General features: G+C 42.1%; 4 protein-coding genes across 5 annotated transcripts; 1 reads left to right on the top strand and 3 right to left on the bottom strand.

Annotated features, from left to right (window-relative positions):
* The first annotated feature begins 2,491 nt into the window (after positions 1–2,491).
* LOC134007793 (zona pellucida sperm-binding protein 3-like) lies at positions 2,492–4,981 on the top strand. Its single transcript, XM_062447471.1, has 9 exons — positions 2,492–2,915; positions 3,011–3,129; positions 3,246–3,349; positions 3,505–3,682; positions 3,765–3,882; positions 3,982–4,073; positions 4,176–4,273; positions 4,365–4,493; positions 4,740–4,981. The coding sequence occupies exons 1-9, from the start codon at positions 2,559–2,561 to the stop codon at positions 4,880–4,882; spliced, it is 1,338 nt and encodes a 445-aa protein (XP_062303455.1). The 5' UTR covers positions 2,492–2,558; the 3' UTR covers positions 4,883–4,981.
* A 14,862-nt stretch (positions 4,982–19,843) lies between these two features.
* Positions 19,844–43,893, bottom strand: LOC134007672 (myosin heavy chain, fast skeletal muscle-like). Of its 2 annotated transcripts, XM_062447287.1 has the most exons (40): positions 31,955–31,987; positions 31,491–31,709; positions 31,238–31,381; positions 30,962–31,118; positions 30,825–30,852; positions 30,561–30,675; positions 29,898–29,990; positions 29,739–29,802; positions 29,525–29,623; positions 29,282–29,385; positions 29,062–29,200; positions 28,840–28,958; positions 28,530–28,679; positions 28,135–28,305; positions 27,640–27,943; positions 27,430–27,494; positions 27,254–27,341; positions 26,993–27,110; positions 26,787–26,910; positions 26,498–26,634; positions 25,973–26,228; positions 25,646–25,888; positions 25,378–25,554; positions 25,045–25,190; positions 24,588–24,678; positions 24,033–24,422; positions 23,701–23,827; positions 23,445–23,563; positions 23,138–23,334; positions 22,832–23,015; positions 22,456–22,621; positions 22,236–22,360; positions 21,835–22,143; positions 21,371–21,574; positions 21,163–21,288; positions 20,834–21,004; positions 20,581–20,685; positions 20,396–20,491; positions 20,098–20,229; positions 19,844–19,967 (listed from the first exon to the last, which is right to left on the bottom strand). In XM_062447287.1, the coding sequence occupies exons 2-40, from the start codon at positions 31,695–31,697 to the stop codon at positions 19,950–19,952; spliced, it is 5,808 nt and encodes a 1,935-aa protein (XP_062303271.1). In that variant the 5' UTR covers positions 31,698–31,709; positions 31,955–31,987; the 3' UTR covers positions 19,844–19,949. The 2 variants fall into 2 exon arrangements, with proteins under 2 accessions (XP_062303271.1, XP_062303273.1); XM_062447289.1 differs by lacking the exons at positions 29,282–29,385; positions 29,525–29,623; positions 29,739–29,802; ... (5 more) ...; positions 31,491–31,709; positions 31,955–31,987 and adding an exon at positions 43,877–43,893 and having other exon boundaries at positions 29,062–29,090.
* On the bottom strand, positions 35,108–47,220 carry LOC134007675 (myosin heavy chain, fast skeletal muscle-like). The gene is made up of 40 exons (XM_062447293.1): positions 47,191–47,220; positions 46,727–46,945; positions 46,474–46,617; positions 46,198–46,354; positions 46,061–46,088; positions 45,797–45,911; positions 45,134–45,226; positions 44,975–45,038; positions 44,761–44,859; positions 44,518–44,621; positions 44,298–44,436; positions 44,076–44,194; positions 43,766–43,915; positions 43,370–43,540; positions 42,875–43,178; positions 42,665–42,729; positions 42,489–42,576; positions 42,228–42,345; positions 42,022–42,145; positions 41,733–41,869; positions 41,208–41,463; positions 40,881–41,123; positions 40,613–40,789; positions 40,287–40,432; positions 39,824–39,914; positions 39,271–39,660; positions 38,939–39,065; positions 38,682–38,800; positions 38,375–38,571; positions 38,069–38,252; positions 37,693–37,858; positions 37,473–37,597; positions 37,072–37,380; positions 36,608–36,811; positions 36,400–36,525; positions 36,071–36,241; positions 35,818–35,922; positions 35,633–35,728; positions 35,336–35,467; positions 35,108–35,216 (listed from the first exon to the last, which is right to left on the bottom strand). The coding sequence occupies exons 2-40, from the start codon at positions 46,931–46,933 to the stop codon at positions 35,199–35,201; spliced, it is 5,808 nt and encodes a 1,935-aa protein (XP_062303277.1). The 5' UTR covers positions 46,934–46,945; positions 47,191–47,220; the 3' UTR covers positions 35,108–35,198.
* A 3,123-nt stretch (positions 47,221–50,343) lies between these two features.
* Positions 50,344–62,456, bottom strand: LOC134007676 (myosin heavy chain, fast skeletal muscle-like). The gene is made up of 40 exons (XM_062447294.1): positions 62,426–62,456; positions 61,962–62,180; positions 61,709–61,852; positions 61,433–61,589; positions 61,296–61,323; positions 61,032–61,146; positions 60,369–60,461; positions 60,210–60,273; positions 59,996–60,094; positions 59,753–59,856; positions 59,533–59,671; positions 59,311–59,429; positions 59,001–59,150; positions 58,605–58,775; positions 58,110–58,413; positions 57,900–57,964; positions 57,724–57,811; positions 57,463–57,580; positions 57,257–57,380; positions 56,968–57,104; positions 56,443–56,698; positions 56,116–56,358; positions 55,848–56,024; positions 55,522–55,667; positions 55,059–55,149; positions 54,506–54,895; positions 54,174–54,300; positions 53,918–54,036; positions 53,611–53,807; positions 53,305–53,488; positions 52,929–53,094; positions 52,709–52,833; positions 52,308–52,616; positions 51,844–52,047; positions 51,636–51,761; positions 51,307–51,477; positions 51,054–51,158; positions 50,869–50,964; positions 50,572–50,703; positions 50,344–50,452 (listed from the first exon to the last, which is right to left on the bottom strand). The coding sequence occupies exons 2-40, from the start codon at positions 62,166–62,168 to the stop codon at positions 50,435–50,437; spliced, it is 5,808 nt and encodes a 1,935-aa protein (XP_062303278.1). The 5' UTR covers positions 62,169–62,180; positions 62,426–62,456; the 3' UTR covers positions 50,344–50,434.
* Between the last annotated feature and the right edge of the window lie 7,639 nt (positions 62,457–70,095).

Genomic DNA, 70,095 nt, shown 5'->3' with positions numbered 1-70,095 from the left:
GTAATGTTCATTACCCTGTTGTGTCATGATGGCTTTTGGTAAATGTTACATCAGATATGTTTCAATGCAAAGGAACAAGAACGCGTGTGTATGTGTGTTGGGTGTGTGAGTGAGTGAGTGAGTGAGTGAGTGAAAGAGAGAGAGACTGTGAGTTAGTGTGCTAGATGCGTGTTCTGGAGTGTATTGCCGTGTGTGTGTGTGTGTGTGTGTGGTCTAGACTGGTCTGTGGTGATGTGGGGTGATGCATGTCTTTAATAACAGGACATCAGTGAGGTGTGGAACAGCCCAGCCCGGCTCGTTCTTCTCTGCTAACCTGCAGGGAGTGGAGGTGGATGGAGCGTGTTGGTATTAAACCCCTGGCTCTCCCCCCCTGGGACCACCAGCACCAGGGGTTTCGTCTGTTAGCCCGCGCCTCTAGAGAGACGCATAATACCGTCTCGTTTCATTCTGTTGATCCTCCTGTCTCTCCCTTCCTCTCTACTTCCCTTCCTTTTGGATTTCTCTCGCTCTCTCCTCTCCACCTCACGACTCCACCTCTCTCCTTCACTCGTCTTGATTCAGCCCTTTGGACTTTCCATTACTTGCTTAAAAGTTCATTTAACTATTGTTTTAGCCAATACAAACCTTACACAGTGAGATCATAGCACAGCTGTCGCTTCCATGTTGACGATTGTAACAGATGTAATGCCTGCATAGAAAATGACTGGGCAGTCATGGCACAGTAAAAACCATGTCCTAGTCTTCTCCTTGCTCCACTGCCAATGATGCTGAATGATGAACATCTGCAAACTCAATGATCTTGAACGCTCACACCCCAACAGCAGGCTAACAACTATCTGCCTCCTCTGCACATGCATAATGTACCTCCATAACCATTACCCGCATGTTACACAGGACCGGCGGCCAAATGGCCTTGTTTCTGACTTTGTACTGTCAGCAAATGGGTCCTCATGTGACACCGAAAGCATCTGTGGTCTGGTCTGGTCTGGCTTCTAGGGATGGTCTCCTGACCATAGTATGGTTTAACTTTCGATATAAAAAATGTGTGTACGTGTGCGTGTATGTACGTGTGTGTACGTGCGTGTGTAATGGTCACAGATTCCCTACCTGTGCTCTCCTCCAGATGGCCTGCTGTTGTAGATGGAGGAAATGAGAGAGGAGCAGGAGGAGCCGGGCCGGGAGAGGATGGCCAGCCCATTTACAAGCTCCCTGGGGCGGTGTATGTGTGTGTGGAGTGTGTAAGTGTGTGTTTGTGTGTCTGGGGGGGAGGGGGGGGGTGCTCCCCGGGGGCTAAATTAGGGCCCCTAACTGAGTTAGATGAAGACACAGAGCCAGGATGCTGACTGGCTGGCTAGACTGATCACACACCAGCCTTTTCTCTCCTCTATCCCTTTTGTTTGGCTGCAGATCAGCAGCAGATAAGACCGGAGTTCCTGACAATGGAGAGGTCTTGAGGGAGAGATGATGGGTAGGAGGGAACCAATTCATTCCGGAATTTCAGATGAAACAATACAAAACGTAGCACATGGTATGTTGTGTGTTGTTGGAAGTGGAGTCAGATTTTGACCTCCCAGGTATTCTGAATGAGATGACATTAAAGCCTTATCATCTTGTTTCCAGCCCTAATCCTACAAAGTGATTTTCATGGGTATTTACGTCCAAGTTGTAAGTGATAGCCACTTATGATCCTCATTGCCAAGACTGTTTGAGCATTTCTGAGTGAAGAGATCTGTAGATATCACTGAGAACAAGGGGGCATTTTCAGAGTGTAATCCACCCATGCAGAACAGGGGCCCGGTTCCTGTTGTTGTGGTTCGGTTTCCCTGGGACACAGGTGTGACTGGCAGAACTGCTGACAACTCAGGGGTCCCAGATCCTGTTCACTGTCACTCACACACACACACACACACATTCACTGCTGACATTTCCGATGTCACACTGTGAACAATCAAACATCACCTCAATGAGCGTTTTCTAAACTTCACACTGCTCCTATCCTAAAGAGTGTTTCAATAACCCAAGCCATTTTAGACCTTCAGTGGAGAAGTGTGATTTTAACACCCCAGGGGAACACCGGCTTTTCCTTATGAGAACAAGAAATGGCACTTACTGTCAAGCAAAGCCTTTTAATGTATTTCAGGGGGCAACTTTTCTTTTCTTTATGACAGTTTGAGCTGCAGCAGAGTATTTATTCATTGGCTGAAAAGAACCCTACCATTTGGAATGTTTTCACATTTCGTTTTTTTATTTATTTTTAATTTCCCCCTCTACTCAGGCTTTGTTCACTTCCAACTAAATCTTGGGAATTAAATATCTTTGTTCAGTACCAATCCCTTCCTACATTTTGCATGCACTTTGAGTTGTAATTACCTGAATCTGACCAGGTGAAAGACAAGGGAGGTGGAAGCGCTAATTACACCAATCCTCCACAGGTGTTCAACTGCAGGACTGGGTTGCAATCAGTCACTCATAAATAGCAGCTTTCAAGCACTAAGGGTTTTCTATCCAAAATTAAAACTGAAGTGTTTCTGAGAACACAAAAGACAATAGTTGAGGAGATGTGGGTTGAAGTTCACCTTATTGAGCTGGTTTTGTTCCTCTCCCTCATACGTGTGGGATCAAACTATGATAGAAAGCAGCCAGCTTTGGAGTCACACTGGGCCACAACAGCTCCTGTCAAACTCCACATGCCACCAACGGCAGAAGAGCGGGAGCCGGTGCCTGCCAACAGCGTGGAGGTAGAGTGTGGGGAGGCCCTGGTGCGGGTGGTGGCCCAGCAGGACTTCCTGGGGACCGGTCAGCTGATCGACCCCGCTGACCTGACCCTGGGGGGCTGCCCTCTGAAAGCCTTCGACAAGGAGAAGAAGATGCTGCTCTTTGAGGCGGAGCTGCAAGAATGCGACAGCTTGCTGATGGTGTGACGTTGGCTTGTTGTGAGGATGTGGGGGTTGAACATGTTTGTGGTCGAGGAAGAGTAGAGACTGAGACTGAATGTATGTTGTTCCCTCAGGCGTTTGAGGACGTTCTGGTTTACACCTTCAGACTGGCCTACGCTCCAATGCCCATCAAAGGTACCTCCATTGTTAGGGGCAACAGCGCTGAGGTCAGCATTCAATGCTATTATCAAAGGTGAGAAGGTTCTGTCTCGCGTGAACCTGTAACTTGCGATATGTGACGTCAATACTAACTGCTCAGGTATGAAAATGTTCTCATCTAAAACACAGGCTACTTGTCTTCCAATCCAGGCATCTCAATGTGAGCAGCAAAGGCCTGGATCCCACCTGGATCCCCTTTGTTGCCTCCACAGTAGTGGAGCAACAGCTGCTTTTCTCACTCCACCTCATGACTGGTAAGTCCAGACTCAAGACACAGAAGTTTCTAGACACTGAAACCTTTACTTCCCCCCCAGCTACAAACAAGATTGAACAGAAAACTATAAACTTTGTCAAACTTCACTTCAGTTGAATTGTTTGCCTTCATGTTTAAATATTATAATTTTTTTAGATGACTGGCAAGCTAGGAGGTCATCAGGTCATTACTTCCTGGGTGATTTTATCAACATAGAGGCGTCCGTTCATCTGGCCAATCACGCCCCTCTCAGGATATTCATAGACCGCTGTGTGGCCACACTGTCCATGGATGTGAACTCTGAACCCAGATACTCCTTCATTCAGAACCATGGGTGAGCCTGTGTAGTACAGGAGAACAGTACCTGCCAACCTGCATGTTGACTATCAAACAACTCCTTTGTTTCTTGCCTCCAGGTGTCTAATGGACGGTGACATGACAGGCTCCAAGTCCCACTTTTTACAGACGACCAGCCCTGAAAGGCTCCAGCTGGCGCTTGAAGCCTTTAAGTTCCACCTGGATGACAGGAGTTCAGTGAGTAGAATGAGCCGGAACAACTCTGCTTCAACCATTGTACTGTGGATTGGCGCTCATGGCTTATCCCAAATTATTTTTTATTACCATTTTTCCCAGATCTATATCACCTGTCAACTGAAGGCAAGATCCGCCTTCATCCCCAACGACTCTGAAAACAAGGCTTGCTCCTTTGACTCACGTGCTGTCAGGTTTGTCCAGAAGCGTAAGACGTCGTTTCTGGAGGTCAACCATCCGTGAGCCTTCCCCGAGGTTTGCTGAGCTAACGAGGATTCCCTCTGCAATCCACGCAGGTGGAGACCTTCAGAAGGCTCGTCCGATGTGTGTGACTGCTGTGAGAAGACCTGTGCTCACCAGAGGAGGAAGATGAGGAGTCTGACCTCAGACACAGGTACGGAACACTTTGCCAGATGGATGAGGAAAGCGGTTCTACAATCCTGGTCCGGAAGTGTGGGTATCATTAATGCCTTGTTGTCCTCCAGACCATCTGTGGGAAAGGGATGAAGTCCTGGGACCCATCTTGATCCAGAGCAGGGTCCAGGAGGAGGGTCTTCCAGAGTTTCCTGCTGAGCAGGCAGAGTTGCAGGTAGTGGAGGACCAAGCATCAGAAGGTGAGACCTTCTCCACTCATAACTGTGCTCAAGACCATGAGTGCATTTGTAGGTTTGCTGACTTGATGCATGGATGACTACAATTCTTCTGCAATTGGAAACATGGCCTTCATTTGTGTTTTTTTGTATTTTGCTGAAGGCATAAGCAAGGAAGCGTTTGTCAACGCATACTTTTGAAAATGCATGCAAGGAATACACTTCCAAATGTTATCGGTCACTACCATTTGCAACACCCCTCCAATCTAGGAATGTCATGGCTGCTTGTGGTCCTGGCTGGAGTGTGCACTACTGTTGTCTGGCTGGCTGTAATGGGAACAGTGTTGTACCTGAGACTGAGACACAATCTACCTTCCTCTGCATGTTCAAAAGATAAACCAATTCCTGCATGAGCTCCCGTTTGTATCCAGCTTACACGGGCTACGGGCTTGTGCCATACGCAAACTTTCCATTCCCGTTCTGTTGAATAAAGAATTCCATTAAAGTGCAAATGAGAATCGTGTTGATTTATTGTACAAGGGTCCATAGGTGTGCAGTATGGTAACACAGATGATACTGTAAGCATAGTCCATTTCGTCTAGACATGCCAAGCCTCTGATCATCTTGGGTGGGGCATCGGTGAAATGAGCCTGCACAAGCCCTAGAAGACGAATAGATGTAATTAAAAAGGCAATGAAGACTGTTGCGGAGGCATTTATTACAGTAATATGTGAGGGGCTGGTTTAATAGGATGCAAGTTCCTGCGTGCGGGTCATCGCGGCTTGGTATTTCAGTTCTGGTAGACTTGGCCCCATATAGAACTGCCATGGGCTAATAACCTTCATGGTTAATGGAGCACCATCAACACATGAAGACGGGAGCCTCCCAGTCCTCCCTGAGGAGGGCATGCGCTGGTTGGATCACTGAAACGCAGTATGTGTGCAGTTTGCCTCCATGGTTTTTAGTAAATGAAGTAGAAAACAGTTTAGGAATATACTGAATAACAATGGTGCTGCTTAAAACACCCGACCTCGTCCAGCTGAAGAGAATGTGTGTGCGCAAAGTGATGCCTTGCTTTGCGAGGGGGGGTTATTCTAGCATTTTTATAGACAGGATATGTGACCCTATAGGTTGCCATATCACCAAACCTAATGATCTGTATTCCCAGGGGGGATGGAACCATCATGTCTGGAAACCTTAACATACTTATTGCTCCAGATCGAGCGTGATGAGGAATATATATACTGCTCAATGCCATTGGTATGCAGCAGCCATGCCAAAACACCCCAACCCCTGATACACACACCCATACTACACCGATACTCAATGATACACACACACACACCACAACCCCACGGATACAGAACATACACACAATCACTACAGCTGCAGAAAGACATACACACACCCATCACAGCCCCAGGGATGGTGCATGGCACATGGCCACATGGTGTGTTGGTGATCATTCAATCACCGAGCTAACAGCGGTGTCTGCAAGCAACCAATGAGGTGTGCTTGGCCAAGACATGACCTCAATTTACATCATAGCACACTCTTTGTTTGAAGCAAGAGACCTGCAGAAACGCTCCAGCATCTGTCCTTCAGGGTCCTACTGTCCGCTGTTTTCCCTCTCTTCTTCCTCTGACCTGGACAAACAGCGCCAAGGAGTCCCAGCTAATCGACATTGTGCACTGATAGAATGTGGAGGACCTTCAACTCCATGGTTATGGTTCATGGTCATGGTTCTTTCTAGCAGCAGAAGGTTGTAGCGAGGGGCGTAACACAGTCAGATTATACTGAGGGTGAGTACGTGAGGAGACAACCTCTGTCGAGACTCTTAATCAGCCCTCTTAATTAAGGCAAAAAGAAGTAGATAATAGAAGAGGAGGATTTAATTAGCATTGTCTCAGGACTGGCACATCCGCACACACAGGAAACATTAGTCTCTCCTCTCCTGCTTAATGGCCTCAGTGAGTCGGCGCCTCCCTCGTTTAGTCCATCAATAATCTGCTGATTGCATGCATCCACCAGCCTCTTCAGATAGCGCATGGAGGGATGTCAAAGTTTAGGGATGGACCACATTATTTAGTGTACAAAACATTACGTGTTTCCTGAAAATGAAAAGGAGGTGCCTGTATCCTCCTGTTTTGAAGCCTTGGACTGTATAAATCCTTGATCTCAAGAAAGTGTTTTGTTTCGGAGGTTTGATTGTTTCACGAAGGCTCAGCGATAAGGAGTGCGATTTTGTGTGTGCAGACCAACTCTGTAGATCGACTGTCTTGTTTGATTATCTTCTGTCTTCTGGCAGGATCCGCTTCACTTTTTTATTGTGTGTTTGTGTGTTTGTTTGCGTGTGTATGTGTGAGACAGAGAACCTAATTGTGTGCGGGTGTCAGAGATTAATGGCGTAGGAAGAGGACAAGGCTGTGCCCCGACCTTCAGTCCTTTCCTGCTGTTGGGACTCTTTGGACCCCTCCCAGTGGAAGGAAGAGGAAGGGGGGGGTGTCTGACCTCCAGAACCACACCCTGACCCCCCCCCCCCCCCCCCACCAGCCTGACCCCCTCCCCCCCACCCTGACCCGCTCCCCCCACCCTGCCCCACAAAAAAAAATCCGCTGGTGGCTGCAAGAATTCCTGTGATCTTTTTTGTTTGGCCCCCTTGAGAGCTATGGATGCTATTGTGAGATTTGCTTTGTTAACCTAGTTCATAGCAACATCTGCCCACCTGAAGTGCGAACAATCCTTTGTTATGAAAAAGCCTCCTTCAACACATGCAACCTGGATGCAGGTCCACATCCTGTGTCGAAACCCCATCGCTATTCTAAGATATTTAGGGACGAAATCAAATAAGATTGAGGGATTTATCTCTGTGGTTAGGTTCATCACTTTGCATAAATATAGATCAGGTTGATCTGACAGTCATTCCTTTAAGGTAGTCCCAACATAAATGTACTGTCCGGGCCAAGCTCAACAGACCTCCAAAGATAACAAAGGGTTTCTTGGAGGACTATTTTCCCATGATTCCTGGCTCAGCTGAGCCAACAGCCCTCTGTGGTTGAGAGAGGGGTGGTGGGGGGGGGGGGGTGAACATCAACGATACGAGACAAATAAACGTCAACCCAGGGAACTGTTTTCACCGGGGAAGTTAACACGGATATGACTTACTGTGGAACAGATGTTGGGAGAAACCACTGGATCTGCCTCTGTTGCAGACCCTGCACCTAGCCTTCATCCATCAGGAGTATACCCACAACTAAAGCTCTGTTTACATCCCTTTTGATGTGGTCTCAGAGAATAGCATCATGTTCATCTCATAATCTTTGATGACTTTGTTTCGGCCTTTGATGAAAATACATATAGGCAAAGTGTAGGTTCTTTGATCGCTGGTGTGTTTGAGTGTCCATGTGTGTGTGAGTACGAGCTTGCGTTTTTTTGTGCGTGTGTGTGTATGTAATTGGATCAGTCAGATTAGTTGAAGTGTCTCTGAGCTTCAAGTTGAGCTGAGAGAAGTTGTATGTGTTCTGTGGGTCCAAAACTCTCCATGTTTACAGATACGAATAAAGCATTATTTGTCTTAGCGTCATAAACCGTGACCTTTAATCCTGATTGGCACATCAAATCTGCATCCACCGAGTATTAATATGAGTTTCTTATCATTCAAAGTCAGCTGAGCCATCCTCCTGAATAAACAGTTGTTATCTCATAACAGTCTGTTGATAACGTGCCCTTTGGGAGTCCACAGAGGAAACAGTCAGCACCTCTATTTTGGCTTTACTGAGCAATGGAATCCTGTTTTTCTTCACACTCTTTGGTTTTGTGTCCCAAGAGAGTTGTGTGTTTGTGCGTGTGTGTGTGTGTGCGTGCGTGTGTATGCAGAAAGTGTGGCATATGTTTAGGGACCTCACCTTTTATGTATGGCATCCCTTCCTGCTTAACCAGTCCAGTATATCTTTCAACAGTTGATAAATCCACACTGCTGAAAGCTCAGGTGAGAAAACAGAACTTTCCATGATCCATGTCACCATTTCCAACCACAAATACTGCACCGACTCCAACAAATGTGTTAATATGTTAGGGTCTTTATTAGTGTGTGATGTCTCCAGTGACTGCTACACAGTGACTGTGGCATGCTACATCATGTGTATCAGTGCCAAAATTCCACTGTAATTAGGATCAGGAAAGCTTCACTTTTGGTCAATGCAAAAATTGTCTTACAGCTGTCTCACATTTGACTTTGCAATGATTTTAACTCTACAGTTATATCTATTTTTCTCTGTCTCCTTCTTTCTTTCTCATTCTTTCTCCCACTGTCTGTCTCTATCAGTATTCATCACACTTGTTTCCACTTCCACGTCAGGAAGAGCAATACTGCCCTCTGCAGCCAACAACAAATCAACTCATACTGCAGGTTACTGGTAGATGAGAGAGTGACAGACCAGAGTAGACAGAAATATATAAAACAATAGGTCTCCTCCTGACGGAGGAATCCAAATGAATGCAGTGTCCATAATGTAACCCAGGGTAACTAATGTGTTAATTTTACTGTGGAATTAACCTATAAATAGCCTAATGAAAAATCATCATAGGCATAATAATTATAATGCCGATATTATTTCAGTATAGAAAAATTAGGCTCTTTTTAGGCATGTATATCACAAAACAAGAGATACTGTATATTTAATTGCTCAAGAAAGTAACGATGGTGCCCCCCCCCCCCCCCCCCCCAAAAAAAAAAGGCAACCAAGCTATAGTGGTCTATAATATTAACTTTATGGTTGGATTGCGCCTGACGAAGTTTGACAGTAGGCTAAAAGTCAACTTTTTGGGAAATGGCCTCGAAAAGACAGCAGGAGTCAGGAGCAGAGAAAGAAGAAGAAACTGCGAGATGATGCCCATGCATCACTTTCAGGTAAGTCCATGTTTAATCATTCTTAAATACGGGAAATGTGCTGCTAATGTAATGGTTAGCCTATACAAACACTTCGAACTAGCTAGCTGATGTTATTGCTAATGTTAGCAAACTCAAATATGTTATAACTTAGGTGCAAGCTAATTGAGATTTTACTGTTAAACATTATCTATGCATTTAGCAAGTAACTGCATGACGCCAGCTAGCTGTTACCCCAGGTAGCCAGCCGAATCGGGCCGATTGCGGTTAAGTGTCGGCGCACTTAGCTGTGTTCTCTGGCATCGGATCGCCTAAATTGAGCCGGCTCTGGCCCAGAATAGGTTGCCAGATTTGGCTAGGTTTTGACTGTGCGGACATGGGCCGATTGCTGTCGAGAATTGGCATATTTCGACCAAATTATAATTAATTAATATTATATATACACATTATATGGAGTTATCTGGACCAGTTACTTTGAGTGTTGGGAATTGTGGGTTGGGCTTGTTCTGGTCTGTATTTCAATAAAAAAATGTAAGGATAGGCTAATTTGTGTGTGCATCGTATGCCAGTATTTATAGTTTGTACTAACATTTGTATCATACTTGAACAAAATTTGAAAAACCACACAATTTGAATTGGCCGCGGGAATATAGGATACTCGCGCACCCATCCAGCGCCTGTGTGTGAGAGGCGCTCATCTACTCGCGCACCCATCCAGCGCTTGTGTGTGAGAGGCGCTCACATTTTTCAACTGTCATTCTGTTAACGGTCATTATAGTTCATTGTCAGGTAACGCCATTTAAATAGAAAAATACACTATAACTATATGATACTTTTCGGGATATTTTATATTAAAATAATAATGTGTTGCTAAGTCTAGCTTAAGTTAGATAATGTTTATGATATTTAGCTTGCTAGTAATAGTAACGTAGCTAGCCTAGTCTAATGTGTTGCAGCTAGCTGCAATGTGTCAGGTTTGGATGGACTTAGTTACAGTAGCCCATATTCTAATAGAAAGATATCAATAGTTGTATTCATTATACAGCTTGAAACGTTCTTACTTTACTTCATTTTTGAGATGCTGCTTAGTTTTTAGTCGATCTATGTCTAACATGTTACAGAACGGGTGAAAACTTGATAGCCACTTGTACACTTTAACACAAGAAACGTATATATTAGATTTATCAAAGTTTTTAAATGAGTAATAAAGGTGGAGAGCTCCTTGGCTGCATGCTTTCAGTTTTAAAAGTTTATAATTTTTTTAGGTATAAGATTCTTTGTTTGAATATTTTGTCTCTTACCATACTGATCCTTTTTCTTTGTATTTCAAAATTAATGCAGGGTCAAATGCTGAGATACGTACAACGAGGAGCACGTGGCCAAGAGGAAGATACAGAAGACGAGCCACCATCTACAAGCAGTTCAGGCACACATCAACCCCAGCCGGCCAGCAGGTCTGTAGACTCCACAACAGTACCAAGCCCTGATCAACCACCCTCAGCTAGCAGTTTAGGGACAGATACAATGCAGAGAACCACCACCTCTGAATAGGTGTTACATTGTGATACTGCTATTGTGTTATTGGGTGTGCTTTGCCTTCGGCAAGGGCACAACCTTTGTTCTCTCACATATATTATTATTATTATTCTTTTTGCCCCCCTAAAACTCAGTCAATATTTGGCCTACATAGACAACGTAGGTGTCAAAAGTTTCGTCTTGGTAGCGATTGAGTTGCTTCTATTGGAATTTACGTTCCGTTGCATGGTTTGGGCTTAAGTTAAGTTTTTGTGGCGAAAAGTGAAGCTAACGGTGGCTAATTTGCTAGCCACAGTCACTGACGTTACTAACGTCACTACGTCACTAACGTCACGAAAACACGCGTGACTACCTTTGGCAGAACATTCGTTTCGCATCTGTTAACTTGGGGGATAGCTAGGCTATCTATAGCTTTACTGCAAGGCAGCTGCAGAAACGCCACAAGCAAAGAGGCCAGGGTGATAACTATTTACTCATTTTACTTTGTGATATGACACACAATTGTCATGTGTAATGTACAATATAAGCTGATATTATTAAGGAAGTACATCTACTTTCGGAAACAGTAGTCTACTATTTCACTGAAATATTAGCATCATGACATTAGCCTGTGTTGCCCGGGCAACACATACTACAGTGGTCTATGATGTAGCGTTATCTGTTTTCAATCTTAAAATAAACATTCCTCACATATACATTTTCGTTGTAGGGTTTATTCTGACATTAGTAAACGATTTGTTGGTGAAATTACCATTACCTGTGGTTTCAAACCAGTGTAGCTCACTGCAACGCTGTAGCTTACGTGAGACGCACTACAAAAACATCTACACTACACAGATGTTTAGGAAATCAAACGGCGACAGAACATGTTCGGCACTCCCCTTACTTAAACCAAAAGTCTATCTAACTACTAACCTTATCTTCATTGCCACAGCCTAAACTTTGTCAATCTGTTCATGAAAATAATTAATTTCAGCCTAAACCGTACAACGGAACGTTAAATCCAATTCAACCAACGCAATCGCTACCAAGACGAACGAACACAGCAGTAGTCTAGTACTGTACCGTAGTAGTACAATTTACCGGGGCAGCTTCTCCACACAGGGCTATATCGCACTTGTTGTTACTGACAATGATCGCTACCAGTGAGCTTTTTATGAAAGCGATTTTCCACTAAATAAATGTCAAGCTTATTTACGTTTTTGGCGGCATATTTTCAGTTAGCAGATGGTACTGTTTGAATCGCAATTCCATCTTCTACTGCCGGTAACGTCGTAGAATAATCTTCAAAGGGGGTTCTTTATTCATGAATGAATGCAATATGAGTAGGCTAAATTCCTTAAAATATCACGAGAAGGGAAAAACTTAAAAGGACGTTTAAGTCATAGAGATTAAGTCAATTTTTACACCGGTCTGCCAAATTTATTCGTTTTGATTCAACGATGAGGCTGCCTCTTGCAGGGGAAATGAGAAGACATCTAATTTCATTCTACACTTCACTCGTATTTTCAGTTGTAAATGAGCAGCAAAAAAAAAATGCTTTTAAATCTATGTAATCTTTATAAATAATAAGTATGCATTTTTATATAAAATATACAGAAATATCAGTTGTAAAAATGTCATTCAAAAACGGACCCCTGTGCAACCGACGCAAGCAAGCACACCCTACAATTTCCCCAGAAATTGTACCCTCTCTAGTTGGTATTGAGTTATGTTTGGTAATAAAAAGTAAAAATGGCAAAAATAAACGTTTTCTTGTGGGGGTGGGGGTGGGGGGGGGCATGGCATCATAAAATAATTATGCTTAGGGCACCAAAATGGCTAGCAGCGGCATGGCGCAGTTGCACACTTTTGACCGCCTTGCTTCACTCGTTGTGACTGCGATGCTAGCATGAATATCACATTGCACGTACAAGTTTGATGTTTGCTCTTTATTAAAATGTAATACAAGATTTAGTTGTGAAATGTAGTTCTGAATTTTAAATTGGGTCAAACTTTTAAAGAGCCTGCTCAAAGTAGACGCTAGCTTTTATTTGTTTCCATATTTCATGGAAACATGGCTTTGGCACATAGCTCATTGCCGATACACTGTTGGTTGGCATAGGCATTGTGTTACAGGTTTTCACTCTGGCTAAAATGGTTAAAGGTTAATGTGATTTAAGTTATTTTGTTTGAAGGAAGACAACATTTATTGTAAAATGGCATCTATGTCAGTTTTTTTGGGGGGATAGGCCTACTTTGAATTGGAGGCGAGCCACCCCACGAGGATAAAGCCCGAAGATTTGTGTAGATCATTCTGGTGAATGATCATGTTTGCGCTCTGTGTGCACCGTACTGGAGGAAGTGCACATGCGTGTTTGGGCTTCTGGTTCAGTGTGTCAGGGTTCCCGCGGGGTCTTAAAAAGTCTTAAAAAGTCTAGAATTCGGAACTTGAAATTTAAAGCCTTAAAACGTCTTAGAAACGGCCATATTTTCATCCGAGGTCTTAAATTTCATTTAGTCAGGTCTAAAAAAGGTTTTACCCTCGTTCATATCCAGAACCGCTGGCCGCAGAAAGTTATGACAAAGTAGCAAAAAAGTATTGAGTCGCAGCCTACAAAGCGGAGCTCTACAAACGAAACCAGCAGAACGCTGCCCTCAGAACGTTGGTTCGCTGTGTTGTAGTTCTTTCTGGGGGATATTGGTGTTGGTATGAACACGGTGATAAAACTACAAATCCTGTTATAAATGCAATACCTGCCCGCGAAATACGTCTGCGCTTCCTCAGAGTTTGTTAAAGTTCGGCTATGTGTGGAAAATGGGAAAGTGTACTTTCAACAAGACATGGCTAGATCACAGCGATTTCCGCTGTTGGTTACAAGCGGTATACCCAGCTCCAGGTACAAGGCTCGCTGCAAACCTTTCCTAAAAAATATTCAAAAATTACTAATGTGATTGTTTTATCTGTAAATTACATTTATGCTTTTTCAATAACTGCATTCATTGAAATAAAATGTTTTTTTCAGAATTTCTTTGATTTGAATATTTTTGGGGGTAATGCGTCGTGTAGGTCTTAAATTTCAATCTTTATGGTCTTACAATGTCTTAAAAAGGTCTTAAATTTGACTTGATGAAACCTACAAGAACCCTGGCGTGTACACCTCCCGCCAAGTATATTGTGTAGCCTGTAAGTTCAAGAAGTTTATCAAATAAACAAAACCGTCTTGGAGTTAAAGTAAGGACTCTCTCACAGTTATTTCGACATGGTGCCAGAAGATTAAGGAATCCATCGCCTGTGAGTTCTATGTGATTTTTTTGTCTTGAGCGGAGCGGACAACTAAGCTAACGTCTCACCTAAAATAAATAATGGATGGATTTCACAAACCATTGTTTTTGAAGGGAACATCGGCAAGAATTGGCAGATTTTTGAACAAGAGTATGATATCTTCATAGCAGCGGCGCACTCAGACAAGACTTCCAAAACAAAGGCATATATCCTCCTCAATATTGCAGGAGCGGAGACCATCGAACGGGAGCGTTCATTTGTTTACGCAGCGGAGGTGAGGGTGTCTGGTGAAGATGGAGCCGTCGTTCCAGCTGAATCCAGAGAAGACTGCTGTCTTGTGCTTGAAACGGAAATTTCGGAAAGTATGTAACGTTCAACACAACAAAACTATGGAGAGACACAAGTTCCATTCACGAAATCAACAGCAAGGTGAGACTATTGAATCCTACATCAGTGACGTGAGGATCAAAGCTAAAAGTTGTCACTTTGGAGACCTGACAGATGAACTGATTTGTGACAGAATAGTGTGTGGCATCAGAAATGACAGTATAAGAAAGGCTTTGCTACATGACAGTGAATTAACCCTGACTAAAGCCATTACAATCTGCCGCATATATGAAATGACTGAAGAGAGTATTAAGGCTCTTGCCCAGCTCCAGCCACCACTGTTGACGCAATTCAACCAAACTCCAGGGGGTGGCACTACAGGTCAAGACTTAAACCTCAAGCAGGCCAACGTGAAGCAAAATCCATTACAAACTGCATGTACATGATCGGCCATTCGAGATGAAGGTTAGTAACAGGTGCAAAGTGCAATGTAATGTCAAAAGACACTTTCCGACAGCTGGCTAATGGCAAGCGACCAGTGGAACACAGCAAAGATATCAGCCTAGTGGCTTATGGACGCAGCAAAATAGAGACTATAGGCATAGTCACACTGCTTTGTTGTTAAGATGGACAGCAACACAAACTACCTTTTTCCTAGTGGACAGAAATGTAGTGCCACTACTGGGATTTTGTGCGTGTGTGCTCTTCGGAATTGTCACAATGAACCCACACGTTCATCAGGTCAGCACCGAGAGCAATGCTGATTTCACCAAACAGATCCATGTACAATACGTGACGAGCTTGGATAACTCCTTATCACATACTCCATGACCCTGGATCCATCTGTACAACCAGTAGTTCGTCCAGAATCAGAATGGGATTTATTCGCCATGAAAGTTTGCACAGACAAGGAATTTGCTTTGGCAGGAAGGTGCATACAATAAACATATACCTAAAATTTAAATATGTGGACTATCTATACTAAGGGTACATAAACTAGCAGTACTAAGTGGGATTAGAATAGAATTAAATATACAATAAAATAAAATATAAGTTGCCGTAAATTACAATATAAAAATACAAAAATACAAATATTACAAAAAATACAAATGTACAAGATACCATTTTGTAATGCAGTGCAAAGCAGTGTGTTTTAAGCAAGAAGTCATTAGAGTCAGTGTGGTCCCTTGGCCTTGTTGAAGAGGCCAACAGCGGAAGGGAAGAAACAGTTTTTGTGGCGTGAGGTATTGGTCCTGATGGACCGCAGCCTTCTGCCGGAGGGGAGTGACTGAAACAGGGAGTGTCCAGGGTGGGAGGAGTCGGCCACAATCTTCCTCGCTCGCCTCAGGGTCCTCGAGGTGTGCAGGTCCTCGAGGGTAGGCAGATTGCAGCCAATCACCTTCTCAGCAGTGCGGATGATACGCTGCAGTCTGCTCTTGTCCTTGGCAGTGGCAGCAGCGTACCAGACGGTGATGGAGGAGGTGAGGATGGACTCAATGATGGCTGAGTAGAAGTGCACCATCGTCTTTGGCAGGTTGAACTTTTTCAGCTGCCGAAGGAAGTACATCCTCTGTTGTGCTTTCTTGATGAGGGAGCTGATGTTCAGTCCTGGGAGAGGATAGTGCCCAGGAAGCGGAAGGACTCCACAGTGTTGACTTGGGAGTCACACAGGGTGATGGGGGTGAGTGGGGCTGTGTTCCTCCTGAAGTCCACAACCATCTCCACTGTCTTAAGAGCATTGAGCTCTAAGTTGTTCTGGCTGCACCAGGTCACCAGGTTGGCCGCTTCCAACCTATAATCAGACTCGTCTCCACCAGAGATGAGCCCAATAAGGGTGGTGTCGTCCGCAAACTTCAGGAGTTTGACGGACGGATGACTGGAGGTGCAACTGTTGGTGTACAGGGAGAAGAGCAGAGGAGAAAGGACGCAGCCCTGAGGTGATCCGGTGCTGTTGGACCGGGAGTCAGAGACTTGTGAGTGGAGGGCCATGTTAACTGCAGGTCTGTGGACGATGCAGTTAACATGGCGATGCAGTTAACATGGCCCTCCACTACAGCACACCGCATCCCGGCGGCAATGCAAGCACGAGTCAAAGCTGAGCTCACCAGCATGCAGAACAAAGGCGTCATAACCACAGTTTCTGAACCTACAGACTGGGTTTCGTCCATGGTTGCAGCACACAAAAAGGACAAACAGGAAATCAGGCTGTGCATCCATCCACACAGCCCTGAAGAGACCTCACTATCCAATGCGCAGCGTCGAGGAAGTGGCTGCCCAGATGTCAGGTGCTATAGTGTTTTCTGTGCTAGATGCAAATAGCTCATTCTGGCAAATACAGCTTGACCACAAATCATCAATTCTGACCACATTCAGTACGCCTTTCGGGCGCTACAGATTCCTCCGCATGCCATTCGGCATAAGCTCAGCAAGCGAGGTGTTCCAGCGCTCAATGGAACAGCTATTTGCAGGGTATCCATGTGCTATCATAGTTGATGACATCATCATAGGGGGCTGTGATGCCGCAGAACACCATGCCAACCTAAAAAAAGTGCTTGACCGGGCAGGAGAGATAAACCTCAGGCTAAACCCTTTCAAGTGCAAGTTCCGCCTGGACCAGGTCTGTTATATCTGGTCACATATTCACAAAGGAGGGCCTCAAGGCCGACCCCGCGCAAAAAAGTGGCGATCACAAACATGCCAGTCCCTCAGGATGTCCTAGCCATGCAGCAATTCCTTGGCATGGTGAATTACCTCGGGAAGTTTATCCCAGACCTCAGCGATATTGCAGCACCTCTGAGACAGGTCACACACAAAGACGCTGCGTGGTGTTGGTTTCCACAGCATCAGCAGGCGTTCGACCGTCTCAAGTCATGCTTATCCAGTTCACAGATTCTATCCTACTACGACGTAAGAAAACCAGTCACACTGACCTGTGATGCGTCATGTTACGGACTTGGTGTTGCATATCTACAGAATGGGAGACCAGTTGCCTACGCGTCTCGCCCGCTCACAGATACAGAAACAAGGTATGTTCATATCGAAAAGGAGCTGTTGGCAGTGTTTGCGTGCATCAAATTCAAGGATTACGTGTATGGGAAACCCACGGTCGTTGAAACTGTCCACCAACCCCTCGTCACAATCCTGAAGAAGCCCATCCACACTGCTCCTGCCCGACTGCAAAGGATGTTACTACAGTTACAGGTCTATGACATCACACTGGTCTACAAGAAGGATAAGCCCATGTACCTAGCTGAAACCCTATCACGAGCTCCAAATGAGACTATCCCACAAAGTCCAGCTGCAGACGACACGTTTGAGGTGATGTCTGTTAGCTACATCTCAACTAACAGACTAGAGGAGCTCCGGACCCACACAGCACAGGATCAAGTGCTACAGAGTCTCAGCACAGTCATCCACCGCGGATGGCCTGGCAAAGAACGCAGCGTCCACCCTTCCATACGTCCGTTCTTCCCTCACAGAGACGAGTTGGTAGTGGAGGATGGGATAGTTGTTAAGGGCCACAGAACAGTAATTCGCCGTTCTCTACACCGAGAATACATCAACATCATACACAGTGGTCACCCAGGTTTAGAGTCAACCAAGTGCAGAGCCAGGAGTACAGTCTTTTGGCCGACAATGAACAACGACATTGCAGAGGAGCTGCTGTTGTGCTCCGTCTGCAATAGCACCAGACCACACCAGCAGAAGGAACCTCTACAACCACATCCAGTTCCAGTCTTGCCATGGTCCACAGTGGCTACTGATATGTTTGAGTGGCACGGACAACAATACCAGGTGCTGGTAGACTCGTACTCAGGATGGTATGAAATGGACCTCCTCCTTGACACAACTTCATAAGCTGTGATCACAAAGCTGAAAAGACACTTTTCTGTTCACGGTAGGCCTCACACCCTCATCACAGACAATGCAAGGCAATAATACACAAGCCAACGTTTCAAAGATTTCACCAAGCAGCCCGGAGTATCCACAGTCTAACGGATTGGCAGAAAGGGCAGAGAAACAACTGATGGAGAAATTTCACAGAGATGGGGCCGACATCTTCCACAGTTTGCTGAACATCAGAAATATTCCCTGTGACCGAGCATTAGGCTCACCCGCAGAACGTCTGATGTCAAGACAAACGCGCTCAGCTCTTCCTGTCAGCACTAGACTGTTAGAGCCAGCCCCGAAAAACACAAAGCAGGTCACTGCCCATCTCCAGAATAAAAGACACATCCAAAAGCAGAACTACGATGCGACAAGCCGCCCACTACAGCCGCTCGCAGAGGGACAAGTCGTCAGGATGCAGACCATCAAGGGACACGACCGTCTGGGCACTTTGAAAGAAAGGTGAAAGGAACCATGCTCCTACATCATCGAGTCCGATGGAGGGACCTACAGGAGAAATCGGCGTCATATCCTTCCTGTCGCTGAGCCAACACCACGACGGGTCGACCCTGCAAACCTCGATCTTCAGTATACCGACCCACCGGTCTCCCTCCCACGCCGCAGACACCGCGACCAACTCCGGTAAAACCTAAGCGATCCACCACTGAGCAGCAGAGGCCTGCAGCTCACTCTCCTACAGAGGTAACAGAAGGTACCTCAGAAGGCTGACATTTTGTCCAGATATAGTATAAAATGAATGGCCAGTGTCCAGATGTAATATCGAATGAATCAAATGCCAAGAGAGCTGACTTTTCTTGTCCAAGTATGGCAGTGGGCAGTGTTAGGCTCACATTTTGTCAGATGCATATTAACCCGTTAAAGAGTAGCGTCGCACATATGTGATTGTTCGAATGTGGGTCTCAAAGCGTAACGTCGCACATGTGGGATTCTGAACATTCCAACCGACTATTTTCCGATAGACAAAAACTATATGACAAACGCTATAGTATGGCTTCAAAATGTACAATTAGGAGGCTAACAATTAACACTAGCAGGTAGTAGCATTGCTACGAGTATTATGCTAGGTTGCTAGGTAACGAAAGCTAACTAAAGCTAGCTAGCTTCCGTTTTGGAAAAATAACTCACTCTGGTGGAAGCGTCGGAAATATTTAGAACGCACGCATCTAAAGGTCAAATGAATTGTAATCATTTCATCAGTATATTTTGTATCCCTTGCAGTCACTAATGGACCCACTTTTTCAAACATCTTTTACTGAAACAAAAATCTTTAGACTTAGCTTTCAGCTATAGCACCTTTAAACAGGCCACAGTAGCTCTAACAATCTCACTTTCTTATAAATACTATGATACGATATGCTTTATTGACCATATAATTGAATTTATATTTACAAAGCTGTGCAACCGTAGACAACATTTATACCTCCTACAACAAACCCACAAGCCATGCCGTTTTGTAGATGTTTTTTTTATTTTCAAAAATCCTCAAAATACCACTATGTAAAACATATTTTATGGAACACAGCAATGATTCACAGGGTCTTGTTCAGGTTAGTGTCTATTCCGCTTCTTTTGCCTGATGGTAAGAAAGGAAAAAACTGGGAATTATTGTATTGAATTATATATATATACAAATGGTCTGATAAAACACTGTAATGTGTTATTTTCTTGTCTGAACCCTTGGTGTGACATCAACAAATCTTTACCTTTCCAGCATCACGACTCTTGGTTCTGAGCTTGTTGACCTGAGATTCAGCGATGTCGGCACGCTCCTCAGCCTCCTCCAGCTCATGCTGAACCTTCCTGAACTTGGACATGTGGGAGTTGGCCTGTTCCTCCTGGGATAAATTAATTTGAAAAAGATTTCTTACAAATTTTGTAAGTGCTTTCTGCAATGACCATTTAGACAAGAACAATACCATTGGTAAAGCCATAGATATATACACTGAAATCTAGGAAAGCTTTATTTTGCATAAGCAAGGGTGAAATTAGCATTAAACTTACCGCCTCCTCAGCCTGTCTCTTGTAAGCCTTCACTTTAAGCTGCAGTTTGTCCACCAGGTCCTGAAGTCTGGTTACATTCTTCTTATCCTCCTCAGTCTGAAGGAGATAATAAGGTCAATTAGAATGATATGTGTCAACATGAACTGTTGTATCAACATATTCTGATTTTGACTGTGTGTTGTTACCTGGTATGTCAGCTCCTTGACTCTGCGCTCATATTTGCGGACTCCCTTAACTGCATCTACACCTCTCCTCTGTTCAGCCTCCACCTCAGTCTCCAGCTCACGCACCTGCGTGGAGAACAGGAGGTAATGGTGAGTCCATCACTCCCATGCTAAAAGGTCCTTATGAACAGCATTATACTGGGGAAAAAGGGCTTAAAAATATTTGACCATTCTCAAGGCAACAGGGATTTATTTTCAACTTTTGCAAACTTACCCTGGACTCCAGTTTCTGGAGCTGCTTCTTGCCGCCCTTCATGGCCAGGTTCTCTGCCTCATCCAGACGGTGCTGCAGGTCCTTGACTGTCACCTCCAGGTTCTTCTTCATCCTCTCAAGGTGAGAGCTGGTGTCCTGCTCCTTCTTCAGCTCCTCTGCCATCATGGCCGCCTGCAGCAACAGAATGCAGCTTGGTTGAACTGAGGAACCGTACACACACATAGTATATCGTACCAGGTTACATGACCTGGTTGATGTGCCCTTGAAGACAGTGCAGGTAAAGTAGCAGACTCAATACTGTTCTGGGATACTTGGTTATCCGAACTCACATCAGTGATGGCCTTCTTGGCCTTGTCCTCAGCATTCCTGGCCTCCTGGACAATGTCGTCCACCTCTCCCTGCACCTGGACCAGGTCAGCCTCCAGCTTCTTCTTGGTGTTCAACAGGCTGGTGTTCTGGAAGAGAGCACACATGGATATAGCAAAACAAAACCTTTGCTGTGAAAGTTATTTGTTTATGTGTTTGTGTTGTCCGCACCTGGGAATGCAGCAGTCCCACTCTCTCGCTGGCGTCCACCAGCTCCTGCTCAGCCACTTTGCGGCCTCTCTCTGTCTGCTCCAGACCCGCTCTCAGCTCTTCAATCTCCGCCACCATCAGGCCGTTTCTGCGTTCCACCATGGCAGCCTGTTCCTTCATGTCCTCTGAGGCACGGATGGCATCATCCAGGTGCAACTGGGCATCCTAGAAACACCAAAGAGTGTAGAGAGGAATGAGAAGATGCTGCTGTGTACAGTATGGCTTATACTGTCCTATATGGCTTCAACAGTACTGTTTGTACTGGAAATATATGTTCTTTGTAAGGATGATATTATTCCTTGCCCCTCTATATAGATGCACCCATGTTAACCAAACCAAAACAAATATGATCTGAGATGGACATTGGAGCCCCCATTTTCTTATTTTGAGTCTAGATCTCTAGTAATGGTCTGAAGTCACAGTACCTTGAGTTGCGCCTGAACGTTCCTCAGCTGCTTCTGGGACTCAGCAGCCTGGCGGTTAGCATGGCTCAGCTGGATCTCCATCTCATTCAGGTCTCCCTCCATCTTCTTCTTGATCCTCAGGGCGTCGTTCCTGCTGCGCACCTCAGAGTCCAGGGTGCTCTGCATGGAGTCAGCCACTCTCTGGCTGTTCCTCTTGATCTGCTCCATCTCCTCATCCTTCTCTGCCAGCTTCCTGTCCACCTCACCCTTGATCTGGTTCAGCTCCAGCTGCACACGAAGAATCTTGGATTCCTCATGCTCCAGAGTTCCCTGAATAAATGAAAATATTTGCAAATGTCAGTCTTAGTTATGGTGATTCCAAGAGGGTTTATTATTTTCTGGGAATTGTGGAGAGTTTGTACCTCAGCCTCCTCCAGAGCCGTCTGGATCTCAGACTTCTCTGTCTCCACTGTCTTCTTGGCCTTCTCCAGCTCATGGATGCTCTTGCCAGTCTCTCCGATCTGCTCGGTCAGGTCAGAGATCTCCTCTGTGATTTGAAAAAGAAACATAGTTTCATTCCAAAACGTATAATCCGATGTACTTGAGGTGGGGAAAAGCACCACACACAACATTGCAACTCACGTTGCAAGTTCTTGTTCTCTCTCTTCAGAGTCTCCAGCTGGTCAAGAGCCTCCTCGTAGGAGTTCTTCATCTTGAAGAGCTCTGTGCTGAGAGAACGAGCCTCCTTCTGAGCTCCCTCCAGCTCAGCCTGGCCCTCCTCAAACTTCTGCTTCCACTCTGCAAGAACCTAGGAAGAAGCACATGACAAGGACATGAGCATGACAATAGAGTTCTTAAGCCCCAATTGCAGATTTAGGTCCATCTAGGCAAGTAGACACATCTCAAATAAGTCTTGCAATTTATGCATTTATGTATATATGTATTCAATTACACATTAATACCCATGTTCCACACGTACAATTACATCAAAACCTAAAACTGGCACAATATTTTTCACCTTGTCAAAGTTCCTCTGCTTCTTATCCAGGTTGGCAGCCAGGGCATTGGCTCTCTCAACATCAATCATGAGGTCCTCCACCTCTCCCTGCAGCCTCTGCTTGGTCTTCTCCAGAGAGGCACACTTGGAGTTGGTGGCCTCAATGGTCTCCTCAGCTTCCTGAAGACGCTGAGCCAGCTTCTTCCTGTTGACACAAATCATGACATCGCAAAGATGTTGTGTACTGATTGCAAGCTTGGAGTGCTTGACAGTAATGTTATATTGGGGTACTATGAATTACTATCTTTTGAACTTTTTTGGACTTACTTGGCCTCCTCCAGCTCCTCTGTCCTCTGGATGGCATCAGTCTCGTACTTGGTTCTCCACTGAGCCACCTCAGAGTTAGCCTTGGACATGCCGCGCTGCAGCTCTGCCTTGGCCTCCTGTTCCTCCTCAAACTGCTCCCTCAGCAGGTCACAGTCGTGGCGGGCAGATTGGACACCATGGGCCAGTGCGTTCTTAGCCTGAGAGAAAAATATTAGGAGACATGGGTGATGTAGTAAGGGACCAAAAAAAGTATTCGCTAACTACTGTACTGTAAAACTGTCATAGTTGGTCAATATGGGGCTTTTACCTTGACCTCCTCCTCAACATGCCTCTTGAGCTCCTCAATCTGCTGGGTGTAGGCCTGCTTTCCCCTGGTCAACTGGGACACCAGGGCCTCCTTCTCCTCCATCTGGCGAGCAAACTCACCTGTGGGGAATTAAGAAAGTTCTTTGTTAGGTCTGTTTCTTGATTATACTTGGTTATTTTCAATACACACCTTGTGGAACATATTTCTGCATGAAGACTTTTGAACGCATCAGACGTGTCTGGTATTTCTTTTTTACCATTCTCAGTGAGGAGTCTGGCTCTCTGTCCACCGATGTCGTTGATCTGGCGAACATTCTCATCATTCTTGGTCTTGATCTCACTGAGCTGGTCCTCAAGGGTACGGCACATCTTCTCCAGATTGCCCTGTGGAACAAACACAATGTTACACTTGACATGAATCTATTCACAAATGAATGCATCAACATGTCTCATTGAGGAGGAACCGTAAATGAGGAATTAGGGAATGAAGAATTCTCTTTATGGCCCCCCCGCACCTCCACCTTTTGTTTCCAATGTAGTTGAGCACGGCAGATCTAAATGTATTATATATTTCTGCTTTGATTCATACCTTGGCCTTAGCAACTGCTTCCATGTTGGAGGAGAGGTCATCAATCTCCATCTTGAACTCACTCTTCTCTTTCTCCAGCTTCTGCTTGACGCGCTGCAGGTTGTCGATCTGCTCTCCCAGCTCTGCCACGCTGTCAGCCTGCTTCTTCCTCAGGGCTGAGGCTGTGGCCTCATGCTGCAGGGTGGACTCCTCCAGGTCACGTCTCAGCTTCTGGAACTCAGCCTCTCGCTTCTTGTTCATCTCAATCTGAGCAGCTGTGGCGCCTCCGGCCTCCTCCAGCCTCTCGCTGATCTCCTCCAGTTCCCTGGACAGATCGGCCCTCTGCTTCTCCACCTTGGCCCTGGCAGCACGCTCAGCCTCAATCTCCTCTTCCAGCTCTTCAATACGAGCCTACAATAGACAAAACCATTATTTAGCATCAACGTGTCCAAATTCTGGCCTAAAAATGAGCAGAAAATGACTTAATAGACAACATGGGGATTTGAGTACAAGCAAGTCCAATATCATCCAGCCCAAAACAGGAAATATTACTTGTCTGTAGTAACTACAACGCACCTGGAGCTCCTTGATCTTCTTCTGAAGCTGGGCACCCAGAGACTGCTCATCCTCAATCTTGCTGAGGAGCTGGCTGGTCTCAAAGTCCTTCCTTTAGTGCACAAATGAATCCATGTCAGGTTTTGGTTTTGTGTCATTGAGTGGAGAATAAATTGTAAAGAACATCCACAATTTTTCATAACAAAAGCCTTTCTATGCCTAATGATTAAAATATTCAATTAAGTAATCTATGTTATTTGATTAGTATACTTAGAAACAAAACTCAGTGTCATAGGTCTTGATTATTGCATTACTCCAAGTTGAGTAATATCAATAACAAATGTGAAATGCATTGACCTATAGATGGAGTTGGACATCAAAATAATTATGTGGAAGTCAAAATTGATTGTAATGATTGCTGGAGTGAATGAAATCCTAATAATGTCAAGAAAGTCTCGAATGATTTTACAATACTTACTTCTTGATCTTTTCATCGGACTGCTGCTTGTCGTTCTCCAGGTCCATGATGGACTCCTGGGCTAGTTTCAGGTCTCCCTCCAGCTTTCTCTTGCCTCTCTCCAGGTCCATACGGAGCTTCTTCTCTTGCTCCAGAGAACCTTCAAGCTGGAGGACAAAACACATTTCTCATACTTAAGCTTTGATGTGAACAGCTCATTCATAACACCTTATATTATTATAGTGAAGTCAGTCGTCCTACTGAATCCCCAAACCAATTTATTATATGAGATTAAATTCAATACCAATAGAGGCAAAGTTGGATAAAACCCCCAGAAAACATAACTTGACTCACATCATCAACTTGTTGTTCCAGCTTGGTCTTGGCCTTGGTCAGAGTGTTGACTTTGTCCTCTTCTGCCTGCAGGTCATCCAATGTCTGCTGGTGGGCCTCTTGCAGGGCTTTCTTCTCCTTGGTCAGCTTGGCAACACTTTCATCTTGAGATGCCATCTCCTCAGTCAGGTTTTTAACCTGCAGACAAAGACAAAGTTAGCTCAAGTTAAAGCTAATGTTTGGTGTTTTTGAACAAACTACTGCTCGGATATGGGTGAGATGTTGATACCTTGTTCTCTGTGGCATGCTTCTCCTTCTCCACTTTGGCCAGGGTAAGCTCCAGATCATCGATGTCCTTCTTCAGTTCAGAGCACTCATCCTCCAGCTTCCTCTTCTTGGCAGTCAGCTCAGCATTCATCTCCTCTTCATCCTCCAGCCTCTCAGTTGTCTCTTTGAGTTTGGCCTCCAGCTGGATCTTGCTCTTGATCAGACCCTCACATCTCTCCTCAGCATCATTCAGATTCTCTGATTCCTGAAAATAACAGAGGTTAATTAGACTTTAATGTGGTGTGAGTGTGTGTGTGTGTGTGTGCATACGTGTGTGTGGCTCACTCACAGATGCAACTTGGAGAGACAAGTCATTCTTCTCTTGCAGGAGGGACACCATCTTTTCCTCCAGCTCCTTCTTGCGAGCCTCAGACTTTTCAAGAGCAACTTTGCACTTCTCATAGTCCTCTTTCATGTTGGCCAGCTCCTTCTCTGTCTCAGCACTCTGCAGGAGAGGCTTGATCTTGTAGTAGACCTTCATCCATGGCCAATGTTTCACATTCATGAACGAGCGGATATTGTACTGGATGGTGAAGACAGATTCTCTAATTATAAGAAAAAGAGAGGCATGGACAAAAAGAGATAGTTTAGCTCGATGCAGATTATGCAATGTAAAGTCATTACCCTAACCCATTCCTACATGTAAAGTCTATCATTCCATCAAGCCCAAGATATTCATCATTCCAAAATTACAAGTTCACATCATGATTCTAACAATAGCTTCATAGTAAAACAAAATGGATCACTCCCTAAAAACAAGATTTGAATGCAAATACTTGAATCCATATTTTTCCTTTTATCATTTCCATCTCACCTCCTCTCCATCATCTTGGTAAACTCCTTCCTCATCAGGTATCCACGGGCAAGAGCCTGTGTCATGGTTACCAGAGTAGCAAGCTTCTCATCTCTCATCTCCTCAAGGACACCAAGCAGACCAGCTTTGAAGAACACCTGAGACACAATTATAATACAAAACTGAAATAAACACTTTTGGTGCAAACACATTTTGAATGTCTACCAGGTAAATGAGATATTTAATAATCTCTGTAGGTCACAAACATGAGTTGCCAGTATCCCATCATCAATAGTGTACGGTATGTTACCTTGGTGTGTCCAAACTTGTACTCATCATGGTTCACATCAATGGACCCAAGCAACTTCTCAGAAGCCTTCTTGTTGTCCATGAACTGGCCTTCGGGGATGACACCGGCATTCAATACCTTGTATCTGAATAGGGAGAAAATGTGTTTATTACTTGCATGTTTTTATCCATCTACCACATCTTTGTTGCATTTGTGTGTAAGACTACCTCTGCTTGAAGTCAGCATAGATGATTCTGCTGGGGAAGCCCTTTGTGCAAATCCTAATACCCTCCAGCACACCGTTACACCTCAGCTGGTGGATAACCAGGTGGTTCTCCATCAAACCTGGATGAAAGATTTTGGGGCAGCTTTTTACTTTGTGGAACTTATTTGTACTTATTTATTAGAAATAATAATCGAATGAACGCACTCTATGTTTAAGGTAATAATGACTTAAGAGAAATAATGCATGAAACAGTATGTTATACCTGGAGTCTTAGACTCATTGGGGATCAGACAACGCACGAAATGAGGGTGGGTGCTCCTCAAGTTGGTCATCAGTTTGCCCAAGTTCTCCTGTAAGGTTGTTATAAAGCATTGTTACTCTCAGATATTATTCACAATAAAGCTATCCCAAATTATATATAAAAAAAACCTCACTCACCCTGAACTGAGAGGACACAGTCTGCATGGAACCTCCCTTCTTCTTGCCTCCTTTCTTTGAGGTATCTGTTATAGGAGTGTCAGGAGTTAGACAGCATAATACATGCATATGTTTTGTTGCTTGAACGATACTGTTAATTCATTAACAAATCATGTTAATATGTTCAATGTATAAAACTGTGTGTTTATAATCTAATTCAACCATACTAACCCTCAGCTGGAGCAGCAACGTAGAGTGTGGCCAACAGTTTGGCTGAGGACTTTCCATACAGCTGAAGCACAGACTCGTTCAGGGGATCCTTGTTCTTGTCCAGCCAGCCAGTGATATTGTAGTCCACTGTACCAGCATAGTGGACCAGGGAGAAGTGGGCCTCGGCCTTGCCCTTGGCTGGTTTAGGCTTCTCAAATGCCTTGTTCTTTCCAAGATGCTGGTCATACAGCTTGTTCTTGAAGGAAGTGTCTGAAGCCTTGGGGAACATGCACTCCTCTTCAAGGATGGAGAAGATACCCATTGGCTGTGTAGAAATATACTTTGATCAGTCAAATATACTGTGTATAAGCGTGAGCTGAAATGGCATAATTGAATAAGACATATATTAAGCACTGTGATATGATAAGAACATGTCAGTCTAATGTATCTACATGTATGAATAACCTTGTATCCTTTCCAGGTATGAAACATCCACAGTTTTTACAGACACCTCACCTTCTCAATGAGCTCAATGCAGGCAGCCAAGTCCATGCCAAAGTCAATGAAAGCCCAGACAATGCCCTCTTTCTTGTACTCCTCTTGCTCCAGGACGAACATGGTGTGGTTGAAGAACTGTTGCAGTTTCTCATTGGTGAAGTTGATGCACAGCTGCTCCATGCTGTTGTACTGTAGATTTGCAAAGTTTGTCAGAACTTTATTGAGTAAAGATCCCACCATACCGAATGCATTTTTTTTACTTTATCTACACTTGATTGTTGTTCCTTTAAATCAAATCATTAAAATAGAGTATATACTATCTGTATAGTTTAATGACACATGAAAGAAACCACTTTTGAAGGTATTTCTAATAATTTGTCAAATATTGCCATAATGACCAATCTCAAACTCACGTCAAAGATCTCAAAACCAGCAATGTCAAGCACACCGATGTAGTAGTTCCTTGGCTGCTTGGTGTCCAACATCTGGTTGATGCGGATGACCATCCACAAGAACATCCTCTCATAGATGGACTTGGCCAGAGCACTCACTGAGTTGTTCACCTGTGTAACATCAATGCTAAAAGTTACTTTCACTGTCTTATACAAATGTTATTAACTGTATTAATTCAATGCAAAGTGACTACATTTCTTTTTACAAACACATCACAAGCCAAAAGAAACAGTCTCATTGTAAAATGACTGCTCTCAAGTCTATTCTTACCTGAGGCACTGTCTGACCCTTGGTCACATACTCATTGCCGACCTTCACTCTGGGGTAGCACAGGGCTTTCAGCATGTCAGCTGAGTTCAGACCCAGAAGGTAACCGATTTTATCAGCCACTGGGGAGGGAAAGGAGCAATGAGCATCAGAGTGCAACGTTTATCACAGGAATATAGTTAAATGCATGCTCTTTAGAACTTTGATACAAATACTTTGTCTTACCCTCTGTGCCATCTGGCTCAGCCTGCTCCTCACGCTGCTTCTGCTTGAAATGCATGTTGCCGTGGTGCATGACAGCACCGGTAAACTTGTAGATGCTCATCTTCTCTTCAGCGGTGAAGCCCAAGATGTCAATAGCATCCTGGATGGGGAAAGAAAGTTTACATTAACCAACAATATATATGTTATTATATTTTCGAGTTGAACCCTTTCAGTGACTTACATCGGTGGCATCAAGCTCAACTGTGTCATCGATACTGGCCACAGTGATCTGACCCTGGCTGATCATGGGGTAGTCGTAGGGGTTGGTGGTGATAAGCGACATTTCTGTGGAGACACAAAACTATAATGACTATCACCCAAGGCACGTGTACATTTTATGTAAAAGGCAGAACCCTCAATGAGTGGACAAAGGAGTAAATGTCATTCAGAACATATTGTTTCTTTAATCCCCGCAGTGCCTCACCAACAAGCTCAGGTTTGTGGTTGGTCATCATCTGGTAGAAGATGTGGTAGCCTCTCTCATCAGGCAGCTGGAAGCTCACTCTAGACTTCTCCAGCAAGTCTGTGAGAAACGTGGTTGAAAGGATAGAGAAACATGAGAACAATTTGAATCTCAAGTGAATGGACACCAACATTTATTTAAAGGATCATCTGGGAAATAATTCAAACCAACTTACAGGTCTCAATGTCAGCACTAGCCAGTTTTCCGTTCATGTGGAAGTGAATCCTAATGAATTTACCCTGAAAGAGGTCATAGAGAGGGCTTTTTCAACGCATCCTATTGATTTCTAAGTTAGTGTAACATGTGAAAATTAATATTTTCCCTCCAAACTTACAAAGCGAGATGAGTTGTCATTTCTCACTGTCTTGGCATTACCATAGGACTCCAGTAGAGGGTTAGCTGCAATGATCTGATCCTCAAGGGAACCCTGAAGGTAGGCAAAACATTGGTCATTTAGACTGATCACCAATCGTCCAAAATAATTATCTCGTCACTTTGTCTATAGTTATATACTCCTGGAACGCTTTCCCTAGACTAGGTCTAACCCTGTTTCTATATTATCTTTGAACGCCTTAAGTTTAATATGTTTCGCCACTGTTAACACAGTAACCCCCACTTAAAGTGCAAATGTCATAAATCTTAACCTTTTAAGTTGCTGAATGAGTAATAATAAGTAATATACTAACAGTCTTATTTACGTTGTGCTGTATGTAAAACTACCACAGGACTGCTGTCAACATATTTTGAAGATGTAAATTAGATTTGAACTATACTAACTATACTTTTTTTGTTTTCAAATATGGGGGGACAGATTTTTCATAACTGAATATATTTTTTTCTTATTAAACAACTGGGGCAGACATATTTACAGATTTCAAGTATAATGAAACCTACACCCTTGAACTGTACCATTGGAAAATAATTTTTTGGGGGGTAAAAACAATGATGGGTCAACATTTGATGGCATGCACTTTCTATGGTAAATATTAGGTCATACCTGCATTTTGCCGGGAACTGGTTCCTTCTTCTTCTCACCTCCAGAAACAGCAATGGTGGCAAAGTACTGGATGACACGCTTGGTGTTGACAGTCTTTCCAGCACCAGATTCTCCACTAGTTTATAAGATGATAAAAATATGATTTAGTGTTCATGAACTAAAATAAGTATTGTCAAGCATCTTAAGTCATTAAGCATTATAGTCTTCATATTTATATACATATAAATATAAAAAATATACACTCAATTAAAGTCTCAAACTTACGTGATTAGGACAGACTGGTTCTCCTTATCTGAAAGTAAATTGACAAATAAATGTGTCGGAAGTGATACGAGTATCAACTAAGAATGCATACATCCATCTATATATGACTTCAGCCATCTATCAGTGAGCGTCCATACCAGTCAACATGAACTGAAAGGCGTTGTCAGAGACGGAGAAGATGTGGGGTGGAGCCTCCATACGCTTCTTCCCTCTGTAGGCGTTGACCACTTCCATGTCATACACAGGGAGCCACTTGTAGGGGTTCACCGTGGCACAGAAGAGCCCAGAGTAGGTCTGCATATGAGCAGAGAGTAGAGGGAAATATTGATATTAGAGCTCATGTATGGTACATTTTCGGAGGGTGTAATTTGCTTCCTTAAGGTGGCTCATGTCTACATGTGTAGTTTTCTTACGTAGATCATCCATGCTGCATAACGCTCTTTGAGGTTATACAGGACAGAGGCTTCATTGAGGTAGGTCATCATGGCCATGTCCTCAATCTTGTCAAACTTAGGAGGGTTCATGGGTGAGATGTCTTCTTCTTTGAAGGTTTTTACCTGGAAAACGTCAATAACAAGCATGAAGCCTACACTAAATGAATAACACAGACATGTACAGAAACGTCCACTAAATGTTTTTTTCATTCCGTGCTAAGTATCCTCTTACCTCCTCAGTGATAAGGACTTTCACATCACATTTGCCTCCGTCTCTCTTAACAACCATACCCTTAAGGTACAAATCCTTGGCATCAGGCACGTAGCAGGCATTCTTAGCATCAAAGGGTGCAGCCTGGGCCTCAAGCCTCTCCCTCTCAGGCTTACGGAGGTAAATGGCGGCCTTGCCATATTGGGCCATCTCCGCGTCCGTACTCATGGTGGCGGTTTACTGGGGTAAAAAGATATCACTGTTACAAAATCTATTCCTTCTTTTCTCATTAATTCAAAGTATAAATGATGAATGCATTTACTTTATATTACTGTAAAGTACGTAGGCCTCAGAAGCCTTCAGAAGGTGTAGACTAAATAAAACAATATCATCATTCATTTTATACAATTACTGTAGTAGTTATACTGATGGTCCTTAGGCTTTGAGCAGAATACATTAGTATGTAGCATCAAACTATGTCTCACCTGTTTGTCCTCTCCTAGATGAAATTGACTCTTAGTTGGTGCTGTAAAATATATTTGTTTAGAGTTTTTTAGTAACTTATACAGAAAAAGCACAACCAGAACATCGTATACAATATTTACATGCCATTGCTTTAACTCCCATTATATTTGAGTGTTACATAGTAGGGATGCACCGATAAGAAAATGATTGGCCAACACCGTTAGCCAATATTCATATAACAAAATTGTCTCATGCCGATGTTTTGACTGCACTGTCAATTTCTACAATGTCAGAAAATGTAATAAACCTTGTCTTTTCTGATGAGGCTTTTAATTTCTACTCACTTTATTTTAGGTAAATTTTAAGTAATTTTTGTATTTGATTAAGAAAAGAATGATACCGCATTAAGACATAAGATAAATGGCCACCAATTTGATATGGTATACATATGGTGGACACATTGACACGTGACTGGAAAAACAAAGTAGCCTAAGCATGGTGCCTGTTACATCTAGGCCAGCGACTCCACATCTACACTCAGATTCCCCAGAGTACTAGTGGCGCGGCTGTCTAGTGCTGATTACGCGCCATTGTGCACACCTGTGTTTTGGTTCACCTGTTTCTAATTCTCGTTAGTGGAGTATATAATCTGGGTTTTACTTCCCCCATTCAGTATCTAATAGTCAACAAAGGTTTGGCATTCCAAAATAGCATTTCAGTTATGAGACAAACATGTATTGTATAACATTGTCAGTCTTTCAATTCAAAACTCAATGTTACACGTTTTGTCCACAATAGTGGACAAATAGCAAAACGTGTTATGAGTTGTATCTATGTGCCTGATCTCAGTAAATGGATGTGAAAATAACAAGTGTCTTACCCAAGAGGTGGAAGCTGTCTGTCCATAGAGGCTTCTCTGTGGGACTACTTATATATAGTGGAGAGTGATAAGCAAGCAGAAGCTAATTGTGGACTACTCTCCTATAAAGGAAAGAGTTAGACTTTAAGCCCATCCCTCCCTTCCCTTCTTCTCCACATGTCTCTTTTTCATGACACAGGACATTCCTGAATATGTTCCGTGTATTGCTTTCCGTGCATTGCTTTCCATGCATTGCTTTCTGTGCATTGCTTTCCATTTTCTTAGTTTAAAATGTTCTTAGTTTTTTTTTTTTGGGGGGGGGGTATTCATAGACTGTATACAGTAATGTATACAAAGGCCCAAGTTATATTTTTTAAGTACAGTAAATATTAAAGGTTGTAATGAGTACAGTACTAGATCCCAGGGTCCTGCAAAATATGGAATGCTGTTTGATTCAAAATTAATTAAATAAATAGGTAAATAAATAGGTAAGTACTAAATAAATAAATATGGCTATGAAATAAACCCTGAAATAAAAAAAAGATGGCAATAAATATAGCATTCTATAAATATATGGCTGAATCAATTTACCTTCAAAATGTACTTAATTCAAAATGACTTTCAAAAGATAACATTTATTTCATAGGACTTTTATTTCCTAGTGCCACATTTATTTATTTCATGGGACTTTTATTTCCTAATGCCACATTTAATTCTGTGCTGTATTTACTTCCAATCCTACTAATTAAAGTGCTTTTCACCTCCTGAATAGCATTTTCAATGCAATTGCTTTGGTTTGTTTGTAACTTCTGGGTGAAACTTCTGAGTGATCTAACATGTTAATCATGGCGGTTTAAGCATGTGGAAAGGCTTTTGGTATACAAATTGTCTGTTAATAGTCAGTAATATCATGTTTACTGTAATGCCACACATTACAACTCAAAACACATCTGTTTAAAACCACTTATTCCACCTGATGTTAATTGCTCTGCCTCCTTCTGTTGTTTTTAATGTTGTTGTATTCTTTATTTTTTTGCTGCTTTAAATTTGTATAGTACTTGTATAGTACATACTAAAGAAATATGATGTCCATACATGAGTGTTGTGTGTTTGTTACAAAACAAAATACAAATCTATGTATTTTAGACACCTAACAAAGTTACCTGGATGGTCATTCACATCAATTCCACACCTTCAGTACTGTGTTGTGGGTAGAATATTACCACTTGTATACTCTTCCTTTGCCTCAGTGTAAGCATTTAAGTGTATTTTGTTTATATTGGTTGGGTGACGATCTAAGTATTCATTTGTAATGTAGTGTCATAAGGGGCTGTGATGGTCAATATGTTTATTGCCTCGAGAAAACCCAAATATGTGACAGGTACACTCGGTTATTGTCTACGGTGTGCCCAGGGTAACCAGTTATGTTAGACCAACGCAGAACAAAATGTTGCCTGGACGCCAAGGTAGTGGATAAATACGTAACTGGGTCTATCCTGTGAGCTTGATTAGCCAGTGTCCAGAAGGCTGACATTATTGTCCAGATATAATATCAAATGAATGGCCAGTGTCCAGAAGACTGACATTTTGTCCAGATATAGTATCAGATGAATGGCCAGTGTCCAGAAGGCTGACATTTTGTCCAGATGTAATACACCTATCAAATGAATGGCCAGTATCCAAAACGCTGACATTTTCTCCAGATATACAACATCAAATGAAATGCCAGTCTCCAGAAGGCTGACATTTTGTCCAAACATGGTATCAACTGAATGTCCAGTGTGCAGAAGGCTGATATTTTGTCCAGATATAGTATCAGATGAATGGCCAGTGTCCAGATGTAATATCGAATGAATATCAAATGTCAAGAGAGCTGACTTTTATTGTTCAGGTATAACATCAAATGAATGGCCAATGTTAGGCTCACATTTTGTCAAGATTCAATATTAAATGAATTTTAATTATTTCATCAGTATATTGTGTATCCCCTTGCAGTCACTAATGGACCCACTTTTTCAAACATCTTTTACTGAAACAAACATCTTTAGACTTAGCTTTCAGATATAGCACCTTTAAACAGGCCACAGTAGCTCTAACAATCTCACTTTCCTCAAGATACTATATTCAGGAGCATGGAAGAATCTATTTCAAAGACTACACAGGCCATGTGTTTTCAAAATTAATTTGGATGCAGACATTTTTTATGTTTTATTGACCATATAATTGAATTTCTATGTACAATGCTGTGCAATCTGAGACAACATTTGTACCTCCTACAACAAACCCACAAGCCATGTCGTTTTGTAGATGTTTTTTATTTTATTTTCAAAAATCCTCAAAATACCACTATGTACATATTTTATGAAACACAGCAATGATTCATCGGGTGTTGTTCAGGTTAGTGTCTATTCCGCTTCTTTTGCCTGATTGTGAGAAAGAAAAAAACAGGAAATTATTGTATTGAATTATATTTCTATTTGACAAATGGTCTGACAAGACAATGTAATGCATTTTATTCCTTGGTGTGACAGCAGATCTTTACCTTTCCAGAGTCACGACTCTTGGTTCTGAGCTTGTTGACCTGAGATTCAGCGATGTCGGCACGCTCCTCAGCCTCCTCCAGCTCATGCTGAACCTTCCTGAACTTGGACATGTGAGAGTTGGCCTGTTCCTCCTGGGATAAATTAATTTGAAAAAGATTTCTTACAAATTTTGTAAGTGCTTTCTGCAATGACCATTTAGACAAGAACAATACCATTGGTAAAGCCATAGATATATACACTGAAATCTAGGAAGCTTTATTTTGCATAAGCAAGGGTCAAATTAGCATTAGACTTACCGCTTCCTCAGCTTGTCTCTTGTAAGCCTTCACTTTAAGCTGCAGTTTGTCCACCAGGTCCTGAAGTCTGGTTACATTCTTCTTATCCTCCTCAGTCTGAAGGAGATAATAAGGTCAATTAGAATGATATGTGTCAACATGAACTGTTGTATCAACATATTCTGATTTTGACTGTGCGTTGTTACCTGGTATGTAAGCTCCTTCACTCTGCGCTCATATTTGCGGACTCCCTTGACTGCATCTACACCTCTCCTCTGTTCAGCTTCCACCTCAGTCTCCAGCTCACGCACCTGCGTGGAGAACAGGATCTCATGGTGAGTCCATCACTCCCATGCTAAAAGGTCCTTATGAACAGCATTATACTGGGGAAAAAGGGCTTAAAAATATTTGACCTTTCTCAAGGCAACAGGGATTTATTTTCAACTTTTGCAAACTTACCCTGGACTCCAGTTTCTGGAGCTGCTTCTTGCCGCCCTTCATGGCCAGGTTCTCTGCCTCATCCAGACGGTGCTGCAGGTCCTTGACTGTCACCTCCAGGTTCTTCTTCATCCTCTCAAGGTGAGAGCTGGTGTCCTGCTCCTTCTTCAGTTCCTCTGCCATCATGGCCGCCTGCAGCAACAGAATGCAGCTTGGTTGAACTGAGGAACCGTACACACACATAGTATATCGTACCAGGTTACATGACCTGGTTGATGTGCCCTTGAAGACAGTGCAGGTAAAGTAGTAGACTCAATACTGTTCTGGGATACTTGGTTATCCGAACTCACATCAGTGATGGCCTTCTTGGCCTTGTCCTCAGCATTCCTGGCCTCCTGGACAATGTCGTCCACCTCTCCCTGCACCTGGACCAGGTCAGCCTCAAGCTTCTTCTTGGTGTTCAACAGGCTGGTGTTCTGGAAGAGAGCACACATGGATATAGCAAAACAAAACCTTTGCTGTGAAAGTTATTTGTTTATGTGTTTGTGTTGTCCGCACCTGGGAATGCAGCAGTCCCACTCTCTCGCTGGCGTCCACCAGCTCCTGCTCAGCCACTTTGCGGCCTCTCTCTGTCTGCTCCAGACCCGCTCTCAGCTCTTCAATCTCCGCCACCATCAGGCCGTTTCTGCGTTCCACCATGGCAGCCTGTTCCTTCATGTCCTCTGAGGCACGGATGGCATCATCCAGGTGCAACTGGGCATCCTAGAAACACCAAAGAGTGTAGAGAGGAATGAGAAGATGCTGCTGTGTACAGTATGGCTTATACTGTCCTATATGGCTTCAACAGTACTGTTTGTACTGGAAATATATGTTCTTTGTAAGGATGATATTATTCCTTGCCCCTCTATATAGATGCACCCATGTTAACCAAACCAAAACAAATATGATCTGAGATGGACATTGGAGCCCCCATTTTCTTATTTTGAGTCTAGATCTCTAGTAATGGTCTGAAGTCACAGTACCTTGAGTTGCGCCTGAACGTTCCTCAGCTGCTTCTGGGACTCAGCAGCCTGGCGGTTAGCATGGCTCAGCTGGATCTCCATCTCATTCAGGTCTCCCTCCATCTTCTTCTTGATCCTCAGGGCGTCGTTCCTGCTGCGCACCTCAGAGTCCAGGGTGCTCTGCATGGAGTCAGCCACTCTCTGGCTGTTCCTCTTGATCTGCTCCATCTCCTCATCCTTCTCTGCCAGCTTCCTGTCCACCTCACCCTTGATCTGGTTCAGCTCCAGCTGCACACGAAGAATCTTGGATTCCTCATGCTCCAGAGTTCCCTGAATAAATGAAAATATTTGCAAATGTCAGTCTTAGTTATGGTGATTCCAAGAGGGTTTATTATTTTCTGGGAATTGTGGAGAGTTTGTACCTCAGCCTCCTCCAGAGCCGTCTGGATCTCAGACTTCTCTGTCTCCACTGTCTTCTTGGCCTTCTCCAGCTCATGGATGCTCTTGCCAGTCTCTCCGATCTGCTCGGTCAGGTCAGAGATTTCCTCTGTGATTTGAAAAAGAAACATAGTTTCATTCCAAAACGTATAATCCGATGTACTTGAGGTGGGGAAAAGCACCACACACAACATTGCAACTCACGTTGCAAGTTCTTGTTCTCTCTCTTCAGAGTCTCCAGCTGGTCAAGAGCCTCCTCGTAGGAGTTCTTCATCTTGAAGAGCTCTGTGCTGAGAGAACGAGCCTCCTTCTGAGCTCCCTCCAGCTCAGCCTGGCCCTCCTCAAACTTCTGCTTCCACTCTGCAAGAACCTAGGAAGAAGCACATGACAAGGACATGAGCATGACAATAGAGTTCTTAAGCCCCAATTGCAGATTTAGGTCCATCTAGGCAAGTAGACACATCTCAAATAAGTCTTGCAATTTATGCATTTATGTATATATGTATTCAATTACACATTAATACCCATGTTCCACACGTACAATTACATCAAAACCTAAAACTGGCACAATATTTTTCACCTTGTCAAAGTTCCTCTGCTTCTTATCCAGGTTGGCAGCCAGGGCATTGGCTCTCTCAACATCAATCATGAGGTCCTCCACCTCTCCCTGCAGCCTCTGCTTGGTCTTCTCCAGAGAGGCACACTTGGAGTTTGTGGCCTCAATGGTCTCCTCAGCTTCCTGAAGACGCTGAGCCAGCTTCTTCCTGTTGACACAAATCATGACATCGCAAAGATGTTGTGTACTGATTGCAAGCTTGGAGTGCTTGACAGTAATGTTATATTGGGGTACTATGAATTACTATCTTTTGGACTTTTTTGGACTTACTTGGCCTCCTCCAGCTCCTCTGTCCTCTGGATGGCATCAGTCTCGTACTTGGTTCTCCACTGAGCCACCTCAGAGTTAGCCTTGGACATGCCGCGCTGCAGCTCTGCCTTGGCCTCCTGTTCCTCCTCAAACTGCTCCCTCAGCAGGTCACAGTCGTGGCGGGCAGATTGGACACCATGGGCCAGTGCGTTCTTAGCCTGAGAGGAAAATATTAGGAGACATGGGTGATGTAGTAAGGGACCAAAAAAAGTATTCGCTAACTACTGTACTGTAAAACTGTCATAGTTGGTCAATATGGGGCTTTTACCTTGACCTCCTCCTCAACATGCCTCTTGAGCTCCTCAATCTGCTGGGTGTAGGCCTGCTTTCCCCTGGTCAACTGGGACACCAGGGCCTCCTTCTCCTCCATCTGGCGAGCAAACTCACCTGTGGGGAATTAAGAAAGTTCTTTGTTAGGTCTGTTTCTTGATTATACTTGGTTATTTTCAATACACACCTTGTGGAACATATTTCTGCATGAAGACTTTTGAACGCATCAGACGTGTCTGGTATTTTTTTTTTTACCATTCTCAGTGAGGAGTCTGGCTTTCTGTCCACCGATGTCGTTGATCTGGCGAACATTCTCATCATTCTTGGTCTTGATCTCACTGAGCTGGTCCTCAAGGGTACGGCACATCTTCTCCAGATTGCCCTGTGGAACAAACACAATGTTACACTTGACATGAATCTATTCACAAATGAATGCATCAACATGTCTCATTGAGGAGGAACCGTAAATGAGGAATTAGGGAATGAAGAATTCTCTTTATGGCCCCCCCGCACCTCCACCTTTTGTTTCCAATGTAGTTGAGCACGGCAGATCTAAATGTATTATATATTTCTGCTTTGATTCATACCTTGGCCTTAGCAACTGCTTCCATGTTGGAGGAGAGGTCATCAATCTCCATCTTGAACTCACTCTTCTCTTTCTCCAGCTTCTGCTTGACGCGCTGCAGGTTGTCGATCTGCTCTCCCAGCTCTGCCACACTGTCAGCCTGCTTCTTCCTCAGGGCTGAGGCTGTGGCCTCATGCTGCAGGGTGGACTCCTCCAGGTCACGTCTCAGCTTCTGGAACTCAGCCTCTCGCTTCTTGTTCATCTCAATCTGAGCAGCTGTGGCGCCTCCGGCCTCCTCCAGCCTCTCGCTGATCTCCTCCAGTTCCCTGGACAGATCGGCCCTCTGCTTCTCCACCTTGGCCCTGGCAGCACGCTCAGCCTCAATCTCCTCTTCCAGCTCTTCAATACGAGCCTACAATAGACAAAACCATTATTTAGCATCAACGTGTCCAAATTCTGGCCTAAAAATTTGCAGAAAATGACTTAATAGACAACATGGATTTGAGTACAAGCAAGTCCAATATCATCCAGCCCAAAACAGGAAATATTACTTGTCTGTAGTAACTACAACGCACCTGGAGCTCCTTGATCTTCTTCTGAAGCTGGGCACCCAGAGACTGCTCATCCTCAATCTTGCTGAGGAGCTGGCTGGTCTCAAAGTCCTTCCTTTAGTGCACAAATGAATCCATGTCAGGTTTCGTTTTTGTGTCATTGAGTTGACATTAAATTGTAAAGAACATCCACAATTTTTCATATCAAAAGTTTCTCTATGCCTAATGACTAACATATTCAATTAAGTAATCTATGTTATTTGATTAGTATACTTAGAAACAAAACTCAGTGTCATAGGTCTTTATTATTGCATTACTCAAGTTGAGTAATATCAATAACAAATGTGAAATGCATTGACCTATAGATGGGGTTGAACATTGGACATTGAAATAATTATGTGGAAGTCAAAATTGATTGTAATGATTGCTGGAGTGAATAAAATCCAAATAATGTCAAGAAAGTCTCGAATGATTTTACAATACTTACTTCTTGATCTTTTCATCGGACTGCTGCTTGTCGTTCTCCAGGTCCATGATGGACTCCTGGGCTAGTTTCAGGTCTCCCTCCAGCTTTCTCTTGCCTCTCTCCAGGTCCATACGGAGCTTCTTCTCTTGCTCCAGAGAGCCTTCAAGCTGGAGGACAAAACACATTTCTCATACTTAAGCTTTGATGTGAACAGCTCATTCATAACACCTTATATTATTATAGTGGAGTCCTATTGAATCCCCAAACCAATTTATTATATGAGATTAAATTCAATACCAATAGAGGCAAAGTTGGATAAAACCCCCAGAAAACATAACTTGACTCACATCATCAACTTGTTGTTCCAGCTTGGTCTTGGCCTTGGTCAGAGTGTTGACTTTGTCCTCTTCTGCCTGCAGGTCATCCAATGTCTGCTGGTGGGCCTCTTGCAGGGCTTTCTTCTCCTTGGTCAGCTTGGCAACACTTTCATCTTGAGATGCCATCTCCTCAGTCAGGTTTTTAACCTGCAGACAAAGACAAAGTTAGATCAAGTTAAAGCTAATGTTTGGTGTTTTTGAACAAACTACTGCTCGGATATGGGTGAGATGTTGATACCTTGTTCTCTGTGGCATGCTTCTCCTTCTCCACTTTGGCCAGGGTAAGCTCCAGATCATCGATGTCCTTCTTCAGTTCAGAGCACTCATCCTCCAGCTTCCTCTTCTTGGCAGTCAGCTCAGCATTCATCTCCTCTTCATCCTCCAGCCTCTCAGTTGTCTCTTTGAGTTTGGCCTCCAGCTGGATCTTGCTCTTGATCAGACCCTCACATCTCTCCTCAGCATCATTCAGATTCTCTGATTCCTGAAAATAACAGAGGTTAATTAGACTTTAATGTGGTGTGAGTGTGTGTGTGTGTGTGTGCATACGTGTGTGTGGCTCACTCACAGATGCAACTTGGAGAGACAAGTCATTCTTCTCTTGCAGGAGGGACACCATCTTTTCCTCCAGCTCCTTCTTGCGAGCCTCAGACTTTTCAAGAGCAACTTTGCACTTCTCATAGTCCTCTTTCATGTTGGCCAGCTCCTTCTCTGTCTCAGCACTCTGCAGGAGAGGCTTGATCTTGTAGTAGACCTTCATCCATGGCCAATGTTTCACATTCATGAACGAGCGGATATTGTACTGGATGGTGAAGACAGATTCTCTAATTATAAGAAAAAGAGAGGCATGGACAAAAAGAGATAGTTTAGCTCGATGCAGATTATGCAATGTAAAGTCATTACCCTAACCCATTCCTACATGTAAAGTCTATCATTCCATCAAGCCCAAGATATTCATCATTCCAAAATTACAAGTTCACATCATGATTCTAACAATAGCTTCATAGTAAAACAAAATGGATCACTCCCTAAAAACAAGATTTGAATGCAAATACTTGAATCCATATTTTTCCTTTTATCATTTCCATCTCACCTCCTCTCCATCATCTTGGTAAACTCCTTCCTCATCAGGTATCCACGGGCAAGAGCCTGTGTCATGGTTACCAGAGTAGCAAGCTTCTCATCTCTCATCTCCTCAAGGACACCAAGCAGACCAGCTTTGAAGAACACCTGAGACACAATTATAATACAAAACTGAAATAAACACTTTTGGTGCAAACACATTTTGAATGTCTACCAGGTAAATGAGATATTTAATAATCTCTGTAGGTCACAAACATGAGTTGCCAGTATCCCATCATCAATAGTGTACGGTATGTTACCTTGGTGTGTCCAAACTTGTACTCATCATGGTTCACATCAATGGACCCAAGCAACTTCTCAGAAGCCTTCTTGTTGTCCATGAACTGGCCTTCGGGGATGACACCGGCATTCAATACCTTGTATCTGAATAGGGAGAAAATGTGTTTATTACTTGCATGTTTTTATCCATCTACCACATCTTTGTTGCATTTGTGTGTAAGACTACCTCTGCTTGAAGTCAGCATAGATGATTCTGCTGGGGAAGCCCTTTGTGCAAATCCTAATACCCTCCAGCACACCGTTACACCTCAGCTGGTGGATAACCAGGTGGTTCTCCATCAAACCTGGATGAAAGATTTTGGGGCAGCTTTTTACTTTGTGGAACTTATTTGTACTTATTTATTAGAAATAATAATCGAATGAACGCACTCTATGTTTAAGGTAATAATGACTTAAGAGAAATAATGCATGAAACAGTATGTTATACCTGGAGTCTTAGACTCATTGGGGATCAGACAACGCACGAAATGAGGGTGGGTGCTCCTCAAGTTGGTCATCAGTTTGCCCAAGTTCTCCTGTAAGGTTGTTATAAAGCATTGTTACTCTCAGATATTATTCACAATAAAGCTATCCCAAATTATATATAAAAAAAACCTCACTCACCCTGAACTGAGAGGACACAGTCTGCATGGAACCTCCCTTCTTCTTGCCTCCTTTCTTTGAGGTATCTGTTATAGGAGTGTCAGGAGTTAGACAGCATAATACATGCATATGTTTTGTTGCTTGAACGATACTGTTAATTCATTAACAAATCATGTTAATATGTTCAATGTATAAAACTGTGTGTTTATAATCTAATTCAACCATACTAACCCTCAACTGGAGCAGCAACGTAGAGTGTGGCCAACAGTTTGGCTGAGGACTTTCCATACAGCTGAAGCACAGACTCGTTCAGGGGATCCTTGTTCTTGTCCAGCCAGCCAGTGATATTGTAGTCCACTGTACCAGCATAGTGGACCAGGGAGAAGTGGGCCTCGGCCTTGCCCTTGGCTGGTTTAGGCTTCTCAAATGCCTTGTTCTTTCCAAGATGCTGGTCATACAGCTTGTTCTTGAAGGAAGTGTCTGAAGCCTTGGGGAACATGCACTCCTCTTCAAGGATGGAGAAGATACCCATTGGCTGTGTAGAAATATACTTTGATCAGTCAAATATACTGTGTATAAGCGTGAGCTGAAATGGCATAATTGAATAAGACATATATTAAGCACTGTGATATGATAAGAACATGTCAGTCTAATGTATCTACATGTATGAATAACCTTGTATCCTTTCCAGGTATGAAACATCCACAGTTTTTACAGACACCTCACCTTCTCAATGAGCTCAATGCAGGCAGCCAAGTCCATGCCAAAGTCAATGAAAGCCCAGACAATGCCCTCTTTCTTGTACTCCTCTTGCTCCAGGACGAACATGGTGTGGTTGAAGAACTGTTGCAGTTTCTCATTGGTGAAGTTGATGCACAGCTGCTCCATGCTGTTGTACTGTAGATTTGCAAAGTTTGTCAGAACTTTATTGAGTAAAGATCCCACCATACCGAATGCATTTTTTTTTACTTTATCTACACTTGATTGTTGTTCCTTTAAATCAAATCATTAAAATAGAGTATATACTATCTGTATAGTTTAATGACACATGAAAGAAACCACTTTTGAAGGTATTTCTAATAATTTGTCAAATATTGCCATAATGACCAATCTCAAACTCACGTCAAAGATCTCAAAACCAGCAATGTCAAGCACACCGATGTAGTAGTTCCTTGGCTGCTTGGTGTCCAACATCTGGTTGATGCGGATGACCATCCACAAGAACATCCTCTCATAGATGGACTTGGCCAGAGCACTCACTGAGTTGTTCACCTGTGTAACATCAATGCTAAAAGTTACTTTCACTGTCTTATACAAATGTTATTAACTGTATTAATTCAATGCAAAGTGACTACATTTCTTTTTACAAACACATCACAAGCCAAAAGAAACAGTCTCATTGTAAAATGACTGCTCTCAAGTCTATTCTTACCTGAGGCACTGTCTGACCCTTGGTCACATACTCATTGCCGACCTTCACTCTGGGGTAGCACAGGGCTTTCAGCATGTCAGCTGAGTTCAGACCCAGAAGGTAACCGATTTTATCAGCCACTGGGGAGGGAAAGGAGCAATGAGCATCAGAGTGCAACGTTTATCACAGGAATATAGTTAAATGCATGCTCTTTAGAACTTTGATACAAATACTTTGTCTTACCCTCTGTGCCATCTGGCTCAGCCTGCTCCTCACGCTGCTTCTGCTTGAAATGCATGTTGCCGTGGTGCATGACAGCACCGGTAAACTTGTAGATGCTCATCTTCTCTTCAGCGGTGAAGCCCAAGATGTCAATAGCATCCTGGATGGGGAAAGAAAGTTTACATTAACCAACAATATATATGTTATTATATTTTCGAGTTGAACCCTTTCAGTGACTTACATCGGTGGCATCAAGCTCAACTGTGTCATCGATACTGGCCACAGTGATCTGACCCTGGCTGATCATGGGGTAGTCGTAGGGGTTGGTGGTGATAAGCGACATTTCTGTGGAGACACAAAACTATAATGACTATCACCCAAGGCACGTGTACATTTTATGTAAAAGGCAGAACCCTCAATGAGTGGACAAAGGAGTAAATGTCATTCAGAACATATTGTTTCTTTAATCCCCGCAGTGCCTCACCAACAAGCTCAGGTTTGTGGTTGGTCATCATCTGGTAGAAGATGTGGTAGCCTCTCTCATCAGGCAGCTGGAAGCTCACTCTAGACTTCTCCAGCAAGTCTGTGAGAAACGTGGTTGAAAGGATAGAGAAACATGAGAACAATTTGAATCTCAAGTGAATGGACACCAACATTTATTTAAAGGATCATCTGGGAAATAATTCAAACCAACTTACAGGTCTCAATGTCAGCACTAGCCAGTTTTCCGTTCATGTGGAAGTGAATCCTAATGAATTTACCCTGAAAGAGGTCATAGAGAGGGCTTTTTCAACGCATCCTATTGATTTCTAAGTTAGTGTAACATGTGAAAATTAATATTTTCCCTCCAAACTTACAAAGCGAGATGAGTTGTCATTTCTCACTGTCTTGGCATTACCATAGGACTCCAGTAGAGGGTTAGCTGCAATGATCTGATCCTCAAGGGAACCCTGAAGGTAGGCAAAACATTGGTCATTTAGACTGATCACCAATCGTCCAAAATAATTATCTCGTCACTTTGTCTATAGTTATATACTCCTGGAACGCTTTCCCTAGACTAGGTCTAACCCTGTTTCTATATTATCTTTGAACGCCTTAAGTTTAATATGTTTCGCCACTGTTAACACAGTAACCCCCACTTAAAGTGCAAATGTCATAAATCTTAACCTTTTAAGTTGCTGAATGAGTAATAATAAGTAATATACTAACAGTCTTATTTACGTTGTGCTGTATGTAAAACTACCACAGGACTGCTGTCAACATATTTTGAAGATGTAAATTAGATTTGAACTATACTAACTATACTTTTTTTGTTTTCAAATATGGGGGGACAGATTTTTCATAACTGAATATATTTTTTTCTTATTAAACAACTGGGGCAGACATATTTACAGATTTCAAGTATAATGAAACCTACACCCTTGAACTGTACCATTGGAAAATAATTTTTTGGGGGGTAAAAACAATGATGGGTCAACATTTGATGGCATGCACTTTCTATGGTAAATATTAGGTCATACCTGCATTTTGCCGGGAACTGGTTCCTTCTTCTTCTCACCTCCAGAAACAGCAATGGTGGCAAAGTACTGGATGACACGCTTGGTGTTGACAGTCTTTCCAGCACCAGATTCTCCACTAGTTTATAAGATGATAAAAATATGATTTAGTGTTCATGAACTAAAATAAGTATTGTCAAGCATCTTAAGTCATTAAGCATTATAGTCTTCATATTTATATACATATAAATATAAAAAATATACACTCAATTAAAGTCTCAAACTTACGTGATTAGGACAGACTGGTTCTCCTTATCTGAAAGTAAATTGACAAATAAATGTGTCGGAAGTGATACGAGTATCAACTAAGAATGCATACATCCATCTATATATGACTTCAGCCATCTATCAGTGAGCGTCCATACCAGTCAACATGAACTGAAAGGCGTTGTCAGAGACGGAGAAGATGTGGGGTGGAGCCTCCATACGCTTCTTCCCTCTGTAGGCGTTGACCACTTCCATGTCATACACAGGGAGCCACTTGTAGGGGTTCACCGTGGCACAGAAGAGCCCAGAGTAGGTCTGCATATGAGCAGAGAGTAGAGGGAAATATTGATATTAGAGCTCATGTATGGTACATTTTCGGAGGGTGTAATTTGCTTCCTTAAGGTGTCTCATGTCTACATGTGTAGTTTTCTTACGTAGATCATCCATGCTGCATAACGCTCTTTGAGGTTATACAGGACAGAGGCTTCATTGAGGTAGGTCATCATGGCCATGTCCTCAATCTTGTCAAACTTAGGAGGGTTCATGGGTGAGATGTCTTCTTCTTTGAAGGTTTTTACCTGGAAAACGTCAATAACAAGCATGAAGCCTACACTAAATGAATAACACAGACATGTACAGAAACGTCCACTAAATGTTTTTTTCATTCCGTGCTAAGTATCCTCTTACCTCCTCAGTGATAAGGACTTTCACATCACATTTGCCTCCGTCTCTCTTAACAACCATACCCTTAAGGTACAAATCCTTGGCATCAGGCACGTAGCAGGCATTCTTAGCATCAAAGGGTGCAGCCTGGGCCTCAAGCCTCTCCCTCTCAGGCTTACGGAGGTAAATGGCGGCCTTGCCATATTGGGCCATCTCCGCGTCCGTACTCATGGTGGCGGTTTACTGGGGTAAAAAGATATCACTGTTACAAAATCTATTCCTTCTTTTCTCATTAATTCAAAGTATAAATGATGAATGCATTTACTTTATATTACTGTAAAGTACGTAGGCCTCAGAAGCCTTCAGAAGGTGTAGACTAAATAAAACAATATCATCATTCATTTTATACAATTACTGTAGTAGTTATACTGATGGTCCTTAGGCTTTGAGCAGAATACATTAGTATGTAGCATCAAACTATGTCTCACCTGTTTGTCCTCTCCTAGATGAAATTGACTCTTAGTTGGTGCTGTAAAATATATTTGTTTAGAGTTTTTTAGTAACTTATACAGAAAAAGCACAACCAGAACATCGTATACAATATTTACATGCCATTGCTTTAACTCCCATTATATTTGAGTGTTACATAGTAGGGATGCACCGATAAGAAAATGATTGGCCAACACCGTTAGCCAATATTCATATAACAAAATTGTCTCATGCCGATGTTTTGACTGCACTGTCAATTTCTACAATGTCAGAAAATGTAATAAACCTTGTCTTTTCTGATGAGGCTTTTAATTTCTACTCACTTTATTTTAGGTAAATTTTAAGTAATTTTTGTATTTGATTAAGAAAAGAATGATACCGCATTAAGACATAAGATAAATGGCCACCAATTTGATATGGTATACATATGGTGGACACATTGACACGTGACTGGAAAAACAAAGTAGCCTAAGCATGGTGCCTGTTACATCTAGGCCAGCGACTCCACATCTACACTCAGATTCCCCAGAGTACTAGTGGCGCGGCTGTCTAGTGCTGATTACGCGCCATTGTGCACACCTGTGTTTTGGTTCACCTGTTTCTAATTCTCGTTAGTGGAGTATATAATCTGGGTTTTACTTCCCCCATTCAGTATCTAATAGTCAACAAAGGTTTGGCATTCCAAAATAGCATTTCAGTTATGAGACAAACATGTATTGTATAACATTGTCAGTCTTTCAATTCAAAACTCAATGTTACACGTTTTGTCCACAATAGTGGACAAATAGCAAAACGTGTTATGAGTTGTATCTATGTGCCTGATCTCAGTAAATGGATGTGAAAATAACAAGTGTCTTACCCAAGAGGTGGAAGCTGTCTGTCCATAGAGGCTTCTCTGTGGGACTACTTATATATAGTGGAGAGTGATAAGCAAGCAGAAGCTAATTGTGGACTACTCTCCTATAAAGGAAAGAGTTAGACTTTAAGCCCATCCCTCCCTTCCCTTCTTCTCCACATGTCTCTTTTTCATGACACAGGACATTCCTGAATATGTTCCGTGTATTGCTTTCCGTGCATTGCTTTCCATGCATTGCTTTCTGTGCATTGCTTTCCATTTTCTTAGTTTAAAATGTTCTTAGTTTTTTTTTTTTGGGGGGGGGGTATTCATAGACTGTATACAGTAATGTATACAAAGGCCCAAGTTATATTTTTTAAGTACAGTAAATATTAAAGGTTGTAATGAGTACAGTACTAGATCCCAGGGTCCTGCAAAATATGGAATGCTGTTTGATTCAAAATTAATTAAATAAATAGGTAAATAAATAGGTAAGTACTAAATAAATAAATATGGCTATGAAATAAACCCTGAAATAAAAAAAAGATGGCAATAAATATAGCATTCTATAAATATATGGCTGAATCAATTTACCTTCAAAATGTACTTAATTCAAAATGACTTTCAAAAGATAACATTTATTTCATAGGACTTTTATTTCCTAGTGCCACATTTATTTATTTCATGGGACTTTTATTTCCTAATGCCACATTTAATTCTGTGCTGTATTTACTTCCAATCCTACTAATTAAAGTGCTTTTCACCTCCTGAATAGCATTTTCAATGCAATTGCTTTGGTTTGTTTGTAACTTCTGGGTGAAACTTCTGAGTGATCTAACATGTTAATCATGGCGGTTTAAGCATGTGGAAAGGCTTTTGGTATACAAATTGTCTGTTAATAGTCAGTAATATCATGTTTACTGTAATGCCACACATTACAACTCAAAACACATCTGTTTAAAACCACTTATTCCACCTGATGTTAATTGCTCTGCCTCCTTCTGTTGTTTTTAATGTTGTTGTATTCTTTATTTTTTTGCTGCTTTAAATTTGTATAGTACTTGTATAGTACATACTAAAGAAATATGATGTCCATACATGAGTGTTGTGTGTTTGTTACAAAACAAAATACAAATCTATGTATTTTAGACACCTAACAAAGTTACCTGGATGGTCATTCACATCAATTCCACACCTTCAGTACTGTGTTGTGGGTAGAATATTACCACTTGTATACTCTTCCTTTGCCTCAGTGTAAGCATTTAAGTGTATTTTGTTTATATTGGTTGGGTGACGATCTAAGTATTCATTTGTAATGTAGTGTCATAAGGGGCTGTGATGGTCAATATGTTTATTGCCTCGAGAAAACCCAAATATGTGACAGGTACACTCGGTTATTGTCTACGGTGTGCCCAGGGTAACCAGTTATGTTAGACCAACGCAGAACAAAATGTTGCCTGGACGCCAAGGTAGTGGATAAATACGTAACTGGGTCTATCCTGTGAGCTTGATTAGCCAGTGTCCAGAAGGCTGACATTATTGTCCAGATATAATATCAAATGAATGGCCAGTGTCCAGAAGACTGACATTTTGTCCAGATATAGTATCAGATGAATGGCCAGTGTCCAGAAGGCTGACATTTTGTCCAGATGTAATACACCTATCAAATGAATGGCCAGTATCCAAAACGCTGACATTTTCTCCAGATATACAACATCAAATGAAATGCCAGTCTCCAGAAGGCTGACATTTTGTCCAAACATGGTATCAACTGAATGTCCAGTGTGCAGAAGGCTGATATTTTGTCCAGATATAGTATCAGATGAATGGCCAGTGTCCAGATGTAATATCGAATGAATATCAAATGTCAAGAGAGCTGACTTTTATTGTTCAGGTATAACATCAAATGAATGGCCAATGTTAGGCTCACATTTTGTCAAGATTCAATATTAAATGAATTTTAATTATTTCATCAGTATATTGTGTATCCCCTTGCAGTCACTAATGGACCCACTTTTTCAAACATCTTTTACTGAAACAAACATCTTTAGACTTAGCTTTCAGATATAGCACCTTTAAACAGGCCACAGTAGCTCTAACAATCTCACTTTCCTCAAGATACTATATTCAGGAGCATGGAAGAATCTATTTCAAAGACTACACAGGCCATGTGTTTTCAAAATTAATTTGGATGCAGACATTTTTTATGTTTTATTGACCATATAATTGAATTTCTATGTACAATGCTGTGCAATCTGAGACAACATTTGTACCTCCTACAACAAACCCACAAGCCATGTCGTTTTGTAGATGTTTTTTATTTTATTTTCAAAAATCCTCAAAATACCACTATGTACATATTTTATGAAACACAGCAATGATTCATCGGGTGTTGTTCAGGTTAGTGTCTATTCCGCTTCTTTTGCCTGATTGTGAGAAAGAAAAAAACAGGAAATTATTGTATTGAATTATATTTCTATTTGACAAATGGTCTGACAAGACAATGTAATGCATTTTATTCCTTGGTGTGACAGCAGATCTTTACCTTTCCAGAGTCACGACTCTTGGTTCTGAGCTTGTTGACCTGAGATTCAGCGATGTCGGCACGCTCCTCAGCCTCCTCCAGCTCATGCTGAACCTTCCTGAACTTGGACATGTGAGAGTTGGCCTGTTCCTCCTGGGATAAATTAATTTGAAAAAGATTTCTTACAAATTTTGTAAGTGCTTTCTGCAATGACCATTTAGACAAGAACAATACCATTGGTAAAGCCATAGATATATACACTGAAATCTAGGAAGCTTTATTTTGCATAAGCAAGGGTCAAATTAGCATTAGACTTACCGCTTCCTCAGCTTGTCTCTTGTAAGCCTTCACTTTAAGCTGCAGTTTGTCCACCAGGTCCTGAAGTCTGGTTACATTCTTCTTATCCTCCTCAGTCTGAAGGAGATAATAAGGTCAATTAGAATGATATGTGTCAACATGAACTGTTGTATCAACATATTCTGATTTTGACTGTGCGTTGTTACCTGGTATGTCAGCTCCTTCACTCTGCGCTCATATTTGCGGACTCCCTTGACTGCATCTACACCTCTCCTCTGTTCAGCTTCCACCTCAGTCTCCAGCTCACGCACCTGCGTGGAGAACAGGAGCTCATGGTGAGTCCATTACTCCCATGCTAAAAGGTCCTTATGAACAGCATTATACTGGGGAAAAAGGGCTTAAAAATATTTGACCTTTCTCAAGGCAACAGGGATTTATTTTCAACTTTTGCAAACTTACCCTGGACTCCAGTTTCTGGAGCTGCTTCTTGCCGCCCTTCATGGCCAGGTTCTCTGCCTCATCCAGACGGTGCTGCAGGTCCTTGACTGTCACCTCCAGGTTCTTCTTCATCCTCTCAAGGTGAGAGCTGGTGTCCTGCTCCTTCTTCAGTTCCTCTGCCATCATGGCCGCCTGCAGCAACAGAATGCAGCTTGGTTGAACTGAGGAACCGTACACACACATAGTATATCGTACCAGGTTACATGACCTGGTTGATGTGCCCTTGAAGACAGTGCAGGTAAAGTAGTAGACTCAATACTGTTCTGGGATACTTGGTTATCCGAACTCACATCAGTGATGGCCTTCTTGGCCTTGTCCTCAGCATTCCTGGCCTCCTGGACAATGTCGTCCACCTCTCCCTGCACCTGGACCAGGTCAGCCTCAAGCTTCTTCTTGGTGTTCAACAGGCTGGTGTTCTGGAAGAGAGCACACATGGATATAGCAAAACAAAACCTTTGCTGTGAAAGTTATTTGTTTATGTGTTTGTGTTGTCCGCACCTGGGAATGCAGCAGTCCCACTCTCTCGCTGGCGTCCACCAGCTCCTGCTCAGCCACTTTGCGGCCTCTCTCTGTCTGCTCCAGACCCGCTCTCAGCTCTTCAATCTCCGCCACCATCAGGCCGTTTCTGCGTTCCACCATGGCAGCCTGTTCCTTCATGTCCTCTGAGGCACGGATGGCATCATCCAGGTGCAACTGGGCATCCTAGAAACACCAAAGAGTGTAGAGAGGAATGAGAAGATGCTGCTGTGTACAGTATGGCTTATACTGTCCTATATGGCTTCAACAGTACTGTTTGTACTGGAAATATATGTTCTTTGTAAGGATGATATTATTCCTTGCCCCTCTATATAGATGCACCCATGTTAACCAAACCAAAACAAATATGATCTGAGATGGACATTGGAGCCCCCATTTTCTTATTTTGAGTCTAGATCTCTAGTAATGGTCTGAAGTCACAGTACCTTGAGTTGCGCCTGAACGTTCCTCAGCTGCTTCTGGGACTCAGCAGCCTGGCGGTTAGCATGGCTCAGCTGGATCTCCATCTCATTCAGGTCTCCCTCCATCTTCTTCTTGATCCTCAGGGCGTCGTTCCTGCTGCGCACCTCAGAGTCCAGGGTGCTCTGCATGGAGTCAGCCACTCTCTGGCTGTTCCTCTTGATCTGCTCCATCTCCTCATCCTTCTCTGCCAGCTTCCTGTCCACCTCACCCTTGATCTGGTTCAGCTCCAGCTGCACACGAAGAATCTTGGATTCCTCATGCTCCAGAGTTCCCTGAATAAATGAAAATATTTGCAAATGTCAGTCTTAGTTATGGTGATTCCAAGAGGGTTTATTATTTTCTGGGAATTGTGGAGAGTTTGTACCTCAGCCTCCTCCAGAGCCGTCTGGATCTCAGACTTCTCTGTCTCCACTGTCTTCTTGGCCTTCTCCAGCTCATGGATGCTCTTGCCAGTCTCTCCGATCTGCTCGGTCAGGTCAGAGATTTCCTCTGTGATTTGAAAAAGAAACATAGTTTCATTCCAAAACGTATAATCCGATGTACTTGAGGTGGGGAAAAGCACCACACACAACATTGCAACTCACGTTGCAAGTTCTTGTTCTCTCTCTTCAGAGTCTCCAGCTGGTCAAGAGCCTCCTCGTAGGAGTTCTTCATCTTGAAGAGCTCTGTGCTGAGAGAACGAGCCTCCTTCTGAGCTCCCTCCAGCTCAGCCTGGCCCTCCTCAAACTTCTGCTTCCACTCTGCAAGAACCTAGGAAGAAGCACATGACAAGGACATGAGCATGACAATAGAGTTCTTAAGCCCCAATTGCAGATTTAGGTCCATCTAGGCAAGTAGACACATCTCAAATAAGTCTTGCAATTTATGCATTTATGTATATATGTATTCAATTACACATTAATACCCATGTTCCACACGTACAATTACATCAAAACCTAAAACTGGCACAATATTTTTCACCTTGTCAAAGTTCCTCTGCTTCTTATCCAGGTTGGCAGCCAGGGCATTGGCTCTCTCAACATCAATCATGAGGTCCTCCACCTCTCCCTGCAGCCTCTGCTTGGTCTTCTCCAGAGAGGCACACTTGGAGTTTGTGGCCTCAATGGTCTCCTCAGCTTCCTGAAGACGCTGAGCCAGCTTCTTCCTGTTGACACAAATCATGACATCGCAAAGATGTTGTGTACTGATTGCAAGCTTGGAGTGCTTGACAGTAATGTTATATTGGGGTACTATGAATTACTATCTTTTGGACTTTTTTGGACTTACTTGGCCTCCTCCAGCTCCTCTGTCCTCTGGATGGCATCAGTCTCGTACTTGGTTCTCCACTGAGCCACCTCAGAGTTAGCCTTGGACATGCCGCGCTGCAGCTCTGCCTTGGCCTCCTGTTCCTCCTCAAACTGCTCCCTCAGCAGGTCACAGTCGTGGCGGGCAGATTGGACACCATGGGCCAGTGCGTTCTTAGCCTGAGAGGAAAATATTAGGAGACATGGGTGATGTAGTAAGGGACCAAAAAAAGTATTCGCTAACTACTGTACTGTAAAACTGTCATAGTTGGTCAATATGGGGCTTTTACCTTGACCTCCTCCTCAACATGCCTCTTGAGCTCCTCAATCTGCTGGGTGTAGGCCTGCTTTCCCCTGGTCAACTGGGACACCAGGGCCTCCTTCTCCTCCATCTGGCGAGAAAACTCACCTGTGGGGAATTAAGAAAGTTCTTTGTTAGGTCTGTTTCTTGATTATACTTGGTTATTTTCAATACACACCTTGTGGAACATATTTCTGCATGAAGACTTTTGAACGCATCAGACGTGTCTGGTATTTTTTTTTTACCATTCTCAGTGAGGAGTCTGGCTCTCTGTCCACCGATGTCGTTGATCTGGCGAACATTCTCATCATTCTTGGTCTTGATCTCACTGAGCTGGTCCTCAAGGGTACGGCACATCTTCTCCAGATTGCCCTGTGGAACAAACACAATGTTACACTTGACATGAATCTATTCACAAATGAATGCATCAACATGTCTCATTGAGGAGGAACCGTAAATGAGGAATTAGGGAATGAAGAATTCTCTTTATGGCCCCCCCGCACCTCCACCTTTTGTTTCCAATGTAGTTGAGCACGGCAGATCTAAATGTATTATATATTTCTGCTTTGATTCATACCTTGGCCTTAGCAACTGCTTCCATGTTGGAGGAGAGGTCATCAATCTCCATCTTGAACTCACTCTTCTCTTTCTCCAGCTTCTGCTTGACGCGCTGCAGGTTGTCGATCTGCTCTCCCAGCTCTGCCACACTGTCAGCCTGCTTCTTCCTCAGGGCTGAGGCTGTGGCCTCATGCTGCAGGGTGGACTCCTCCAGGTCACGTCTCAGCTTCTGGAACTCAGCCTCTCGCTTCTTGTTCATCTCAATCTGAGCAGCTGTGGCGCCTCCGGCCTCCTCCAGCCTCTCGCTGATCTCCTCCAGTTCCCTGGACAGATCGGCCCTCTGCTTCTCCACCTTGGCCCTGGCAGCACGCTCAGCCTCAATCTCCTCTTCCAGCTCTTCAATACGAGCCTACAATAGACAAAACCATTATTTAGCATCAACGTGTCCAAATTCTGGCCTAAAAATTTGCAGAAAATGACTTAATAGACAACATGGATTTGAGTACAAGCAAGTCCAATATCATCCAGCCCAAAACAGGAAATATTACTTGTCTGTAGTAACTACAACGCACCTGGAGCTCCTTGATCTTCTTCTGAAGCTGGGCACCCAGAGACTGCTCATCCTCAATCTTGCTGAGGAGCTGGCTGGTCTCAAAGTCCTTCCTTTAGTGCACAAATGAATCCATGTCAGGTTTCGTTTTTGTGTCATTGAGTTGACATTAAATTGTAAAGAACATCCACAATTTTTCATATCAAAAGTTTCTCTATGCCTAATGACTAACATATTCAATTAAGTAATCTATGTTATTTGATTAGTATACTTAGAAACAAAACTCAGTGTCATAGGTCTTTATTATTGCATTACTCAAGTTGAGTAATATCAATAACAAATGTGAAATGCATTGACCTATAGATGGGGTTGAACATTGGACATTGAAATAATTATGTGGAAGTCAAAATTTATTGTAATGATTGCTGGAGTGAATAAAATCCAAATAATGTCAAGAAAGTCTCGAATGATTTTACAATACTTACTTCTTGATCTTTTCATCGGACTGCTGCTTGTCGTTCTCCAGGTCCATGATGGACTCCTGGGCTAGTTTCAGGTCTCCCTCCAGCTTTCTCTTGCCTCTCTCCAGGTCCATACGGAGCTTCTTCTCTTGCTCCAGAGAGCCTTCAAGCTGGAGGACAAAACACATTTCTCATACTTAAGCTTTGATGTGAACAGCTCATTCATAACACCTTATATTATTATAGTGGAGTCCTATTGAATCCCCAAACCAATTTATTATATGAGATTAAATTCAATACCAATAGAGGCAAAGTTGGATAAAACACCCAGAAAACATAACTTGACTCACATCATCAACTTGTTGTTCCAGCTTGGTCTTGGCCTTGGTCAGAGTGTTGACTTTGTCCTCTTCTGCCTGCAGGTCATCCAATGTCTGCTGGTGGGCCTCTTGCAGGGCTTTCTTCTCCTTGGTCAGCTTGGCAACACTTTCATCTTGAGATGCCATCTCCTCAGTCAGGTTTTTAACCTGCAGACAAAGACAAAGTTAGCTCAAGTTAAAGCTAATGTTTGGTGTTTTTGAACAAACTACTGCTCGGATATGGGTGAGATGTTGATACCTTGTTCTCTGTGGCATGCTTCTCCTTCTCCACTTTGGCCAGGGTAAGCTCCAGATCATCGATGTCCTTCTTCAGTTCAGAGCACTCATCCTCCAGCTTCCTCTTCTTGGCAGTCAGCTCAGCATTCATCTCCTCTTCATCCTCCAGCCTCTCAGTTGTCTCTTTGAGTTTGGCCTCCAGCTGGATCTTGCTCTTGATCAGACCCTCACATCTCTCCTCAGCATCATTCAGATTCTCTGATTCCTGAAAATAACAGAGGTTAATTAGACTTTAATGTGGTGTGAGTGTGTGTGTGTGTGTGTGCATACGTGTGTGTGGCTCACTCACAGATGCAACTTGGAGAGACAAGTCATTCTTCTCTTGCAGGAGGGACACCATCTTTTCCTCCAGCTCCTTCTTGCGAGCCTCAGACTTTTCAAGAGCAACTTTGCACTTCTCATAGTCCTCTTTCATGTTGGCCAGCTCCTTCTCTGTCTCAGCACTCTGCAGGAGAGGCTTGATCTTGTAGTAGACCTTCATCCATGGCCAATGTTTCACATTCATGAACGAGCGGATATTGTACTGGATGGTGAAGACAGATTCTCTAATTATAAGAAAAAGAGAGGCATGGACAAAAAGAGATAGTTTAGCTCGATGCAGATTATGCAATGTAAAGTCATTACCCTAACCCATTCCTACATGTAAAGTCTATCATTCCATCAAGCCCAAGATATTCATCATTCCAAAATTACAAGTTCACATCATGATTCTAACAATAGCTTCATAGTAAAACAAAATGGATCACTCCCTAAAAACAAGATTTGAATGCAAATACTTGAATCCATATTTTTCCTTTTATCATTTCCATCTCACCTCCTCTCCATCATCTTGGTAAACTCCTTCCTCATCAGGTATCCACGGGCAAGAGCCTGTGTCATGGTTACCAGAGTAGCAAGCTTCTCATCTCTCATCTCCTCAAGGACACCAAGCAGACCAGCTTTGAAGAACACCTGAGACACAATTATAATACAAAACTGAAATAAACACTTCTGGTGCAAACACATTTTGAATGTCTACCAGGTAAATGAGATATTTAATAATCTCTGTAGGTCACAAACATGAGTTGCCAGTATCCCATCATCAATAGTGTACGGTATGTTACCTTGGTGTGTCCAAACTTGTACTCATCATGGTTCACATCAATGGACCCAAGCAACTTCTCAGAAGCCTTCTTGTTGTCCATGAACTGGCCTTCGGGGATGACACCGGCATTCAATACCTTGTATCTGAATAGGGAGAAAATGTGTTTATTACTTGCATGTTTTTATCCATCTACCACATCTTTGTTGCATTTGTGTGTAAGACTACCTCTGCTTGAAGTCAGCATAGATGATTCTGCTGGGGAAGCCCTTTGTGCAAATCCTAATACCCTCCAGCACACCGTTACACCTCAGCTGGTGGATAACCAGGTGGTTCTCCATCAAACCTGGATGAAAGATTTTGGGGCAGCTTTTTACTTTGTGGAACTTATTTGTACTTATTTATTAGAAATAATAATCGAATGAACGCACTCTATGTTTAAGGTAATAATGACTTAAGAGAAATAATGCATGAAACAGTATGTTATACCTGGAGTCTTAGACTCATTGGGGATCAGACAACGCACGAAATGAGGGTGGGTGCTCCTCAAGTTGGTCATCAGTTTGCCCAAGTTCTCCTGTAAGGTTGTTATAAAGCATTGTTACTCTCAGATATTATTCACAATAAAGCTATCCCAAATTATATATAAAAAAAACCTCACTCACCCTGAACTGAGAGGACACAGTCTGCATGGAACCTCCCTTCTTCTTGCCTCCTTTCTTTGAGGTATCTGTTATAGGAGTGTCAGGAGTTAGACAGCATAATACATGCATATGTTTTGTTGCTTGAACGATACTGTTAATTCATTAACAAATCATGTTAATATGTTCAATGTATAAAACTGTGTGTTTATAATCTAATTCAACCATACTAACCCTCAGCTGGAGCAGCAACGTAGAGTGTGGCCAACAGTTTGGCTGAGGACTTTCCATACAGCTGAAGCACAGACTCGTTCAGGGGATCCTTGTTCTTGTCCAGCCAGCCAGTGATATTGTAGTCCACTGTACCAGCATAGTGGACCAGGGAGAAGTGGGCCTCGGCCTTGCCCTTGGCTGGTTTAGGCTTCTCAAATGCCTTGTTCTTTCCAAGATGCTGGTCATACAGCTTGTTCTTGAAGGAAGTGTCTGAAGCCTTGGGGAACATGCACTCCTCTTCAAGGATGGAGAAGATACCCATTGGCTGTGTAGAAATATACTTTGATCAGTCAAATATACTGTGTATAAGCGTGAGCTGAAATGGCATAATTGAATAAGACATATATTAAGCACTGTGATATGATAAGAACATGTCAGTTTAATGTATCTACATGTATGAATAACCTTGTATCCTTTCCAGGTATGAAACATCCACAGTTTTTACAGACACCTCACCTTCTCAATGAGCTCAATGCAGGCAGCCAAGTCCATGCCAAAGTCAATGAAAGCCCAGACAATGCCCTCTTTCTTGTACTCCTCTTGCTCCAGGACGAACATGGTGTGGTTGAAGAACTGTTGCAGTTTCTCATTGGTGAAGTTGATGCACAGCTGCTCCATGCTGTTGTACTGTAGATTTGCAAAGTTTGTCAGAACTTTATTGAGTAAAGATCCCACCATACCGAATGCATTTTTTTTTACTTTATCTACACTTGATTGTTGTTCCTTTAAATCAAATCATTAAAATAGAGTATATACTATCTGTATAGTTTAATGACACATGAAAGAAACCACTTTTGAAGGTATTTCTAATAATTTGTCAAATATTGCCATAATGACCAATCTCAAACTCACGTCAAAGATCTCAAAACCAGCAATGTCAAGCACACCGATGTAGTAGTTCCTTGGCTGCTTGGTGTCCAACATCTGGTTGATGCGGATGACCATCCACAAGAACATCCTCTCATAGATGGACTTGGCCAGAGCACTCACTGAGTTGTTCACCTGTGTAACATCAATGCTAAAAGTTACTTTCACTGTCTTATACAAATGTTATTAACTGTATTAATTCAATGCAAAGTGACTACATTTCTTTTTACAAACACATCACAAGCCAAAAGAAACAGTCTCATTGTAAAATGACTGCTCTCAAGTCTATTCTTACCTGAGGCACTGTCTGACCCTTGGTCACAAACTCATTGCCGACCTTCACTCTGGGGTAGCACAGGGCTTTCAGCATGTCAGCTGAGTTCAGACCCAGAAGGTAACCGATTTTATCAGCCACTGGGGAGGGAAAGGAGCAATGAGCATCAGAGTGCAACGTTTATCACAGGAATATAGTTAAATGCATGCTCTTTAGAACTTTGATACAAATACTTTGTCTTACCCTCTGTGCCATCTGGCTCAGCCTGCTCCTCACGCTGCTTCTGCTTGAAATGCATGTTGCCGTGGTGCATGACAGCACCGGTAAACTTGTAGATGCTCATCTTCTCTTCAGCGGTGAAGCCCAAGATGTCAATAGCATCCTGGATGGGGAAAGAAAGTTTACATTAACCAACAATATATATGTTATTATATTTTCGAGTTGAACCCTTTCAGTGACTTACATCGGTGGCATCAAGCTCAACTGTGTCATCGATACTGGCCACAGTGATCTGACCCTGGCTGATCATGGGGTAGTCGTAGGGGTTGGTGGTGATAAGCGACATTTCTGTGGAGACACAAAACTATAATGACTATCACCCAAGGCACGTGTACATTTTATGTAAAAGGCAGAACCCTCAATGAGTGGACAAAGGAGTAAATGTCATTCAGAACATATTGTTTCTTTAATCCCCGCAGTGCCTCACCAACAAGCTCAGGTTTGTGGTTGGTCATCATCTGGTAGAAGATGTGGTAGCCTCTCTCATCAGGCAGCTGGAAGCTCACTCTAGACTTCTCCAGCAAGTCTGTGAGAAACGTGGTTGAAAGGATAGAGAAACATGAGAACAATTTGAATCTCAAGTGAATGGACACCAACATTTATTTAAAGGATCATCTGGGAAATAATTCAAACCAACTTACAGGTCTCAATGTCAGCACTAGCCAGTTTTCCGTTCATGTGGAAGTGAATCCTAATGAATTTACCCTGAAAGAGGTCATAGAGAGGGCTTTTTCAACGCATCCTATTGATTTCTAAGTTAGTGTAACATGTGAAAATTAATATTTTCCCTCCAAACTTACAAAGCGAGATGAGTTGTCATTTCTCACTGTCTTGGCATTACCATAGGACTCCAGTAGAGGGTTAGCTGCAATGATCTGATCCTCAAGGGAACCCTGAAGGTAGGCAAAACATTGGTCATTTAGACTGATCACCAATCGTCCAAAATAATTATCTCGTCACTTTGTCTATAGTTATATACTCCTGGAACGCTTTCCCTAGACTAGGTCTAACCCTGTTTCTATATTATCTTTGAACGCCTTAAGTTTAATATGTTTCGCCACTGTTAACACAGTAACCCCCACTTAAAGTGCAAATGTCATAAATCTTAACCTTTTAAGTTGCTGAATGAGTAATAATAAGTAATATACTAACAGTCTTATTTACGTTGTGCTGTATGTAAAACTACCACAGGACTGCTGTCAACATATTTTGAAGATGTAAATTAGATTTGAACTATACTAACTATACTTTTTTTGTTTTCAAATATGGGGGGACAGATTTTTCATAACTGAATATATTTTTTTCTTATTAAACAACTGGGGCAGACATATTTACAGATTTCAAGTATAATGAAACCTACACCCTTGAACTGTACCATTGGAAAATAATTTTTGGGGGGGTAAAAACAATGATGGGTCAACATTTGATGGCATGCACTTTCTATGGTAAATATTAGGTCATACCTGCATTTTGCCGGGAACTGGTTCCTTCTTCTTCTCACCTCCAGAAACAGCAATGGTGGCAAAGTACTGGATGACACGCTTGGTGTTGACAGTCTTTCCAGCACCAGATTCTCCACTAGTTTATAAGATGATAAAAATATGATTTAGTGTTCATGAACTAAAATAAGTATTGTCAAGCATCTTAAGTCATTAAGCATTATAGTCTTCATATTTATATACATATAAATATAAAAAATATACACTCAATTAAAGTCTCAAACTTACGTGATTAGGACAGACTGGTTCTCCTTATCTGAAAGTAAATTGACAAATAAATGTGTCGGAAGTGATACGAGTATCAACTAAGAATGCATACATCCATCTATATATGACTTCAGCCATCTATCAGTGAGCGTCCATACCAGTCAACATGAACTGAAAGGCGTTGTCAGAGACGGAGAAGATGTGGGGTGGAGCCTCCATACGCTTCTTCCCTCTGTAGGCGTTGACCACTTCCATGTCATACACAGGGAGCCACTTGTAGGGGTTCACCGTGGCACAGAAGAGCCCAGAGTAGGTCTGCATATGAGCAGAGAGTAGAGGGAAATATTGATATTAGAGCTCATGTATGGTACATTTTCGGAGGGTGTAATTTGCTTCCTTAAGGTGGCTCATGTCTACATGTGTAGTTTTCTTACGTAGATCATCCATGCTGCATAACGCTCTTTGAGGTTATACAGGACAGAGGCTTCATTGAGGTAGGTCATCATGGCCATGTCCTCAATCTTGTCAAACTTAGGAGGGTTCATGGGTGAGATGTCTTCTTCTTTGAAGGTTTTTACCTGGAAAACGTCAATAACAAGCATGAAGCCTACACTAAATGAATAACACAGACATGTACAGAAACGTCCACTAAATGTTTTTTTCATTCCGTGCTAAGTATCCTCTTACCTCCTCAGTGATAAGGACTTTCACATCACATTTGCCTCCGTCTCTCTTAACAACCATACCCTTAAGGTACAAATCCTTGGCATCAGGCACGTAGCAGGCATTCTTAGCATCAAAGGGTGCAGCCTGGGCCTCAAGCCTCTCCCTCTCAGGCTTACGGAGGTAAATGGCGGCCTTGCCATATTGGGCCATCTCCGCGTCCGTACTCATGGTGGCGGTTTACTGGGGTAAAAAGATATCACTGTTACAAAATCTATTCCTTCTTTTCTCATTAATTCAAAGTATAAATGATGAATGCATTTACTTTATATTACTGTAAAGTACGTAGGCCTCAGAAGCCCTCAGAAGGTGTAGACTAAATAAAACAATATCATCATTCATTTTATACAATTACTGTAGTAGTTATACTGATGGTCCTTAGGCTTTGAGCAGAATACATTAGTATGTAGCATCAAACTATGTCTCACCTGTTTGTCCTCTCCTAGATGAAATTGACTCTTAGTTGGTGCTGTAAAATATATTTGTTTAGAGTTTTTTAGTAACTTATACAGAAAAAGCACAACCAGAACATCGTATACAATATTTACATGTCATTGCTATAACTCCCATTACATTTAAGTGTTACATAATAGGGATGCACCGATAAGAAAATGATCGGCCAACACCGTTTGCCGATATTCATATAACAAAATTGTCTTATGTTGATGTTTTCACTGCACTGTAAATTTTCTACAATGTCAGAAAATGTAATAAACATCGTCTTTCTGATGAGGCTTTTAATTGCTACTCACTTTAATTTAGGTACATTTTAAGTAATTTTTGTATTTGATTAAGAAAAGAATGATACCGCACCTGTGTTTTTGTTCACCTGTTTCTAATTCTCGTTAGTGGAGTATATAACCTGGGTTTTTCTGTTACTTGGTTGTCGGTTATTATGCGTTACCCTCCCTGGCTTATTTTGTGTCAGATGTTTTTGACTTATTCTGAGTTATGTGCCTCAGTTGTTGATATTCCATTGTGGGTTATTAAAAGAACCATTGGATCTGCATTTGCCTCCTCATTCCTTCAAATACTGTAACTGCCTTTTCAGACACCATAATTCGTCCCAAGTAATCAGACATTTTAAAGTAGTCAGCAGAAGCAATTTCTTTTTGTAAAAGATTTTTTTGCCAATAGCGATTGTTGGCCAATTAGGTGCATCCCTACAACACAACAAACATGATTTACAGTTAACATAAAATGTTGTTCAAGAACAAAAACATACTTTCCCCCATTCAGTATCTACTAGTAAACAAAGGTTTGTCATCCCAAAATAGCATTTCAGTTATGAGACAAAACATTTTTGTATAACATTGTCAGTCTTTCAATTCAAAACTCAATCTTACATGTTTTGTCCACAATAGTGGACAAATATCACAACGTGTTATGAGTTGTATCTATGTGCCTGATCTCAGTAAATTGATGTGAAAATAACAAGTGTCTTACCCAAGAGGTGGAAGCTGTCTGTCCATAGATGCTTCTCTGTGGGACTACTTATATATTGTGGAGAGTGATTAGTAAGCAGAAACTAATTGTGGACTACTCTCCCCTAAAGGAAAGAGTTACAATTTTAGCCCATCCCTCCCTTTCTCTCCTTGCCCCTATGTCTCTTTTTCATGACACAGGACATTCCTGAATATGTTCCACATTGCTTTAATTTTTTGGGTTGCTTTATAGTATGCAGTTTCACACCTTTTGACCAATTCGCTAATCTTGTGTGAAAAGGGAAATTGTGTTTCATTCTTTATCATAGAAATCATTTTTAATAGGTTCACCAGAAAAGGAAAAATATATGTTTTATTTGAAAGTGAACATTATGTAGATTACGTGTTGTATTTTAATCCACCGTGAAGAGTATAGATAAAAAATCTTGTTACCCACATACTTGAGTGAACTGTATGAATTGTATAATAATGACATTGAAATGTGTCCAGACTGGTTTCCAGTATCCTAATCCTATTCAGTCCATTGAAATCTAAGACCTATTTCTTTGGGATAAGAAATTATTGGATGACATGATCTACTGATTTAGCAAGCCATAGACTTGATAATATCTACGGTAGGCTTACTATAAATCCAGCTATCAGGAGACAACATGTAAAGAATTCACACCTGTATTTCTGGTTGAACTTCCTCCCAAAGCTGTCATGACATTAACTGAGGCCTAGAATGAAAGAGGCTTCTCTTCTTCTGAGGTTAAAAGGTCATGTTGTGGAGCTTACCCCAGTCCACATTTAGATAAGGGCCTTACATGGTCAGACTGACAGGTGTCAGTGAGCAGACGCTGAACACATACTTGTGCCCTGTAAGGAAATATTCTGTTGAAACTATTTTTGAACTTGTCTATTAATTGTATATACAGATTTTTGTAACCCTTGGCATCACTCATTTGACCACTCTTTGCTTTGACTGGTTAAATGATCTGAGCTCGTTCTAGTTAACCAAGTCAACCCTTTTTAATTGTTGTGCATCTTTCTGGTGAATAAGTCTCTTGTCTACCCTATTACCCTAGTACCAAGTCAATGAAGTCAGTTGCCAAATACAAGTTCAAGACTAAATATGTATTTATTACATAATATGTAAGGTGCAGATGTCTGATACACTCAAGCTGAGCATCTCAGAGGACTGGACAAAGAATACAATAATGAAGGGCAATTAAATAGTATCACAATATGGGACAGGGATGACAATCAACATTGCTTTGCAAGCACAGAAAAAATACTTTTCATGCATGGTGCTGGATAGCTTTTGTTTAGTCTTTAGATAGAGCTTGTAGAAATAGCCTTGATGTTCCTTCTATTTTATTCCTTCTGTTCCTTCTATTTTATTTGGGAGTCAGGTGGCTGAGCGGTTAGGGAATCGGGCTAGTAATCAGAAGGGTTGCTGGGTCGATTCCCGGCTGTGCGAAATGACGTTGTGTCCTTGGGCAAGACACTTCACCCTACTTGCCTCTGGGGAATGTCCCTGTACTTACTGTAAGTCGCTCTGGATAAGAGCGTCTGCTAAATGTAAATGTATTTTCCTCGTTCAAAGTTGCATGGCGTTATAGACTTTGGCAACATTTTGACCTTTGACTTATACTGTAGTGTCACAGACATTTCTTAGTCGCATCTTACAAAGCACTAACTTGCAGGCATAAGCAAGCTTTAGCAAACAGCATAATGACAGTTTACGTCAAACAAGCAACATAATTCATAGATAAGCATATTTCTCTTCTGAACATGAGCTAATATAGCAGGGTATAGATCAAACATTATTATATTCAGAACATTCTAAACAGTTTAAAAGTAATAAATTAATCATTAGTTGTAATCTTTAATTTGTTAATTTATCAGTAGTTAATAACAGACCTCTTTACTGGCCACAGATTGACATTGTCCTAACACTAGACCAACCATTTGTGCTGCATGACTGGCTTCATTACAACTAGCACATATTTGACATGGAAAGGTTGTAAAACTTGTCAGATGGTTAAACTAACTAACAAAAAGTGATTCATGTAAGGGCTAACCAACATAATTGTGTATTATTGCAGTGGGGTGATTTATTGAGCAGTTTTGCATGATTCTTGCATGACCATGCAACATCGTCCAATGGTATAAGATCTTGATTAGTTGTAGTTTAAATTAAATTGTTTTAAATTAGTTTACCCCAGTAAACTAATTTCAGCAAATTAAAGCTATTTGCTCTTGCAAACAAAATGTCCCTTTACAGGGGAAATAACTTATTATGAAATGTAAACAGTGACACATTTTAATGGTGTGAGTTGTTACTATTTTGACATGTTTTATATCTACTGGGAGTGCTGCCTGACACATAGCAATTACTTTGATAGATCAAGTAGCGCTGGTGGCTGGGACCAACAAACATGTCACATCCCATATAGTTGAAATCCAATTTGGGATTTAAGGTGTCAAATGCCATGTCAAGCCAGTAAATATCTTTGGCATGCCTTCATTGAAAGGCCAGAGAAGGTTTTGGCTCGGCAGACATTCAGGGATATTTAGTTACAGTAAAGATACGTACTGACCAAGGGGCAACCCCCTGGGCTGAAAAAGGCAGGAGGGTCCAACTGCAGCGCTCCCTCCTCTGGCCCCTCTAAACCGGAACTCTCTCCTCAGGCCCCTCTTTTCAGGTGTAGCCTTAATGTCGCTGGTCGGAAGATACTGGCTATTTGCTCATACGCTAACTTACGTTGCACTTCGGTTTTAGCAGAAGTCAATAGTGTATAACATAGCGAAAATTAGCATCGCGGCTAGCGTCACGTATGGCAAACATTATAACAAAATAATGTTTTAAAATGATTACATTAGCTGGCTAGAACCACGTTTATACCATGGGAGAGATCATTTTTCGTTTTCATTAAGCGGACTTTTTGATAGACGTTTTTAGCAGATTTCAACTTCCAGTGTAGCTGCAGGCAATTATTGTATGACTGAGCCAAACACAGTAGGTAAGCTAATAGTTGCAACAACTTTATTGTAGGTTACCATAAGAAAGAAAAAATATATAGCTGCAAGCCGCAATTGTCATGCCACCTCTGCCCCCTAGCGGCGGTTTTTGTTTGTTTCTGTGTCTCCCTGGGGCCTCCAGTTACCCACACACACTGTTTCAGCCACTCGCCTCCAGCAGATGGCTGCGGTCCATCAGGACCAAAACCACTCGTCACAAAAACAGCTCATAGCCTTTAACCATTGCCACATTTGCACACTTGCCATATTTGCACTAAGTTACCCTATTTGTATTTTTGTACTTTTATATTTGTATTTTATATTGTATATCATAACTACTTCTAAATTCTTACAGCCCCTTAGTATTAGTTAAACTGTGTACTGTTAGTATAGTTAGACTTGTAGACCACTATTCAAGATGATCCCTATATTTACATTTAGTCTTTTAGCAGACGCTCTTATCCAGAGCGAATTACAGTAAGTACAGACATTCCCCCCGAGGCAAGTAGGGTGAAGTGCCTTGCCCAAGGACACAACGTCATTTTGCATGGCCAATCGAACCGGCAACCTTCTGATTACAGTTTTTCTCGATTGCTAACACACAAAAATTGTATGTGTAAGCCGTCCTCACCAAACCATTTAGCCAAATCCAGCAGAAAGACCATGTACCCCAGTCTTTAAACACAATTGACCCTTTTTGACACATTTCTCAGGTTCATTCACACTTCTTTGCAAAAGTCTAAACACACATCTCACTTTAAGACACAATTATCACCATTATGTCATTCAGAAAACATTGCTGTTTGTAAAAGTAAACTCAAACCGGCGCAATTCAAACACCCTTAACAAACAATTATCCATGTGAAAGCACTAACAAGCAAATATACTCAACAAGCAATCAGGGGTTTTGGAATGAATACAAAGGTAAGCTCATCTGTACTTTGACAATTGTACAATTGTCAGATTGAGAGAATGTGGACAAGGGAGAGGAAGAGTAAGAAGAACAACATTCTCAAATGAGATGCATGCCACACTATGACAGAAATCCCTATGACAGACCAACTTTCTCCAAGCCATGGAAGAAGCTTGTGGGGACATTGCTGTGGAGTCTTGTCAAGGATGGCTCAGGCATTCAAGGGCATTTTCCCTGCTGTTTGGCTTGAGAAAACATTGCCTGTGATGTTGAGGAACATCTCTGGCCTGACCCTTGTCAGAGATAGGATGCTGACCCAGAGTGAACAGTACTGTAGCATACTCAAGCCCTCTTACCCAGGTGAAAATGCTTTGTTTATTTCCTTGTTTTCTTAGCCTTTGTTCCCCAAATTACAATTTACAGCAATGAATTTGTGTTGTCGACTAACAGTACTACTATTTGTGTACTGTGACCACTACAGTAACAAGAGCTCAAAATGCAATTGCTGTATAATGTAAATAGAAAATAAACAGCCTGTAAGAAGGACAATTGCAGTATTTGTGAGTTTTATGATTTACATCATGTCAAACTCATGAGGTGGAACATATCTAAAATTCAGGGACACGTTATAGTCAATGGTTCTTGAAAACCTTTTTATAATAGTGTTTTCAATTCCTCCCAGCAGTGTGTAAAGGGTATTCAGAAGGTTGAATTTATTTGAGGGCTTTGTGTGTATTTTGAATGCAAAGTTAGGTTTATACGACAGATAATATGGTTTTGACTACAGTGTTTGATTTTGGGTCAAAAGTCAAGGGTTTGGCCCAAAAAAAAGTATGAAGATGTGTGTTTAGAGTTTGGAGAAAACACAGTAGCCATTCAAGAAATGTGTCTTAGCAATTGAGAAAAATTTTAATAGCCCGATTGCCTAACCGCTCAGCCATCTGACCTCCCTATATAACACCTGATTAGTTTTTCTCGATTGGTTACACACATTTTCTGAAAGCATACCTCATTCTCTCAGAACTCTACACACAAATAAAAAAACACACACACAATGGGCAAAACCCCTCACTTTTCCTGCAAAATTAAACTTTACATTCAAAACAATGTTATTTCATCTCAAAATTGATTTTTTTTTCAAAGCACAAACACAAACCATCATCTGAATAGACATGTATAAGAACCAGTTGAACACTGCTGTGCTCAATGTAAAAAACTATGATGAATGGAAAACACTTCTCCATTATTCATAATGATTTAGGCAGTTTTTTCAGTGTTACACTTACTACAGACAGTACATACATAAGTGTGTTGTAAAATATTTGAGAATATTGTTTTTATACTCAGAACACACAAATACACGGTAACAAATATATTTTATTTTTCCCACAAAAACAATGTACACGTACAATGTACACATCCCAACCAACACAAAGTTGCACATACCGTGGTCTACATACAAAACAACAGAATAATTTACTGTATACTGTCACATTATTATTATTTTTCTTTGCATTTGTTTCCTGTTCAGGAGACAGAAGACGTTCCCGACCACCTCATGTTGGTAATCTTTCAGTTCTACAAATAGTAAAATACTGTAAATACTGTGTAGGAATACATTTCCCAAATACTTGAAACATACTTTATTTTTTGCCGTTTTTTTCAAATGCTTACACACAAATTCCTTACTTTTCACACAATTGCTGAAACCTGACACTCAAACACCAGAACCACACCTCAAATCTGCAAAACCATACGCACACTTTGGGCCTTTGACTCAGTTTTCAATTTCATATTTTTTTTGGGCAAAACACAACACACAATTCTCCACGTAACACACAAAATTCTAACAGGAAGCATCTTTCAAACACAACCAATCAAAATGCCACACTAATTCATCGGTGCCTTACACTACAGTTTTTTCCAATTGCTTATGGTAAGCACAATTTTGAAAACAGGGCTCACTTTGTCAAAACACAACACACGATTCACACAACTAGACACACAAGTAGCAGAACACCTCCAATCTTTTGCAAAATGAAACACTTGGTTCAAAACTATACAATCATGTATAAAAACCCATTTCTGTCACCGTATGCACCACACATGGTTCATAAAATTGGACTCTGTTTGAATCAGTTACACACTGTAGTGAAAAATGTAAAACACTTTTACACTAACTATTCTTTTCTAATGATAGAACCTGCTTGATTTTGTCAGAGATATTGTTCCAGTAGAGTACGTACAAGTACATGAATATGTTGACCAAACACAACCAACAAGACCAGTACTGCACACTGCTGAAAATATTTACTGGATTTTTCCACATTGTCTACATAAAGGTTGCATTTTGTGCAGAAAATCAGAACATATTTCAAATCAAATACTGTAGTAGGCTACATAGTAGTCTGTAAACACACCAAATACATTTGTGGAGACAAAAGAAAGAATACAGCAAATGAAATACAGTACATTATTTCAATCATGGACTGCAGTGAATATGTACAAAAAAAGTACTGATGTAGTGCATATAGCTGTAGCTACATTTTACTGTACTGTAGACAGTACAGAATAGTAGTTTTCACCTGTGCTCTTGTCGAAATGTCCAAATTACTGTTGCAACAGTATATCTGCTGAGGTTGGGCTGAACTCTCTGTCCAGCCTCTCTCAATGTTGCCCCATGGTTCACAACATGGTCAACCAATGTTCAATGTTGTTTGAATTTCATTAAATA

This window comes from Osmerus eperlanus, chromosome 21, assembly GCF_963692335.1.
Source record: "Osmerus eperlanus chromosome 21, fOsmEpe2.1, whole genome shotgun sequence".
NCBI lineage: Eukaryota > Metazoa > Chordata > Actinopteri > Osmeriformes > Osmeridae > Osmerus > Osmerus eperlanus.
Note: the sequence above shows the minus strand (reverse complement) of the source record. Positions and strands in the feature narration are given on the sequence as shown.

Bases quoted from the DNA above. Each gene is read 5' to 3' on its own strand.
- LOC134007793 (XM_062447471.1), top strand. From the start codon at position 2,559: ATGTGGGTTGAAGTTCACCTTATTGAGCTGGTTTTGTTCCTCTCCCTC. The intron at 2,916-3,010 runs GTGTGACGTTGG...TTGTTCCCTCAG, and splicing joins AATGCGACAGCTTGCTGATG to GCGTTTGAGGACGTTCTGGT. The intron at 4,074-4,175 runs GTTTGTCCAGAA...CAATCCACGCAG, and splicing joins TTTGACTCACGTGCTGTCAG to GTGGAGACCTTCAGAAGGCT.
- LOC134007672 (XM_062447287.1), bottom strand. From the start codon at position 31,697: ATGAGTACGGACGCGGAGATGGCCCAATATGGCAAGGCCGCCATTTAC. The intron at 31,119-31,237 runs GTAAGAAAACTA...GCTCATATGCAG, and splicing joins ATGCAGCATGGATGATCTAC to ACCTACTCTGGGCTCTTCTG. The intron at 25,191-25,377 runs GTGAGTCAAGTT...TTTGTCCTCCAG, and splicing joins TGGAACAACAAGTTGATGAT to CTTGAAGGTTCTCTGGAGCA.
- LOC134007675 (XM_062447293.1), bottom strand. From the start codon at position 46,933: ATGAGTACGGACGCGGAGATGGCCCAATATGGCAAGGCCGCCATTTAC. The intron at 42,730-42,874 runs GTTAGTATGGTT...CTCCTATAACAG, and splicing joins CGTTGCTGCTCCAGTTGAGG to ATACCTCAAAGAAAGGAGGC. The intron at 41,870-42,021 runs GTAACATACCGT...ATTGTGTCTCAG, and splicing joins ACAAGTTTGGACACACCAAG to GTGTTCTTCAAAGCTGGTCT.
- LOC134007676 (XM_062447294.1), bottom strand. From the start codon at position 62,168: ATGAGTACGGACGCGGAGATGGCCCAATATGGCAAGGCCGCCATTTAC. The intron at 59,430-59,532 runs GTAAGACAAAGT...TTCCCTCCCCAG, and splicing joins TGAGCCAGATGGCACAGAGG to TGGCTGATAAAATCGGTTAC. The intron at 59,151-59,310 runs GTAAGAATAGAC...GATGTTACACAG, and splicing joins AGGGTCAGACAGTGCCTCAG to GTGAACAACTCAGTGAGTGC.